This window comes from Manacus vitellinus, unplaced genomic scaffold, assembly GCF_001715985.3.
Source record: "Manacus vitellinus isolate BGI_N305 unplaced genomic scaffold, ASM171598v3 scaffold_15_pilon, whole genome shotgun sequence".
NCBI classification, from domain to species: domain Eukaryota; kingdom Metazoa; phylum Chordata; class Aves; order Passeriformes; family Pipridae; genus Manacus; species Manacus vitellinus.
The window spans coordinates 7,306,037-7,376,100 of record NW_021939122.1 but is presented as its reverse complement, the minus strand read 5'-3'; the positions used below and the strand labels follow the sequence as shown (position 1 = coordinate 7,376,100).

Genomic DNA, 70,064 nt, shown 5'->3' with positions numbered 1-70,064 from the left:
GTTCAAAAGGTATTTTTTTTGTAGAACCAGAAGGGGAAAGGTTCTGCATTTTGATAGTAATCACCTAATCTTGCTAGTTCCCTGAATGTTGCTTTCTTCAGTAATTCTTTTTCCATAGAGTACCTGAACTACCAGAACTCTTTCTGACAGGGCTTAAGGGTCTTGTGTTTTAAAGACCAGGTGTCTCCTTGGCTGTTTCCCATCCAGACATCATAGCCAGCGTCTGCAAGAATGAAGCCTAGGCTGTTGACAGGCAGGTTAGAAATCCAGTTAATAGAATCTGCTAGAACACCATGGTGTAGCAAAAGTGCAGGCTTTTCCCCTAAAACAGAAGAGGTTTTCTTAGGCTGTAGTAGTAGCTAATGTGTAGTTAAAACTGGGGTGCAGAATCTGGTTTTGCAGGAGTTTTTTAACCCATGTACAGAATTTAGACCACGTTCTAGGCTGAATGCCTAGGTGCCTTTGCTGAGATGGAAAGGTATGGAACATGCCATTGCGTGTGCAAAGGGGAAAGATGGGGAACCCATGTAAGAGTTGTCTCTCAGACCTTCCTTATGTCCTACAACTGTCATACCTGCATTTTGGCAGTTCCTTCCAGCAGGAATTCTGAAAACACCGAGAATGTATCCATCCTCTGTTGTAACTTCATGTTCCTTGCTGGGGTATCCATGATACCTGATAATTTTACTCTGTGGAAAGCCAAAGGACAGTTTATTATACATTTACAGTGTAGATATTGGTGTAGAAGGTGTTTAGAGGCTGCTTCTGTCCAGGAACATGAACATAACCAAGAATATGCCAGTAAGATAAATGTGATAACATATTGCTAGCTTTTCTCTACTGCTGTGTGTTATACTGGTAGAAGGGTACACCAAAAGGGATTCCTGCAGGGAAAAAACCCCCCAAACTACATCTCTCTCTTTCATGGATGATCCAAGATATGCCATGCCTTAACCACGGAGGCCAGAGGATGCAAACAGCAGTGAGAGTAGTTGGGGTGTGTTTCTGTGATGTGGTTTGTGTACACTACATTGTGCTGTATGATTCAAATTGTAGTAATTGCTGTAGCATTGGTACTCAAGCACTACACAGACTTACAAGAGTAGCAGAATGCAGTAAGGTGTTCTTCAGACTTGCTTAGATGGTAGCTGTCTGGTGTTTGACCTCCTATTGTGGGACAAAAAAGAACTGTACTGAGTGACTAACCTTTTGGGAGATATTTTGTCATGTTTTGCAAGGCTGATATAGGTTGTATCTTTCTAGAGAGTAACCATGCATCAGTATCTCTATCTTCATGAGGGAGGGACTTCTCAATTATTTTTATTTTTTATTAAATCTATCATATCCCTTGAGTCACTAGAACATTTGGATTAAACCACAATTTGGATATATCCTTAGTATTGATATCCAAACTCACTGTAGTCCACTTTGTAGGAGAATACTCCAATTTTTCTGTCAGTAGAATAGAAATCCTTCCACCTGTGTGCTCTGGAAGCTCAGTTTTATAGTAGATATTCCACTGCTTTCTGCAGTTTCGTTCAGTTCAAGCAAAAGTAAAACACATTCCTCTATTTCTGCATGTGGAGCATTGTTTAGGAACAAAACTGGAAAGTTCAGCATAGGTCACAGTTTGATTTTGTACTAAAGGTAAGGCAGTAGGGTAGCTAAATTGTTAACATTTTTAGGGTATGTTTTTTCTGTGTATTGAATAGTCACCTGACTAAGCTGGCATGTTTTAAGCCTTTTATCTGAATGTTTTCTAAATTAGATATAATGCACCAATTAACTCTAAGGCTTGGCAAACACTGTCTCCTTAATTTCAATGGCCAAGTCTTGACTGTTGGAGCCTGGAACAGTAATCTAGTCTTTTTATGCAATGAAACAGTGCCAAACAGTGGCATTTACCATGGCAAACTGGAATTAACTGAAATATTTAAAAAAAAAAAAATAGAGGAAGGTATCTGAAAGATACATTGAAAATGCCATTTCTGGAGACTTTTGATATTTAATGAAAATAACCTTAAAACTTTTAGAAATACATCAGAGTACTCTTGAGAGGATCATAACGTTTTTTTTTCTCATGCACTGTAAATGGGACAGAAAGGCACCGGGTCATTTAATGTGCTTACCAGATGTTAGAATTGCCAGGTTAACTTACAAGGAAAACTTAAATGGATTCGGAGCTATAATAGCAAAATGTTCAATTTATGTACACGTTTTCAATGCTGAGATTTTCATGCATCCACAGTGATATCCCAAGGGAAGAAAATCCAAGTAGAACAAAATTAAACTATCAGTTATTCCTTTTTCCCATTTCCATGGGTCAAAGACTTCTTCCTCTTCTCCTTTAGCAAGCATGCACTTTGATGCATAACATCAGGCTTGCAGCTCTGAAAGGATGCAGGCTGGCTGCTCTGACAAGCGACTGCACAGAATCAAGACAGCACATCTTTATGGAGACAGGCAGCAGAGGAAGGGACCACGGGCATATATGTACATGTTTCCTACATGCTGAGTAGGTGACAGTCTGCCCATGTACTGAATCTTGGCACCTTTTGGACAAAAAAGAAATATTCAACAACAACAACAACGAAAATCAACATTTTCAGGATTCTAATGTAATTATAAGCATGGCAAAGAACACTAAAGCATATGTGTAACAGAAGTGAACCTGTGACTATATAGCTTTGCTTGAGTCTCATGCCTCATCATGGTTGAGCTGCTTATCTGTTCTGCAACTGAAGCTCTAACCAAAGTGCTTTTCAAGAGGACCTGAGATGTGATGCTGGATTAAATATAATTTACAGTCTCTTGGGAGAAATGTTGCCTGAAGCTATTACTCTGATTTGTAGAGGATGGTCTTTTTTTTTTTTGTTAGTTTGTTTGTTGTTTCTTTAAAATAGTTTTCTAGATTACTATACATTTGTTTATTTGTATTAGGAAAGGATTAATTAAATTACTAAATTGTTATATGTAACTTCATAGTGATTTGACGAGTCTTTCAACAAGTTGTAGTTGAGAAATTTCAACAACCTGGCCAGCTGATGCAGGAAGATGTGAATTCCTTAGGAGCTGGATGTGAAGAAGTACGGGTGAGGAATACCTTTTCACCTTTGAGGTGTTACTCACTCCTCCATGTTGTTAGTCCTACAGAATTTTCACCACGTGCTGAAAGAGCAATCTATTGTGAGGATCCTAGTGAGTTTGTCACAGGTAGATGTCTGTTTCTGTTACATGTCAATGTAATTCTCTTCAGATAAACAGCCACTAAAACTGGTGTCAGCAAACAAACACTACAGCCATGGTGCTATACTAGTACTTTAACTGGAGAAGGATAGAGATAGTGTAAGTAATTTTATATGGTCCTCCACCTCATTGGAGAATAAATATGAAGTTATGTGGAAATTAAAGTTCTCAAATGTAAGGTAAAGGGCTTGGATTTAAGATGCATACTTACATGCATATGTTTTAAAACTCATTTTAAAATTTGCTTGAAATACAGGAAACATGAATTTAAAATATAAAGGGAAAAGATATTTTGAGGTGAGTGCAGACACTCGAAATACACATGCCCTACTCAGAAAGCCTGAGTGTAGTACAGCATCTTATCATCAGAGCCATCAACAATAATTCTCTTCTGAATTAACATATAAAATTATCAGGTTAAACATGAATCATATTCATTGTTTGGGCTGGGCTAGGAAGAGAAGACTGAGCAAAAAGTGATGAAAGCAGATGGCCTGTTTAATTAGAGACTGAGGATAATTATACTGGGAGGTCTCATTAAAGGCGTGGGATTTAGTTGCTTCCCTTTTCCTGACAGGAGTCTTGAGACGTTCTTGCAGAGCATTGGGAATATGTTTTAGTCAGAAGTAGCTTGTGTGGCACACTAGCTACCATTTGTAGTTACTTATTTTAAGTTTTAGATTTCATGCTTTTTATTCTATTCTCCATTTCTTCACTCGTGAAACTTTCTTCCTCTCTCTCTCCCTCCTCCTCTCCTCGACCTGTTTTGCTGCTTTCCTTTTTAGGCAACTGAAGGATGTTATTGCAAAAATGACAAAGGAAAAAGCTTCTGTGTTGTAACTTGTTCTGTCAGTCTTCTGCAAGCTGCTGTTCTCACGTTTACCTCCCTGGGTTGGGTTTCTGAAGACAATTGTTTTATTCTACCAAGTAGAACGCACTGAATGGAAATGTAGCATAAGAAAGTGTGATACTTTTAAGTTAAATATTAACCAGATTCAAACAAACTCGAGAGCATTTCAAGTGTGGTTAACTTGTTGGGCGGTTGAAGAAGAACGAACTCAAGCAGTGAAGAACAGGCATGGGGATACTCTACTCAGAGGTACGTGACTATTTTTTGCACAGTAACTGAAGCTGTTGAAGGTGTGGATATTCACTGGGTTTGGTTTGTTCCCTTCGCTGTCCCCCATACACAGGCTTATACAGATCTGGAACATTTTTCCCTTTGGAAATGTTTTTCTTTGCCTGTTGCGAGTTGTCAGAAGTATTTTTTGTAGGAGCAAAGGAAATGCAATAACCAGTGTAATTATTGTGACTTCACGAAGTATGTGTTCAACATTTTTTGGTGTTCTGTGTTGAGATCAGAATGATTTGGAATGTGGTGCAAGCAACAGACAACTTTTCAAAATCAGACAACCCCTTGGCTTACATTGAATATAGATAATAAAGCTAATGCCTAAGAAAATATTCCCCTCCCTGCAAACTTGTTTTAGGAAGGAATTTCTTTTTTCTTTGGACTTATCTTTATGGTTTTGTTCACGGGCCATGCTTCATTTAGTATTTTCCTAGACTTTAACATAAATGATACCTAAACATATTGTTTTATAAACTTTCCATTTGTACACATGGGAACAAATAAGGATTTTGGTCCTTTTTGACTATGAATAGAGTGTGTTGCACTGCTATTTCTTTTTCTGGAGATAGCATCACATAGCTGTTCCTTTAAAAGGGTACATTTCTTTGCTGAAAGACACTCTTTTATATTTAAAAAGCTATTCAATGAAATCAAGTATCTTCTCCTCTTTCAGTATTACAAGGACCTTGAATCTGTGCATTCATAAGGTGATTGGTGAATAGACTGTAGCTTATTCTGAAACGATTTTTTGCCTCTCTCCAGGTCTACTCTTCTGAGATAGTATTGCACAGGAAACCAGTATCATCTAACTTAATTAAATGGGTGTTTAAAGAATGTTCAAATGCTGTCCATATTTTCCATGCTTATTAGTCAATATTCTCATATACATTAGCTTTCTTCCTTTAAAAATTTTGAGATACAGTTTTCTAGGTAAAGTATGGTTCATTTCTACAGGACAGAAATCTAGAGAAATAAAAATAAGACAGTGTAAGTTGCCTTTTCTGAGAAGTATGCATTGGATATTAGGGCATTCCTCAGCATCCTAAACATGATTTAGACTTCCCTTTTAGTTCATACTGTGCCTTTGAATTAATTTAATACACAGGAAGAGGCTGTGAATTGGTTCAGAATATTTTGACATTGCAACGTATCTCCTTTTTGTCTAAACAACTGCAAAGTGTTGATGTAATTTAGGCAATCCCTGGCTGTTCTCAAAGGAGGAAGCAATTATAAACCAAAATTGCTCTCCTAGTTGCATGACAGGCTTTACCTTCACCTCCTCTCTACTGGCTGAATGCTTTGTCCTTCATACTGTGCCTTTAACCTTTATTTCATGTGTGGTAGAACTTGCTAAATAGCTTGAGGTTTATCACTAGCTCAGCAAAACTAAGCAGAGAGAGATACAAGAAACCCTGAAAACAAGAAGACAAATTCAGATGTGGCCGTTCATCTGGATATGAGTAAATTACCAATCACATGTCCCACAATTAATTAAAAATAAAAAAATAAAAAAAAAATCAAAGAATCTGTTCTGCAATTGAATTTCCCGACAGTGAAAGTTTTTTTGCTACTCTTGCACTCCTTATCTGGTTATCATGTATTGAGTGATCTCAGCCATGAAAACTCTTGTCTCTCCTATGAGTACTTCTCACCTTTCCTGAAGCCTTAAGTAGATACTGAACAATTAAATCCTGGTCTGAAGGGCTTGCAGAAGTATTGTAGAAAAAGAGATTTTAAGCACTCAATCATTGGCATATATAATCTTCAAACTCCACCCTCCAGTGTCTGTTCTTTGCTTTTTTCAGTCGGGCAGGCTGTGCTCTGGTTCATGGTTAGCCCTGATGCTATGGCAGGGAAAAGGCACAACTGGTTGGGGTGGAAGGAGTTTGCTGTTGTGATTCTCTGTTTTCCCTCCCTTCCATCGTGTGTTTTGTGCAGCATTGTGCTGTCAGGCTCATCTTTTGTATCTTGTCTGAATGTTGAGTGGTGCTGCAGATGTGTGATTAGGAGCAGAGAAGGGCTTTGCTGCCAGACACTTCAAAGAGGTGCTCTCTTCCTCTTTGCCTAAACTGGAAATCTTGGTCCTGCTCCCCCTCCCTTCACACCTGAGCTCATGTTTTTATTGGGTGCAATGTTTGTTGTGCCTGTGCCAGGTCTGCCCTGCTACGTTATGGAGGTGGGCCAGGTCTTTTGTGAGTTCTCTGGGGCAGTCAGGACACGGGAATTTATAAATAATGTGGTGTAGGCAAGAGTAGCCACTCTTGGACTGCAAACCTCTCCAGAAGTTTTGAACTCAGTTCCCACTGATACTTTCTTCAGAGTTTTTTGTTGTGGGAGCACTGGCCCTTGTTTCTCACACATACCTAAAGGAGACGTCATAGACATTATATCTGTGCTCCAGTTGCCAGTGCATCTCTAAGAAGGGAAGCTGCAGGGGCTCCTGGCTTTCCTCCACTGCCATCAGATTTCTGCTCTCATACTCCTGCTCTACTCCACACCTGAGCCCAAGTCTGAGGTGTGAACTCTGGATTCTTTGGACATGGCTTCCACCTTGCATGTGAAGCCCAGTTATTCTGAGTACGTATCCCATAGGTTTATTCCCCCCTTGTGTATGATGGGTGGATAACAATAACATGAAAATCTGAAGCTGGTTGTTAAGCTGTATCACTGCTGAGGCAGTCTTCTAACACTGTAGATAATTGAGTGAGGTTTTGCAGTCTTTTATCCTCCAAGCTTTTCTGTAGACTTAAAGAAAATATGTTTTCTTGGGTTTTGGATAGAATCTACTGCTTGTACCTAACATTGTTCTAACTCCATAATTGGCCTCCCTGCTGATCTTCCAGATAGATGCCATCTAACTGTCTGTAAGAAACTCTATTAGTCTTGTAAGCAAAGTTTGGAGAATTGTTTAAAACAGTCTTAAGCACAGTTAGTCCTCCTTTAGAAAGGACTGCCAGAGAGGCAACCCAAAAAAGTGAGAGATGGAAGAGTGATTTGTGGCAGAGACTTCACAAACACAGAAATCCTGGCACGTGCTCAAGCCTGGAGCCAGTAAGGTTTTGTGTCCATTCTACTGCTACTGAAAGCCTGTTTTGTTATTTTACTCTGCAGATTAATAGAAATCTCTTTATAATTTTCATGCTAAATTTCTTGGCCAGATATACCACCTTTTTTACCTTGTTCCTTGAAACCAATTAACACTTACCCTTTAATTTATTTTGGAACACCTACAACCTTGTCTGTACCTGGCCCAGCTAAGCAAATCAATCTTTCTTCAGGCTCTTCATATTCCTCAATTGTAGAGATGTTTCATGATCCTGCCATAGTCTAATCTCATTTTTGGACACAAGTGAAAAGAACTGTATTCACTATCCCAGTTAAGTGCCTTCTATAACAACTCTCTTCTCTTTCTGTGAGAGAGACTCTCTAATACAGCATTTGCCACTGGTTGCTGTTACTGTTGCCTTTATTAGACAGGTGACTGATTGCCACTTATTTGAAATTTATTACAAGTTTATTACAATAATGCTGATTTGTGTTCTTTCCTAACACATTTTCTGAATCTCTATTGTTATTGATATCAATATAATGAATTTATAGTTGTCTGTATTGCTTTGTTCCCTTACTTAAATATTCTGCTACTATGTTTGTCCTTCCAGTCATGGAGTTGTGTTTGCCAGTTTGGGAGGTATACTATGAGTTTGATCCATGGGACTTTTCCATTTTTTTTGACTAAAAGAGGCATTTTCTAGAATATAAACCAGCAGAGTGGGCCTCAAAAAAATCCCATAAAACCAGGAAAAAAGTTTGACTATTTTTTTTCTTTAAACACGAACAGAACATATTAGTGCAGGAGAGAATAATTTCTACAAAGAACCACCACTGCAGTGGAATAGCAATAAGTAAAAAAATACTTCAAGTACATCAATTACCTATGTATTAGCTGTAGGAATGGATGAGAATTGCTTCCTTACATTCTCTGTGCCCTGGATGTTTTCTGAGAACAGCTGGTTTCGGTAGGTAAAATAGCATGAGTCATATGTGCTGGTCTCTGTGCATGACTTCAGTCCTAAATAATGTGGTCTCCTAGGGAGTGGTATGTGCTCCATCATTATTCATGGCTCTAGAACTGAGTTCAACAGTAGTGTAAGGTTTAGAAAAAGATCCCATGGGTCAGTGAGAGTATCAGTCAGAAATGCCTTGGGTTTAATGGCCTAGCAAGTACAGAAAGAAAAGCAAAAAAGCATGTCATTTGCTGACATGAGCTGCTGAACTAGCAAGTATCATTCTAGGAAAGAATAAGACTGTATGGTAAATGACTGCAATTTGATCAGGTGTTCAACCAAGCAGCAAATCTTTTGCATCTTTAAATAAGCAAAGCAATACCTAAAAGCAAAAATAGAAGGGAAATCAGAGGTGCAGACAGACTCCACTTACCTTCTTTTTCCTGGACCTGAAGATACAGTACTAGACACTGACATGACAGAAAACTGATCGTTTAGATGGCACCTACATGCTGGTCACACCAAAAGAGGTTTAAAGGAGGGGTTTCTCCTCAAAACCATTAAAACAGTTCTGATTCTGGTGGAGTGCAAAATAGCAAATGGTATGTGTAGGCTTTTATAAGAATACAGACAGATGTGCAAATTTACAATATTGCAGGTATTTTCTGTTGATATTTATCTGAAATAATAAAAACAAAACAAGAAGTGGTGCAAGGTCTGGTAAACATGTAAATATTTTCTTAGGAAACAAATCACTTTCTTATGCAGCTGTCCAGAAGCAGTAATGATGCTGGAGGTAAACTTGTGTTGTAGATCAAAGTTTGCTGAAGTGAAAGTATAAATAAGAAGAATAATTTTAATATGGGGGGAGAGTATGAGAGGAGGGAAGTAACTGCAGGCAGAGTGAGGAAACAGCTTGGAGTTCAGGGCCATGTAGTGTATTTAGGATTTGAAAAAAGGAAAATGGAAAGGAAAAACTGCAGACAGTATTTAAAGAAAATTACTATTTTGTAAAATGTTGAATAAAATCCTCAGTATCAAAGACAGAAAAAAAGAAAATTGTTCTCTTTTTGACTGGAGAACTCAAATACTACCAACCTGCTACTTTCTGCCTGTATTAGGCTGTTAGAAACTTGTATTACTCTTGCCATTCTCAGCCTCTCCTTAGTCTGAATTCGTGCTGCTGGAGAGGGAAGGAATTGCAATTTAGGTCAAGGATGTGTAGAAATACTAAGCAAAATTTGAGCAGCAAGCAATTCTCCAAAGCCAATCAGGGTCTGAGTTGTGGGCATAAAGACATATAATTTTTAGGTAAAAGTTTAGCTTGAAGCTTGAAAAGAAACATTGGGGGGGTTGTTTTCTCAACTTTCACCTGAAGTGTTGTTCTGTTCTGAGAACTGATGAGTCAGGAGTGGTACCTTCTGTTCAGAAGTGCTCAGACAAAGGCAAAGCCTGTTGTAAACTCAGAGAGAACTTGGACTTGTCTTTGCTTGCTGCTTAATACAGTGACCAGCTCCTATGAGATTGGACGCCGTTTTTTTTTTAAAGGCTGCAAATAAACCGGATTTATTTCTTGAATTATAGAAATAACATCCAAAATTAACAGAAAACTCATTCCACTGTGCAAAGGCTGTGACTTCTGGGGCTGAGGGCTGAGAGCTGCTGTGTGGCAGCTGCAGGAGTGTCTCCTACCACCATCTTCTGGAAGTCACCAAGAACTACAACCTTTGTCAATTATTTTGGGATGTGCAAGTAGTAAGTCAGAATAGGAAGTATGGATGTCTTAATGAAACATACACTGATGAATATTATCTTCTCCCTTCAGCCCATTTGTCAGGCAGCTTATAACAACGATTTCAATAAAGTTCAGTTCCTTTTGGAGCGCAACTGCAACTATCTGAATATCCAGGACAGCTTCAGTGGAGACACCCCCTTAATTTGTGCATGTAAAAAGGGAAACAACAGGATAGTTAGCTATCTTCTAAGAAGACATGCTGATGTCAACCTCAAAAATAAGGTAAGTGGACACTGACTCCTTTGCAATGACTGTTCTTTCAGATTCTTGGAGTGCCAGTGGGCACACTGGCAAGCACAGCCAAAACTGATGTTTGTTTCCTACTGAGGCATAACTATAACCCCTAAATTGTAATTCAATAAACCTATATGTTTCTGTTTGTCTCCTAATGTCTTTTCCTAACTTGTTAATGCACACAAGATAATAAACATTGCAAACCTGAATTTTTCTCAGTGTTCATGTTCCCCATTAGGTAACACTGCATGCCATCCCCAGTCCCCAGTGGATTCTGACTGCTTACCCATGCAGCACTCCACATTCACTTTGCCCTCCACCTTGTGTCTGTCTCTTCTGTAGTTTTTTTCCTCTGCTTTTTTCTTCACCCTGGTTAAAAGGAAGGTCTGAACAAGAACCTGTTGACCTTTCACAAATATGTCCCCGAAGAGAGACTGACTCTATAAAAACCTTCCTTACTTCCTTGCCAGACCCGCAGCTTGTCATAGTACAGAGCAGTAGCATCCTAGGGGGCAAGAAGAGAAACCTTCTCTGTCTTCCTGCCCTGTTCCCTAATTTAGGAAACCAACCTTCCTTGCTGTTGTTGTTTAACCCCAGCCAACAACTAAGTACCATGCCTAATGTGATGAGAAAGTGTGGTTTTGTGATAAATTTTCTAGTAGGTTACAAATAAAAAGTGGCTGAAAGATGTGTGTTCTGGCTTCATTAGTAATTTATTCTTATGATGTCAAGGGTGCTAAAAAGGAAAAACAGCACAGCATTGTCAATTGTATTATATCAAGGCAACGTTTATCAAGTTCCTACACATTTGTGGGCTATCTCACATATCTGCTTTCCAGTGCATTTTTTCATTTCATAGAAGGGCAGCAAATGTTCATGAGGCCAGTGGAATATTCTATCCCACCTATTCTTCTTAATGCAGAAAGCTGTCCATCTTACCTCGAAGTCCCTTTTAAAGGGTTCAGTGTTTTGCATTAAGATAGTTTAAATGTCATTGGTAGCCATTTGCTAGCCATGCCTGGCATTCTTAAATGCCTCCCTGCTTCACCTTCATAGATGGAATAAGGCCCTTAGGCACAGAGCTTAACTGTGGTGCTCAAGACTGAGAATGAGGAACAGCAGGTGGCACAGAAGGGCTTATCTGCTTACTTTGGGCCCCTGTGTAACATAACCTAGTTTTTCAAATTCCAGTTTGACAATCTGGGAGAAGCTTAACACTTTAGCATGAAACTTTGTAGCCCTGCCCGTTAGTTGCTTTGGTACATTCAGTATTCAAAGTTTCTTTAAACTCTCTTCTCACTAGGAATTTGTGGTGGTTATTGCTACTTGCCTGTGTTTCTCAGATGTCCCAAAGGAGATGTCCTAAAGTCTCATATGTCCTTGCTTCAGTAACCAGCACCTCCATAAGAAGAGGAGCTGTGGGGATTCTTCCTGCTGATTTAACTTGATGGGTGGTGATAGTACCCACGAGATGTCCACTCTGTGTTTTCAGTCTCTGCAGCCATGTCTAGGTGTGCAGACATACACATGGAATCCTTTGGATCCCACATCCTCCTTGCACGTGTAGTCCAATTTCCATGCCCCTATATGTGTTAAATATGCTTCTACTTGAAGGAAGCAAAATGCAAAATGTGTCCCTTTCTGCTTGGAAATCAGAGGAATATTTCCAGTAGATAGTCTAAAAGAAAGCTTGTGAAATCTAAAATGGTCTACTCTTGTCGATATTAAACAAATAAAGTCAGATCACTGAATCTGGTGCTAATCAGAGTTATTCTGTGTTTAGAAGGACCGCACTTGCCTGCATTATGCTGTGAGAAAACGGTTTACCTTCCTTGACTATGTGCTCATCATAATCCTCATGCCAGTTATGCTTATTGGATATCTTCTCATGGTGAGTCTGAATGAAAGCAGGAAAAACACTGTATCTTTCCCTTTCCCTTTATGACATTTTTCATGGCAGTATTTCAGGCTAGGAACCTGTATAGTACACAGGACTGCTTTCTTAAAGCAGGGACTAGATGAATACAACAGAAGAAACAGGAATTTTGCTGTGAATATAGCTGGTGTAGGAACAGAATTGCAGCACTGCATCAGCCTGGTATTTGCAGAAGACACTCTTCTTTTTGGAAAAAACCCACAGTATTTAGCCCAAATTTACTTAGCACTATATATAGATGAACTGTCTTACTGTGTTACTCTTTCTCTTGCACCAAACAGGTCTCAAAGACTAAACAGAATGAAAACCTGATCAAGATGTTGCTCAGAGCTGGAGCTGATGTGAATGCTATAGACTCTGTAAGTGGATTTATAAAAATGCAAATGTGGTTTGCATGCATGCAACAACTCTAAAACCAGACTTCAGAATCTTCTAGCAACATAGGCCTGCTATAGAATGGGATCAGGGACTGAACTGAGTGTGACGTACCAGGAAAATTCAGTGTTTCCCCTTGATGTTTAGGCAACAGTTTTTTAATATGCTAATGTACACAGAAATAATCCCCACTGATCAACTAATTATTTTTTTTGAACAATGCCTGCATAAGAGAATCTAGGTAAGCTGGGCTGAAATACTTATGTGTGTGTCATACCCAATCCTATAAAGATTCTACTGACATAAGGGTCTCAGTTTATCAGCATTTATGAGTTCTTGAACTGGAGCATATTTTTAGGCAAAAATCATGCCACAGGGCTAAATCCTGTGTCTACTCTTGGTCGTCAGAGTGTGCTGATCTGCCATAGGCAGAGTCCTGTATCCACTAACCTACTTGGGTGTGGTAAAGACCTCCTCTACTCTAAGATAGAAAAGAATACCCAATTTTATCAGCAACCAAATTCTAAAATGCTGAAGTGCAAGCAAATAGTATTGTTGGGATCAATATCCTGGAATCCTCTGAAATTAGTAAAGAACTACTGGCTTCCTGCTGAAGGTATCAGACCTGTTTTAGCAGCTACTTTCCATGGAAGGAATGATTTTTATTTGTTGGTCCTGTTGCTCTTATGATAATGTATTTGTTTTACTGTGTAGTGTGTTGTGGTAGAAACTGATATGTGTGTTTTGCATCCATCTGTTGAGGGAAACTGATAAGGCTACAAGTACTTGCTTAAGGTCTACTACAGAATTCATAGAACTAAAATTCATCTGCTTCTGTATCCCTTCAGTCTAGTAGCACAGCCCTTCACTATGCTTGTGAAATGAAAAATCAGGAAGTCATTCCTCTACTGCTTGAAGCTCATGCAGACACTTCTGTAAAGAATCAGGTAAGAAGGTGAAATTGGTAACTGTATTTCCTTATCATGAGGGTGAATCAGTATGCTGGAAGTCTTAGCTGGTGTGCAGCAGTTTAAAGAAAAGGGTGCTCAGCTTCCTGGCAGTGGAGTTGTTTCCTGTTTGGTATAAAACGTTTGATCCATTGCTTTTGTTGGCAAGAGCAACTTTGAAGTACAAATCCTTCACTGATGGCTTTCTACCAGTAAACACTGCCCTTATGTCCCCTGGTTTGGCACATCTCATCTGTCTTTACAGTACCTCTTCTTAACTCAGAGGTGCTCTACAGTTCTGTTCCCTAAGGAGCAGGCTACAGGGGAGTGGTAAGAGCCTTCTTTGGTGCTTTTCATGCTGTTGTACACCATTATTCTGCGAGAGGCTAAGTCAAGCTGCTCCTGTCACCAGAATAGCTCAAATGTTGCCCAAATCAATACTGACCTGGGAGTATCTGCATTACTGAGTTGAGGTGAGCAGTGTATTACCCATGTTGCTCTTGAATCCAGATCTTAGCTGTGCTAAGATTTAAAGCTGTGCTAATATCCAAAATTGACTTTTGGATATTAGTCCCAGGAAACAGTGGAATGGCTGTCTGTCTTCAAAGTAGTATTAGATCCAGCATGTTCTGAAACCTTTGTTTTAGAGCATGGATGTGACAGGGGAACTTACACAGGAGACCACTGCATCTGGGTGACAAGTTCAGGAAAGCTCCTTGTACTTGATCGATATCTATGATATTGCAATGTGTTTCATCTGTTTCTTTCAGGATGGGGAGACTCCCTTAGATATAGCAAGAAGACTGCAGTTCCACAACATTGAAAGCATGCTAAGAAAAGCTTCCTAGTCATCAAGGACTCTCAAACATGCAGAAAATTACCTCATCTGACAATGCATCTTGCATAACAGCAAATGTCCAACAGAGGGTGAAGGCTGTTACTTGATAAAAACTTGGTCCACATCCACCCATTCCTTGCTGTAGACTTTGACAACTTTGTGTGAGACTTGTCAGTACCCCCAAGGCCATGTGTGGGGTGAAAGGAGTTAATTTGATTTTACTGAGCCATGAATGATTGCAATAGTGGTCAAAATATTGCCCTTCCCATCTGCTTCATCAGTCTTATTACTTGACTTCTGCAGTCTGTGGATTTTGAAAGCTAGCTATAAAATATCTGGAAGCCCAAATATTGCATATGGTTGGCAGCCAATGCAAAAATAAAATATCCTTTAGAGTGCACATTACTTGTTCTATAGGGGAACTAAACAATATGCTACAGCAGTTGTACAAAGTCTGGTACCCTTCCTCTTAGTATTTCTCTTCCCACAATGGGAGTGACTGGGAAAATAGGTCTCTCAACTGAGCACTTTTTCCTTCCATCCTTCCTACAGACACCTTAATTCTCACTATGTTGCTACAAGGGTAGGATTATCTTCTCTCTTTTTTTTTTTTCATATAAGACACAGCAAAAAGGGATTCAATGGCTTGCTGGAGACCATAAAGAAAGCAAATTCCCAGATCACTTTAATGCATTAAGAAATAATAATGAAAATATGTTTGGCATCGTAGAGAAACAGGTCTCTTGACTACCTTTCCAATATAAACAGTGTACTAAAGAAAAAAAAAATCAATAAATGAAATGCTGTTGACGAGAACCAGATGAATCCTTCCCATGGGACTGGACAGGATAGTATGCTTTTCAGAGTGGTGCATGCAGCAGGGGATAATACCAATAATAATAATAATATATCCATGAATCTTATCTTGCATAGGTAAAAGCAGAGGAAAACCCGCATTTGTAAGCAATGTATTAAAATGTCCTGCTGCTTTGTGATTTAATAATGCAGCAATAAAAGGGAATCTCCTTTGGAAGGCTGCTGTATTTTGCCTTCTTGATCTAATGGATCTTTGTTTTTGTTAACAATTTTGGCCTTTTCCCATAAGCTGTCAGAAGTGCAGTCGATAGACGCCATGATTAGCACTGCTAATGGGTGCTACACTAGGTGCAGGAACAAGCTAGTGTATTTTTCCTGTGTTGAAGAAGACAGATATTTTTCAGTGTAACTATTCTGTTGGATGCCAGCTCCGACTGCAAAGGGTCTTGGTTGGGCAATTTGAGTTTGAGTCTGCTCAGTTTCTTGTGTTTGAAGATCTCTGTGAGGAGGGAAAAAAATAAATAAAAAAAAAAAAAGCCAAGTCCTCTGTCAAGGGGATAAATAATTTAATGTAAATAAAGGTGCTCATTTCAACAGAGAAATGATCAAATTACACTTTTAGGTCTCCACAGGAAGACACAAATTGGGCATGGGAATGCCTTGATGGAGTACATAAGATAAACGTGAAAACAACAGAATGTAGGCTTAGGCAAATCAGTCTCGTAGAAATAAAAGCTGTTCAAATTAAGTGATCCCTGCAGTACATGCTTGAATACATTCATGTTTTCTGTTTTCATTAATTTCAAAAGTATTTTTTTATTAGTTCAATGATTTTCATATACATTTTCTCAGTTGCATCAAGACCCCAGATGAAATCAAGATGTCCCCATGTAGGAAACTGCTCATGGTAAATGAGATTACTAATCTGAGGAAGTAGCCTTGCCGTGTCTTTTGGATCTGCAAATGTGTCCTCTCCTCCACTCCAAACAGCAGTTGGTATGGTTATCTCCTCTATCTTGTACACAGGAGGAGCAGTCTGTAAGAAGGGAAGAAGCCTGAGTAAATGCTGTTGTATCAAAAGTTATGTTTAGGGAAGGATTCTGTGCAAACATCTCTCTTTCTCTTTCCTGATATTCAGGGTGTGAAAATCTATAAGTTTTGTTGGGGCATGGAGTGCAACTGTTCATTTTAGTTTTCATGCTTGGAACTTAAGTGACAAGGAAATAATTTGGCCATTTATAATTTCACTCTAGAAAATTTCTGAGACAGTATGCGAGATAGAAATGGACTGATTACATCTCTGGAGTCTTTCTGTCTGTGGAAAGCAGACAGCACAGGACACTGCAAGTCAAATGTGCTGGTTAAAAGTGAAATGATTGTCAGTCCACTGGAGAGATCACTGTAGCTGTGAAATTCATTTCCTCCCTTAACTGAAAGGCAGATCCTGAAGATTTTGGGGGAATTGAAGAGCACTGTACTCATCCGGTCCCAGGACTTGGGTGTTGCTCTTTGCCTTTTGAGAATGACATTTAAGTTGGCATGTTATTGGACACATCCCTGCATCAGTAGGGGAGGCAAAAGGAACTTCTGTTAGTTGTCTGCAAGGATCGTCCATGCCATGTCTGTGAATAGACTTTTATACTTTTGTGTGTGATTCAGTTGAAACATTGCCTGAGACCCCTCTTTCCCTTGGTAGCATTCACATGTGCTAAAATTTGAATTTTTCTATTCTTAGTTTTGCCAGGACCCAAGAATGAGTTCTCAAGGAAAACATATTGCCTTACCTGGTTGTATTTCTTCATGTTTTCCTTAGAGCCGTAGTTGTAAGCTTGAAATTGGTCTGTATGTGCAAGCTGTTAAAAGAACAGATAAAATGACAGTGACAGGAGACCAAGAAGCAGAGTGCAGGAGGCATTTTACTGCCTATGATTTAAGTCAAGGCTTGGGTAGTGGACTGTGAGTTACTCCCCCACCTTTCTCTGGTTGCAGGCTTCCTGGATATTGAGGGTAGATCATAGGATAAGTGGCTTCATTGCCTTTTCTCTTGCTAATTTTTTATCATGATCCTTTTCTTCCACCCTTGGTATGTTTTATTACTTACAATTTTGCTTTACTACCTTGGGTAACTAAGGTTGGGGTTTCTGTTCGTAATACAGAGTTGGGTTCAGTTGTCCCATGGAAAGAGAACCTGAATGTCTATAATGTGTCAGGGCTATTACTAGTCTAGTGTAATATGCCTTGCAGGACTGATGAGTGAAGAGTTAAATACATATACCTGGAGTTTTTTGTTTGTTTTGGTGTTTTATTTTTTGCATGAACATGAAAAGTAATTTCATTTGTGAGTAGTTGTATGTAATAAAGGCTGAAAGAAAGCCAGGGCCTGTCAATTTAGAAAACCTTTGCTTCAAGGATTTAAGTAGCTGGGTGTGTGCTAGAAATCTGCTTGCTGTATTGTCTTTGCTATTTGATCTTGCTGTATCTGTGTTTGCTTTTATCCACCTGACTTTGTTAGAGGCTGGCAAAATAGACTGTAAAGTCACTAGCTGTCAGTGGGTTTTCTCCATTTCCTGGCTAGTTGTATCTTGTGGGACTGACTGCTGGGAATCATTGTCAAGGGTGTCTTCAAGAGCAAATCTACATTCTAGACTACATTAAGTGTGCAGGTGCTCATGGCAGCAGGTGAGAAAGTGTGATGGTCAGCTTCCCAGATCCATGATCTCTGGATTTCCTTGTAGGCTGTTGGTTGCATAAAAAGCAGTAGTAAGAGACCGTTTATACACCTGTGCGCAGTTATACCTGTTGCCAATGAATAATATTCTGTACTGATGTTCCAGCTGGGGAATGTCCTACGTATGTGTCTATTCGACTCTGAGGAGAAAGCAGAAATTTTATAAAGACAGAGACTCAGTGTTGTGACAAAATAAAAATGCAAAGAAACTGAGCAACATACTGCTGCTGTTAAACCTCCATATTAATGGGATATTCTTCGAATATCAGACAGAAAATGGAAAAGCAGACTTCAGAATAGCTGGTTAAGAGTATGTATCTGCATGCCCTCTCCAGGAAAGCAGTACATTCCACGAAGACAGTACTGCTGTGGGATCCTTTGCCCCACAAAATTAGGGAAAAACCTTCCAACTCTTTCAAAGGAGACTTCCCATTTCACACCAGACCCCCATGCATCTATAAGTCTTATGAAGATTTGGTTTTTTCTTCACTTCACTCCTAGTCCTAAAGAAGCCAACTTACAAAACTGATACATTTTGTTTCTGTTTGTATTTTTTGTAGTTCTATTAGGGAGATGTTCCAGTTCCATCTCCCCAGATTCTTCCTCAGCCATGTTATCTTGCCCTGAGGACCACGTGAGTGACTTAACAAATCAGGAAATATCCTTAATGGTTTAGCTCTGCAATTCAAAAGGGCTGTGATGCCTTTAATTTCTCTTGCATTGAACCTTTGATTCTAACTGCTTTCTCATATGTGCTTTTAAAAGTGGTTATAGATGGAAAAAATGCCTCCCCCCGTCATTACAGATATTGCAGTAATAAACATTATACAGCCAGCTTCTGCACTTTGGCCACTGTAAAGGGGATTGACACCACAGTGTCCATATGCTGGCAAGCACACGGAAAACTCTTCTATCTCTCCTTCCCCTCTGACTGATGCATTACTGTTCGTGAATCCCACTGTAGGTGTGCTGCACTCCTCAGCACAACGTAAGGACTTTGTGTAGCTCTGAACCTTGTAGATTGAGCTGTTGGGTCCAGTTCTAAGGTCAACAAAATGGGAAAATGCCCCTTACGGTTGTTCTTTGGGACCAAGTTTTGGTGCAAGTAGTCTTAAAAGTGGGAATTAAAAAGGGGCTTTTTCCTGACTTTTAGCTATTCCAGTGTTCAGAGGACCCCAGTGTCCACATGTCAAGGGAAGAAACTGGCAACTGTATTGCCAAGAATAAATCCGACTCCATTATTCACTGTCTCTTTTTAAAGTACATCTGTGTGTGACCAATTCTGGTTGGCTTAGCCCCCAGAGAGAGTACATCTATTGACATATACAATAGAGGTGTAGTCTGAATTCAGTCCTTTCTTTCTGGAATAGGAATGTGCCCAGTTGTTGGTCCCATCTGTCACTACCTCTAGTCATGCTGCTGCTGTTGACAGCACACAATGTCCTGGCATTCCCTCAGTCTGCTGAGAACTATGTTGTGGTTTATGTATGTTTACATGCACGACAGTAACTGGGTAAGGAGAGAATGTACAGGTGAAACTTCCAAAATCACTTTAGTTTTACTTTGAATAGGTGTTCTTGCATATACTTACCGTGTTCAGATTTTTTATGCTGCCTCCAGCTATGTAACAGAGAACATGGGCACAAAACTTATCCAGGTTTGTACATAACTGTGTCACAGGTCCTTTCAGAAATCCGATCTGGTGAAAGGCTCCTTTGGAGCCAAACATTAACTGAAGGAAAGGAAAAGTGCAACTCTTTTTTTTCTTGTTACAGAAGCATTTTATGCAGGAAATTGTAGCTAATAGCCTAGCATCCTAGAGCAAGGAGTGCTGAAACAGCTTACCCTCACAGTACCCCTTAAAACACCCTCTTCCCCATAGTGCATCATTTATTCTTCCCTTTTCATATTATTATAATCAATCCTGGAGGAAGCCATCCTTCTATTTCTAGTGTAATGACCCTAATACCTAATCATTTTTGAAGTCCCAGAGACTGCCATGGCTGCTATTGCACTGGTTTAGTTCCTCCTGCATGAGGCCAGCAAAATATTAGTTAAACTGCAAGAGTTCTACAACAAGATAGAGTTTCACTAGTCTCCTGCTTCACAGGGATCTGCTGCTGAAAGCTCTGTATCCTGACTGTTTTCCCCATGGAGTTTGGGAACAGATTTTTCAAAAGCACTCAATTCATCCCAAGCTCAGTGTCAGCAGGTCACTTGTTTGGGAACACTTCATCTCAGGCTGAGTGAACCTTGTGAAGGTTATTAAGACATTGGGCCCCTTAGAAGGAAAAATGACATACCCTGAGCAGTGGTTCAGGAAGATTTGTTATCCTAACCAGAATGCTTGTAGCATGTGGGCATGCAGTTACTGGACCCAGAGCAAAGAACACTTTCACCCGTTGAGCCAGCTCAGGGTATGTAGAAAATGCTATGAAGCCTGCAAACAGAGAAGAGACAGACTGAGTTAGTGAAGATATCTTCCACAGATAAATTAAATACATAAACAGTAGGTACTGATACCAGATTTGCTGTCTGTTGTTCATGTTTGTCTGTGCTGCGTGTTTTGCTTACGGCAAGTGTTGAAGATAAGTCTTGAAACTAAATTTATTTGGGAGGCAAAGTTCATTCTGAGGTTTAGAGCATGTCTGGGCATTGCCTTCATCAGAACAGTTTTTGTAGCAACATGTTAATGAGGTTTTCATGATAACATTAACTCCCTCTAAAGTTCAAGAAACACTCATTAAAAATGAGTTTTTCAGATTATAGTTTATTATATTATGTATATAATATATATATTATCTGTTTATGCTTTCATGAAGAAATTGTACAATAATCAGCTGAATACTGGGAGGTTTGAATGTTTTCAACTGATTGTTTGCATCACCAGTAGCTGAAGAAAGCCTAGATGGTTAGTTTGTTTTGCCAGGAGGGTCTTTAAATCTCTTATGAGAGGCAAAGAAGGTAAGATCTGGAGCTGTGATAATATTATGATTTTCCCACTCTTCCTTCTCTTTTTTTTCTGGGTTGTTTACACTAATGAACTGGCAGTTGTTCATTTCTGATCAATATCTGTTCATGGATCTTACATATAAACCATAAATATCAAGAGCTTTCAACTGATGCTAGAAGAAAGTTAGGTGCATTCAGAGGCCATGAAATAAATTAATGCTAAAGGTTGGGCCTAAGAGAAAAGAAGTTAATAATATTTTTTCTTTCCTAATTTTCAGTCTCTGGCACTACGCTTTTAAACAGTAATGTGGCCAGTTATAGCCACTCATGAACTACACTTTAAATTGTAGGATTGACATTAAGTCACATGACTTAGAAATGTTGAGGTTATTTTTCCTTGTCTTCTGTTAATTTAAATTATGTATTATATGTGCTGTTTTATATTTTTAGTTTTTCCAACCTGTTCACAAGGAACAGGCTCCCAAAGGAAGTGGTCACAGCACCAATCCTGCCAGAGCTCAAGAAGAGAAGAATTTGGACAATGCTCTCAGGCACATGGTGTGATTCTTGGGGCTGGCCTGTGCCAAGCCATGAGCTGGGCTTTGATGACCTTTGTGGGTCCCTTCCAACTCAGGATATTCTATGATTCTATGATTCTAGTTGTACGTCTTAATACAAACAAAGAACTTAATGAAAATTCCTATTGCTGAGAAAAATAGCCAATGGCAGTACCTGAAGTACCCAGTAAATGTTCACTTCTATGTCTCTAAATATTTAAGAAGTTAAACTATATTTGCATCTGCTATTATGTTTATTTTCTTATTAACGGTGACCAAAACTGTTTTTAGAAAAGTTTTGCATATTTTCCAAATCTCAACCCAGAAAATCCTCTATGTTTTTCTAGCTCTCTGTGAACAAGAAAAACAACAGAATCAATGGGGAGACCCACCCACTGATCAGATTGGAACATGAATCATTGTGAATAAGTGTCCTAACATTACCTGCAGTTGTGCCTTCAGAGTGACCAATATAATACACATCCTTCTGTCCAGTTTTATTCATGATGAAGTACAGCTCTGCTGGAATATCATATTTACCCATTTCATCAAAGCTAAAGGGAGAAACACAAAAAGCTTGCAGATAATTCAGCCATCACAGTGTGAGTTAGTGAATGTCAGTTTTGTTCCTTGCACTCAGCAGGACCCATTGAAGGATGAGGTTGCAGGCTGTGTCTGCTTGATTTGGGGAAGTGGACAGAAGGACACAGCTATACAGCCAGGCTGCCTGATGCCTTGGGCTTTCTGTGGAGCAGATGCCAGTTTTGCCTGACAGCTGCAGCCCTTGGGGAACTGAATTTAATCAACACTTTCACCAGCATGGGTTACAAAACACATTTCTTTCTCGGTTGAATTCAACTGTGAGAGATTAGAGATCTCTAGACAAGGTTGCTCAGCCTGTTCTAGCTGAGGTTCTTGCTCTCCCTCTCACAGTACTCCCTTTTCCTCAGCATGACATTTAATTTCCCAGTGTCTGAAATTCCCAGCCAGTTCTCCTGACTCTGAGTAGCTATGAGCATTGTTCTTCATCTGGTTCTTTACTCTCCTTGGTTGGTGTAGATCCTGTTATGATGCTGGTTCAGGTAAAAGGCATAAGGCTGAAGCTATCTAGTCCCCTTGGAGTTTCTATGTTGAGTAATTCTCTCTCTGCAGAGTACCTGAACTTCCAGAATTCTTTCTGGCTGGGATTAAGGGTCCTGTGTTTTAAAGACCAAGTGTTCCCTCGGGTGTTTCCCAGCCAGACATCACAGCCAGCATCTGCAAGGATGAAGCCCAAGCTGTCGTTGTGCAGGTTGGAAATCCAGTGAGTAGCATCTCCTAGAAAAGCATGCTGTAGGAAGACTACAGGCCTTTGCCCTGAAAAAGATTAAAATATTCTTAACTGGAGCAGTAATTAACATTGGAGTGCAGAGTTCAGCTTGTGAAAGGTTTCCTTCTTCAAGAAGCTCCCAGGAGAACTATACTTAGATATTGTTCTGAGAAACCTGGAGGTTTGTTCCATGCAAGCAGAAACCTTTTTATGACATTTCATAGCCATTTTATGACAGGTCTGGCAAATAAAGAATTTACTGAGGAGGCCTGTCCCTACCTCTTCTAGCACTGGAAAGCCAACTTACAGGGCCTATGCTGAAACCATCTACCCAAAGCTGAAAACTGCTGAGGGAGTAATAGTGTATGGAAGACAAAGAAAAATTCATCCAAAGAAGCATATCCACCCTTAGGTAACGAAGTGAGCAGGGCTGAGAGGCCCTTCATCTAACCTTGGTTAGCCTTACTGTGAGAGTCAGGCTGGTCCAAATGGTCTCCAAAGGAAGAGATCCAATTAGGAGAAGGCATCCAAAATAAATAAGTCTGTAATTCTAACAAGGAGTACTAAACAAAGTAGTGGTACCCAGGATGCTTCAAATTTCAGCTAGACATTTTTATTCCATTCAGAAAATGTGATGAAACTACTGATGCAATGCATTTGCTTTTCACTGATGACATAATTTCTTACCTCCTTCCTTAAGAATATCTCTGTCCTTCAGAAGCCCAGGAATGAATATTCATATGCCTAACCTCAGAGGCTTTGTTATCAGGCTTCTATTTTATATGTTTATTACTTAGTGTGTTAATACAAAACCTTTCCAAATCCAGTTTACCAATCCATCCCCACAGCTCATTTGAGCAAAAAAATCCCAAACTGGGATATGACAAAATTATTAGCAAAGTCTGAAATAAGGGCAGAGACAGTGAATGTGCAGACTTCAGATGGATTCAGTGTTCAAACCACATTTCTGATGAGATGCTGTTGTGGAGATAGAAAGGTGTGGTACACATGCCATTGCATGTGCCAAGGGGAGGGGACCCAAGTAGGAGTTGGGTTTCAGACCTTCTTTATGTCCTATAACTCTGTCACACCTGTATTTCGGCTGTTCCTCCCAGCAGGAATTCTGAAAACAGCAAGAATGTATCCATCCTCTGTTGTAACTTCATATTCCTCACTGGGGTACCCATGATATCTGATAATTTCACTCTGCAGAAAGCCAAAGGAGAGTTTGTTAACGTGCAAGTTGTCCTGTTCTGGAAGGTAACCAAAATGAACAGTGTGAATGTGAGATGTACTGTGATGGTAGGGCAAGGCCCCTGGCCACAAGAACCTTGGCTGACAATAAATATTACAGGTCTTGTAAAAAGACGCAGCAGAGTCCTCTCCAGACCTGCTTAGATTGTAGTCGTTTGGGTTTTGGCTCCCTATTATGGGACAAAGCAGAACTGTACTCAGTGACTAACCTTTTGGGAGACAAGTTGTCATGCTTTGCAAGGCTGATACAGATTGTACCTTTCTACAGATTAAATATGCCGCCCTATCTGCATAAGACAATGCTAAAAGCTGTGGGGAGGTCCATAATGAATCCTTTCTTGCCAAAGTGTGGTTGGGTAAGCCATGCAGGCAAGGCAAATAAGGGTGGAGACCTTGTCAAAGGAACTGATAAGACCACCTACACCTAATTTTGCATGTACTCTGAGGAAATCTTTGGTGATTCAGGGCAAGCTATCTTGGATTAGTTTGTGTTGTGAGAATCTGCTGTTTGAAGGAGGGGTTCAACTTCTCCTACCTCTGAGCAAACAGGTTGTTATGGAAGGGCAGGCCTTTGCTTCACTTGAGATTAGAAACCAGCCTTTGCCTCCACTGCAAAGGAATTCTTCTCTGTGGCAGCCCAGACTGTTCAGATAGGAGAATCAAGGTTTCTTCCAGGCTGTTGCTGGAGGGCTCTTTGTCCTCTTGCCAGGTTCGCACTCCTCCCTTTGTGCGGTAGCCCAAAATACCAACATGTGTTGAAAAAGCTGGCTGCAAACATTTGTCATGAGGCATGACACAGCTTCACATTTATCATATATCTGTTGGGGTTCATCCTAAACACATGCAGCAAAAGTCTGCACTTCAGTTTGATACGGACTGGAGCACGTAATCTGTGCTCTGGCCACAGTCCACATCTGAGTCCAGTTGCTGGGATCAAAATTCAGTAGCCTGGGCATCCAGTGCTCCTCAGGAGGTTCTAGGGAGTTGCCTAGCCTTGGAGCCAAAAGTAGCAGCCAGCATTCTCTAGCTGTGCACTGTGACACAGTGCTATGTGTCTGCCCTCGTGCAATATGTCCCTGGCACGTTCAGAGCCAGTCCTCATTTTGATGGTGACTCTAAGGCAGTGGTTTTGGAAACAGCAGATTGGGAAAATGGGAAATGTAAAAGGGGCCCTTCTTAGTTTCCTGACAAGGACTGTTGGTTATGGAACAGTGGTAATGGTACTGGGAGAGAAGCTTTAGAAAGAAAGGGGGAGAAGGTGATCCAACTTACAACATTCATAAAGCATTCAGGGTTGCGAGTCTTCTTGTATGAGCTTGTGTCTGCACTCAGAGTGGAGTGTGCTGTGAATCCTACTGAAAAGGCAATTCCCTGGGAGCAGAGCAGCAGGAGGAGGCACCACATCTTGGGGCTGTGTGAAAGAGCACATGCAGGGGTGTGTCTGTTAGGAAGGGAGTGGTGTGGAATTCCACTAGAAGACCTAGGTGAGAAATCTCCTGAAGGTTGCCCAAGGTCTGTTTCCCAAAGGGCAGAATAAGTATCTGTGTGAGAAGGGGCTGTGTACAGTTCACCCTGTTTAACAGGTAGGGTTGCAGAACAGGAGAATAAAACACTTTGGGATACGATGCAAGAGAATGCCTGAGCACTCTGTAGATTCCTAGAGAACTGTGGTCAGTAGGCAAGGCCAGCTCTTGGTATTAGTCTAGGAGAAGCTTGACAAAGAAGCATGAATACCTCAGATGACTATCACCCAGCTTGCCTGCCTTTATCTCTCTCCACTCTTCTGCCAGCAGAAGAGGTGAACGGAGAAGAAAGTAAGTTTGATTCCTGTCTCCTCAGGAATGAGGTGAGAGAGGATCAGGATGGGCTCTCTTTACACCTGCCCTCTCCTCTTCTGTGATCAAACGCCATTCCTAGGGCTGTCAGTGGCATGCTGGGGTGACGGATCAGATAATGAGGCTCATGAAGGGGCCAGAAGTGATTCAAGGACTCTGTGAGGAGATGTACTTGGCTTAGGGGAACATACTTGCACCGGTTCAGTGCCAGCTTGTGCTTTCATCACAGGATGATGTGCCCAAGACCGGGTTCAAGTCCTGCTTGAAATTAGTTCCTCTGAGAATATGAAGCAAACAAGGTGGCCATGTGCGGCTCCCCAAAATTCCCATGAGTCAGTTCCCAGTCAGCCTTACCTCTCAGCCACAAGCCAAGCAGCCTGAGCAGTGAGCAGTGGATCCCGAGACTGCTTTTGCGTTGCCAAGGGCCTGTCTCCTTTCTGTCTTAGAAATGGCTGTCCACAGTGCAAATCTTGTATTGGTCATGGGGAGGTGAGATCTTGCCCTTTCCTGGGTTGACTGATGGTGCCAGATTAGCTTTTCTGAATAGAAATTGCAGAGTGCAGTTGACCTAGTACAAGTTTATGTCCACTCCACCTACAGTAGGAGTAGGAGATATTGCTTCCAGGCTTTAGTCTTTATTTTCCAGAATCCAGGTCCATGAGAGCGGGAACGCTGCTCTCTGTGACCTTCCCAGACCTTGTTTTGACATGAAAATTTTGACTTGAATACAACCTAGGAAAGGGAAGAACAGATTCTGTGACCCAGAAAGTTACTGAGTGTGGGATTATGGGCTAAAATTGTTTGGAGAGCAAGAGAAGCGCTCACAACTTCAGTGCTCCTTGCCTACAAGACAGCTGGAGGGGATGGGATTTGGGGATGGGATTATTCTTTCTAAAAAACTGTACAAAAAAGATTAAAGCATGAAGCTCAGTACTGTGCTCACACATTCTGGAAAAGCTCTTATACATCTGATTTTTGCTGTATGCTGTGCTTGAATGTGGGAGGAGAGAATGAGGGCTGTGAAGGGAAGAGTAGCAGCCATTCTGCATGTGTATAAAGACCATAAAGATCAGGCAGGAAACCCAAATGTTCAACAATAGAATCCATGGGACAAAAGGTACACGTAATGCAGTGTAAGGCTTCAGCTCATCAAGGTGTCTTGTAAGATTGCCTCACCAGTAATGACTGGGGACATTACTGGTCTTGTGAGCTTGGTCTCCTTAGAAGAAGAGGATATGCTTCTGTGACCATGGTGTGTTTGTGTTAGTTCACCTTTCTGTCCATCCCATAATTAACTTTTGATGTAATTGTCAAATATCTGCCAAGTTCAGCACTGAGATACAAGCCTGTAAGGTAATGGGGTTCACAAGAGCTCCTGAGGACTGTTTGTCAGGGAAGGACTGTTCAACGGGGTTTAGCCTTGCATGAGGGGAGGCAGGCTGAAGGCAGATGTTGTATGTCCGGCAATCAGCTGAGTAGTCAGCAAGAGTGAGCAAGTCAACTTTTCAGTGTCCATGTAGCTTCAAAGTAGCTACAGCATGCATGGTTTGTGAGTGAATTTTGTAGGACATGTGTCTGTTGTACAGTTTTCATTAGGAAGTTAAGCAGACCCAGGAGACAAGTCTTTCTTAAAGCAGGCATTAGACATGGAGAATGTAATTTTTAATGAAGAACAGAGGTTCTCATGCAGCCACATGTTTATTGAGTCTGCTTCTAGCATAAGTCATCTGCTATGATGAGATATGGTGCTCTATGAAGTTTATTTGTACTTGGAAATGTTCAATATCAAGATCAAGAGAAAATAAGAAAGTATTCCCTGTCAAGTAATGGGGAATATGAACAGGATTTGTGGGAATGAGAGAGGGGTAACCAAGAGATTTTTTTAGTCTCTAAATGTCCTTATAGGAAAATATGTTTTGACTTTTTGTGATATTCAATTTAACCTTTAAAATTGACTGAACAAATTTGAAGAAGTTAAATCTCATGAGTCATCAAACAGTTGAAATGAGGCAGCATTTGGAAACACCCAAAACTTTAAACTTGGCATCAAAACACATTCATTTGATTCCCTTTGTATATCAAATACTTCTTAATTTCTGTTGTCAAAACAGGAAACCTCACAACTACATACTCAGGCAGTGCAACACTCTGTTTTGCTTTCTGCTGTTTTGTTCTGTTCTAGTGGGAGTAAAATATACCTCTCTCATTTGGGAATCTCATTTGGGAAGAAAAAGTTCCGCTCAGCTTGTTTCCAAATCACTACCAAGATTAGTTGTGGCAATGCAGAGGCTAAATTATTCCTCTTGTTAGGGCAAACTTTCCTCAGTGCACTCTGTCATCACCTGGCTTAGCTGGCATGGCTCATGGACTTCCAGGTATTCACCTTTTAAATGAGACACAGAGGGCTGAGTACTATCAATGTTGGCAGGCTGCTACTCCCTTAAGCTTTGGGCATAAAGACAGGAGATGTGAGCAGCTGTTTCCACCTAGTGAGGTGAAATAACTAAGTAACTACTGGGCATGGTAAACTGTCATAAAAGAACATGCTTAGATGAAAAAATGGTCAGAAAGAGAAATGCTCTTCAAAGTTCTTTAGGTACTTCTAAGATTTAGTGAAACCAAACTGTTATAAAAGAACATGCTTAGATGAAAAAATGGTCAGAGAAAGAAATGCCCTTGAAAGTTCTTTAGGTACTTTTAAGATTTAGTGAAACTAAGATAAAACCCATTCCGAAATTCATCCTTCTACCCTTGTGCTTTAAGAAGTCTAAAATTTATTTCACAGAAGCTGTAAGGCAACCACACACCAACCAGAAAAGCGACTGTGACTAAACACATATGAGAATTTGCTGCCTTACTCACTAACAAAACATACATGTGCATTACACGGCAGGAATGGGAGGTCCAGATTACACACACTGTTGCAATTCTGGGACATTCATTCCCTTGTTCTCAGACTGAAGAAAACAAGTAGAGAAAAATTAAATAGTTGCTCTTTTTCTTCCTTTTGTGCATGTCAAACTTATTTGCCTTCTAACTTGAGCAAAGAAGCACCTCTGTGCATAGCAATAAGCTTACAGATGAGAGAGGCAAACACTGTCTATTTTTACAACGAACTGCATAAAACCAAGACAGCACATCTTTGTGGAGACAGGCAACATAGAAAGAGACCATGAACACATATGTACAAGCAACTTACCTCTGCTTTGACTGCCTTGCTTGTGTCTTCTGCCACTGTGCCTCGTCCGTCTCCACTAGCAGACTGATTCACTGGCAGAAACCTGCGCAGATAAAAGGAAGTCAAAACAAAATGAGCACTTCGGGGAAGCAGCTGTGAGTGTCATGAGCTGGCAGCATGTATTGTAGAACGTGTTTAAGTGCTGATTTGGCAATGCTTCAGAAGTGGGGAAATCTTTGTGATGAAAAAGATCTTCCGGTTTAATTCACAAACCCAAAACGCACTATGGAGCAGGAGAGTTTACAGACTGCCTACAAATCAGTGGTTAGGATGTTTAGCTGGGACCTGGGTGTTCCAGTTTGCTGGGGCTGTGGCAGACCTTGACCAGTACTTTGCCCAACTGAGGGGCTGCTTCAAATATGATCTTTTAAGATGAAAATGAGGAAGTGTCCAGCTTCTCCCAACACAGTCTCTCAAGAACAGTCTCTGCTATTGCTTTTCATTTGTTTATGTTAACTTTGCGATTCCAGACTGACCTAAATCTGTTTCCCACTGAGCATCACAAGTCATGAAACACATCTTATTCTGCATTTATCACACTCCAGCACCAAAGAATGCTTGAACACAACATACAACCTTTCTCCCAGTGAGGGAACAAACAAGGGGTCTTGTTTATCCCAAGCCATTTTCATCAGCTCTGAAAACATGGTATCTTTGGAGATCTTTGCCTAATGGCTGAATTAGTTATAGTCAGCCTGAGGGCTCAGTCCTCACTGAAATTGGTTTGATGACCATGGGCAGAAGGACTTGTTCTGTGCCCTTGGGCAGCTGGGCTATAAACTAAGCAGAATCCTCCTGTGTGAGGATCAGCCTGTTCAGCCAATTCATTCACAAGTGTCTTCAGAAGAACTTGTGTTTCATCATGAGCTGATGAGCATTTAGAAGAACACCAGAAGAAAGGGGTGCATTCTTGGGAACACCATTGCAAATGATATGATACCTTTGACTAGTGGGGGAAGGAAAAGAGTGAAATAACAGGTGTCAGTGAAGGCACAGTAGCAGTTCTGCTTTACATACAAAGTAAATAATGTTGTTTGGGATAGTGAAAAATGTAATTTGGTATTTTCTCAGTAAAAAGCATTATAACTTGGCTTCTCTGATGTCTGTAAGTGACAACAACTTTCATTAAACCATAAATTAATCACTCAGAAGGACTTCTGCAACATGATGCCTCATCCCTCCTCATGTCCCAAGGTGAGATCAACAGTCCCCACAATGTGTCCATTGCTGTTTGCCCAACCTACTTTTACTGATTTTCCAGAAAATTCAACACCCTGCCTTCTCTATGGTGTCTCAGGTAGTAAAATAGCTGTACAGTTGCAAGCTCTTTCCTAGGTGACTTTAAGGAATGCTCTGGCTACTTTCACATATATTGCAATTTCATTTACCATTGAAAGTATGGAAAACTTATAATGCAAGCCTCAGTCCTCATACGTTTCCCCTACAAGCAGTGAGAAAGAGTGACTCTCTGAAGGGTATTTGACTCCAGGAATTTGTGTTTGGTGTAAGGAATGTCCTTGTCTGGAGGAGAGCTGTTTTGTTTGGATCAAACTCTAGTTACATTTGTGAAGCAGAAGGAAACAGAACAGGCTTCAGTAGTGGGCTTAGAAGATGAAACAGGCCTGTTGTTTGTTTTGGAAGGGAAAGGTGCAGAAGTGGCAACAGCCATGGTTAATTTGTTTGGCTAATGAACCATTACGCAGAGTGAGGCACTGGTCTTTTGGTCATACAGTGTCACCAGTGAACTGTCTTAGTCTAACAGCTGTACCTGCCCTGGATAGCATCCCACACTTGGCCCACATTAACATTTCATTCAAACGGAGAATGAAGCTGTCATGCTGAAAGGAAACCCCTAAATGCACTGTGTTTCTTTTCACAGTGAAGTTAATGGCATTTTATTGTGGAGGGATGGTGACCTATAACGCTGTAACCTAATAACCATGGAGGTTACCCTTCAACTGAGTGGTTTTGTGCAGTAACTACCTCTTTGAAAGAAGATTGGTAGAGTCATAGTTATCCTGAGAAATTAATAGGATGACAGTTTCTTCAGCACTGTTTTGAAAGCAGCCCTTTTCAGTAGTGGTCAAAGTGCTCTAAATACCCATGGGGTGGAGATAATGGATTCTTTCTAGCAATGTTTGGGTGCTTTTCATTTTAGTGTTTAAACTCCAGAGAGGCTGCTCAGAGCCACGATAAAGGTCAGAACAGCTCAGCTGTGTGGTAGCCAGTAGCTTACATGGGAAATAAAAGGAGATGTGAGATTCCTGCTGGGTTCAGGGTATAACTTTGAACTGAAGTGTCCTGTGGAAGTGTTGCCAAAATAAAATCGGCTCCTTTCTCCCACACTGGAAAGATCATGTACACAGATCCTGAAAGTGTTGTCAGCAGAGATAGAGTTTGTAAATATTTCCCTATCTCGGGGTGGGCCCTGAACCCAAGTTTCCCAGCTTCCAAGCGCATGCTTGAACCATGAGACTGGCTATTGTTTTCTGTTGGGTCTCCCTGTGTCCCTTGCTCTTCCTCATGAAAACAGTGAGCAGTCCTGTTTAAAATTAAGACAAATCATCTTCTTTTCAGGAGTGAGGGTTTTTTTGTATTAATTCAGGTTTTGCTTTATGGTTATCATCTCATTTAATAAGAAAATTAATAAATACTACAACTGTTAGAGTTAGTCTTGGCTTACACTATGCCTTTAAATAATTGTCAAACCAATAAACTGAGAAATAACACGAAGAATGGAAAACATCTTGAGATCACTGAATGTATCCAAAGAAAGTAAGTGCTTTTGTTACTGTTACAGCCTAAAGAAGAGACCAGGCTGCAAGCAAACCCTGTCCTCTGTTAGCAAAGTATGGTTATCGCAGAATCTAATCTGTATCAATCAAGAAAGTATTACAGAAAATTACCAGAAAATATGAAGTGCACTATCAGGATGCAAAAAGCATTGGAGTGACAGGGGGTGTGCAGGAGGAACCCTTTCTCTGCCTCCAGATGCAACAGAAGGTTTTTTTTTCATACCGAATGAAAGTGAATATTGTTGAATGAGTCAGGTAAGGCTACTGGCTGTGGGTTAAGGATACTTCTGGATCAGATCAATAATTTCATTGTACACATGCAAAGGTGCATCCAATCCCCAGATAAAATCCAGGTGTGCCCATTCAGGAATCTTCTTGTGATAGATAAGCTTCTTAGTTTTAGACAGTAAAATGGCCGCATCCTTGGGATCTGCGAGCAAGTCTTGTCCTCCAGTCCACACTGCAGTTGGTACAGTCATCTCTTCTATGTTGTAGACAGGAGGAATAGCCTAGAAAACATGAGACAGTACAGGAATGAATGTCCAGGAGACAAGGATGAAAAGGATCATGGAGTGGCTTCTGTAGGAGGAGAGGGAAAGTAGCTTAGGACTTCTGAGTTTGGAAAACAGAGGCCAGAGCAAGTACAGAAGACTAGATTATACAATAACAAATAGTATGAAGAAAGAACACAGGAAGTATTTATCCCATTACTTCTCATAACACAAAACCTAAAAGGTACCCAGTGACTTTCCAGGAGCAAGCAAATTCATGTCAAACCGAAAGAAGTTGTGTTTCATGCAAACCATAATTAAAACATGTAGCTCATAATGACAGGTTGTTGTGGAGACCTAAGGGGTAGGAGGGTCAAGGATGGGATTAGAGTCCTGAATGGAGATGTCCCTCAGAGTCTTCTTGAGGAAAAAGTCCTTTTGTCTCTGGCTGCCAGAATTTAGGAGTGGCTGTTATTTCTTCAGTTGTACTCTTCCTAATATTGTTTCTGTGAACTCTCATGCATTGTCAACTGTTTCAGATCCACTAGTAGGTAAGATGTCTCTATTCTTTTCCATTAATTTTCTTTTTCAAAATCCATTTTATATAATCTCTGCCCTTACTTCCTCTTATTCCCATTGATCATGAAATTAAAAAGTTTTGCTCTTCCCTGCTCTCTTTCTTCCTTTTAAAATGTATTAAATTTATTATTTCCATTAGTGCTTGTATGCTTTCTCCACTAACCTCCCAAGTGAAAAGTAGTAATATTTTCATCTACTTATATTTTGAAAATATGTCTCCTCCTACACACTTGCTCTCTTCCTTTGTGCTTCTGTGATGTCCAAGGGTGGTAATATTGTTTCACCAAAACATACCTGTTGGTACTTTTCCATGTTCTTCTTTGAACTTCCCCAGTCATAAGCTTGGAACTTCCCCGAGCGGGCCACCTAGAAGGGTGAACAAGAGAAGGGTAGTTATAAAGCCATTATTCAGGAAGTTTGTGCGTTCTTTTCCTGCTGAGCCTCTGACTCCAATCTAAAGCCCCAACAGAAGTTCTTCTAAGAGCTATGAAAGAGCCAGTAGTAAATTAATTAAAAATGTCAAACAGTGAAAAGGAGTCAAATGTTTTTGTCAGAACCAAAAAAATCATCTCCTCTGCAGAAAGACCCAGAGATGTCCTTGCAGGCAATTTGTTCAGGTTGGAAAACTGCTAATAACAACTGCCTTCAGCAAGTTCCCCTCACTGCTACTGTCTTGTCCTCTTCTGACAGTTGTGTTGCCATCACTCAGCTCTATGAGTGGCTCCATCTTATGTTTTCTCTTCCCACTCTATTTTAAGTACAGAAATCACCATTTCTAATTCTTCTTATGTGCTCCTTGGCTTTGTCTACAGCATGGATTATTACTACTGTGAGAGACACCTTCAATGGGATCTTAATATTGAAAGTCTGTTGGCTCCCTGAAGAGTAATAACAGGAAGGACAGTGAAGACTCAGGAATATTACTTCTGCATGTTTGTGCTTGCTAATCTGTGGTTAGATGCTGAATTACATCTGCGCCAGTTTACAGAACTTCCCCCACTGTGTTTTTGGGACCCTTTTTCTTTACAGGTCTAAGTCATGGTTACAAAAGCAACTTCGTCAAATCTAATATCTTATTTGAACAGCCAAAACTATTGTTTAATTTTGAGTAAATGTCTGCACAGATGTCACTCAGACATACCCATGTGTTTGCTGTGCTGAAAAGTGCATTCACACTCTTGCAAGCTCACTGTGCTCAACGCTGCTTCCTGCGGTGCAGCCAGGAAACCAGCCTTGCTACAGGGGCTTCTGTGAGTGAGCCCAGGCTTTATGAATCCTGAAAGTGTGAGCCCCAACACAGAAAGGCAGCTCCCATCAGCATTGCTGTGGCAGGAGTACTGTGGCAGTACCTTGTAGGTATGGGATATAAAGAGTCTACTAAATAAAGAGTTTACTATTTATGGTTATATTGCTGAGAGCTTTGAAAGCAAGAGATGAAACTATGTGGGCTTTTACTAGTAAAATTGATCATTTACATAGCAGCCTAAGTCCTGCTCATTTCTTCACTCCACACTGGAAATATGACTAATGTCTTAAGCGAAGTTCTGTACAGAACTGTGGACATCATTTATAAAAGGTACTAGATACCCCATAAGTTACATGTGTCTCCAAGAAATAAGCCATGGCTTCATAACAGGATATCTCTAAACCTCTCTATTCACCCCAAGGTGAGTATGTATTTTGTCTTCCAGGGGTTTGCTCATACCTGACTCCAGTGGACTATGTTCTGCACAGAAGTTCCAGCGGAGGTTTGGGCAATATACACATTGATTCGGTTCTGAAAGAAAATACTCAGTGAGCACTCTCTTCTTCCATTCAGATGTACATCAAAACATCTGCTACAGCAGTGTCATGGATTGATAAAACCAATAGAAAATGGGCTTGTGTGATTAGAGACTCCTTCAGATTTACTCCAGATATGGCAATGTGTTAGGTTAAGAGTAGCACTGGAAGAACAACCCCCAATCAGAATATTTTCCAGTATGACTGAGAATCTAAAAGAATCTACAGGTGGAAAGTATAGAATAGAAAGTCAGCAATTTAGACCCCAAACTAGGTGAGTTTTTTTCAGAAATCTGTATCAGATCCTATGTGAGAGAGCATCACTCTAGGACAGAATAGCAAAGGGAAATGTAATTGCCTTAGGAATGCATGACTATTTGAAAGAAAACACACTCTAGTCCTGCCAGGTTTCTTAACAAGCTGCTCTGCGATCCCTCCTCGGCAAACACACTCTGAGGCATTTTTTGAAAAATGCTGGAGCAAAATTTTGATGTGGTCTGACCTAGAGCTGAACATAGCATGAGGTGCCCAAGTATGTCTTAATAACCCCCTACAGTGTCTGCCAACTCTCTCTCAGGTATCCCCAAGGTATCTTGTGCCTCTGGGCATGGGGGAGGACAAGGGGAAATATATGTGCTCCTTACTCTGTTGCAAAGAGAAAACATGAAGTGTTTTTTTTCTTCTTCTGCAGTGTGCCAGCATACTAAATATTTCTCATGAGACCAGTGGCAGACACAGTATGAACCAGGAGTAAAATGTGCCCTGGGTGAGGTCTGGCAGAAGGCAGACTACAGAATTTTGGGGGGCTCTGAGCAGCTGTTGACTGCAGGGATGCTGCCAAGTGCTCCTCTAAGGAGTGAGGCAGTGGTCCCCTGTTAGTGATAGGGCAATCAGCACATACTGCTGTCCAGTAGTGGGGACTGTTCCCTGCAATGTCACACTAACAGAAATTCAGGATTTACACTACAGGACAGAAGGTGAGTTTTGGGAGCATAAGCTTAAACTCTCAGTAGAGCTGGCAAGAGTTATACATACCACATCAATGTTTTTCAAGTTACAGCCACCCAGACTGAAGAAGACACTTCTACAAAGGCTGGCAAAAGCTCGGTGGCTGCAGACAGGGGCTATTATCCTTGTTAGACCCTCAGTCTGGGGAAGGAATTCTCTTTTGCCAAGCATACCCTGTGAAATACAAAGTATCACTCACTTAAGAGTATACATTGTTCCTCTTCTCCAGCACTGTCAGTGGTTCTTGCTTGCTTTTCTCCATTTGCCAAATGATGTTCCCACAAACAAGAAAAAATAACTTGGTTTTGCATTGCATCAGCCTTCTTGGGCATTACTCAATTTCTGTTACATCACTTTTAATGAAGAGATACGTTAAACATTAACTCCAATTCACAGTTAATTTTAAGCTTGCATATCAGTTGTGGTTTTGTCTACACAAATCTTGGACACCTTTGAGGGTCTGCATCTCTGTGCCTTTCTGGGTGACCCATCCCAGTGCTGCAGTATTGTCTTCAATAGAAAGCTTTTCTTAATGCCCAGTCTGAACTTTCAAAGGCTTCAGCCGTAAGGTAAACCTACCCACATGCAAACAAGTAGACTTCGCAAAGCCCGGTACTTTCTGTTTAACCATTTTAAGAGCTGAATAAACAAGTATACAGTTAAACAGTCAAAACCAAGATATCACATACCCTGAGCACTTTTTCAGGAAGGTAGAGGAGTTTTGTGGCAGGGCCTTTAGCATACTTGATAGCAGTGACAGGTGCCAATGCAAAATAGAGTTTGATTTTTTGAGCCAGCTCTGGCATTGTTGAAAATGCAATGAAAGCTGAGAAAACAAAAAAGATGAGTTAAAAAACCATTGTTTGTACATTTCCTTCATTATTAATAAATGCTATTCTGAAACTTCAAGCCTACGAGCAACCTTATTAGTTGCTCAGAGACTATGGTTCAGTCTAGATTTATGTGAAATCCCTCATCTCCATGAGTACCAGCTTGTAGGTTTTTTCCCTTTTTGGAGAAATTTCTATATTTTGCCTTTGCAGCTTTCTTGCAGGCCTGTTTAAACAGAAATGTATACTTCTGATGTATATTCATGCATTTCATATAAGGAGAAGTTGTTTTTCTTCCTGTCAGTCCAATTTCATGTTTTCTTTTTTTGTGTGTACATCCGGTCCAAACTGGCCAACTTCTCTGTCTGTACTCTCATCTTCCCATTTTGTTTATTTTGGTCAACTGACCAGATGCTGTTGGGCACACCCCTGCATCTTGGAAAGAACAATTTTCATGGTCCACAGTAATTTCCAGTATAATTTTAAGTTGACAGACTTCCAGTAGCAGTGCATTTGGTCCATTACATTTTACTGTCTTTATAATAAATGTAAAATGTGTTTTTCACACCTATAAAGAGTAAATGAAAACCCCAGGTACATTCAGTAGCTCAGTATCTCAAATCACATTTTACTCCTGTTTTTCTGAAGCATTCATCTGTTGTGTGTAACTTACCATTGGTAGTACCTTGTGAATATCCAATATAGTACAACTTTTCCTGTCCTGTTTTCTCCACAATAAAATTTATTGCTGCTGGAAGATCAAACCTTGCCATCTCATCAAAACTGCAGTCAGGAGATTGAAAGAGAGGCATGCATAAACGAAAAATCAGACTTTGAATTGAATTCCCAATTTTATTAATGGCCTGTCAGCAAAGAAACAGTCTGAACCATTTAGTGAATCATTCATCTGTTTTTGGTTCTGTGTTTTCCTGACACTGGATATGGAAGATACTATTCAAGATTTTCTGGGGTAATTTCTCCCTTGACTTTAACAGAAGGACCAGAGCTTCAAGAAGTGTCAGGTTGAATTGTAACTGAATATACAGAAGAAACAGGTGATGATATAATAACAGAACTCCTTCCTTGGAATCACACATTTTATACAATTTGGCATTAAAAAAAAAGGTCTGTTTCCAAACGGTCATTAAAATAAATGTAAAAATTATTTACATTTTTCCTTCTGCCACTTTTGTGATATTGTAATATACAGACTAATGTTTTTAATAGCTGCCAAAATTGCCTCCAGGGCATAGGAATGGCTTGGAGATCACCTGTGCAGGTTCCTCTGAGTTGCTCTGCTGCTATGCCTCTAGTTTGAAGAACCTGTTCTAGCAGTAATTAAAGCAGTCTCCCTTACTATTATAGTTCACATGCACGTATAGGGGCACCTCAGCAAAAGTGAAGGTTAAGAATGCTTTTTAAAAGGTAGGATTTTTGGCCAGCTGAAATTAATATGTGAGGATGGGCAATGGATATGCCCTTCAATGGTTCTGTCTACCTGAAAGCCCAGAATTCATCTTGATCAATGGAATATTTTTGATGCTTTCTTGACCAGCGATTCCCTCTGCTATTTCCCATCCAAACGTCAAAACCAGCATCAGCTAGCATGAAGCCCAAGCTGTTGTTGGGCAGGTTTGTGACCCAGTTACTAGCATCTCCCAATAATCCATGCTGGAGAAACACAACAGGTTTCGAAGCTGAAAAAGCAAATCAGAAACAAAACAACAATTCATAACTTTTTTTTCGTTTCCTTGTAGTTGAGGGATATTATTCAATACTGGGATTTGTTCCTGCATCAACTAATCATAAGAACAAAACATCCCTGTGTGTAAGAGAGAACTTTTAAGCTTCTGTAAGGATTTACAGAAAGATCTGCCTGACATCTAACTGGGCGCCCTCTGGTCATTGTTTGTGTAGCTCAGCTGCTTCAGCTTGAGATTCTCAACTCTGATACAGAGAATGAAGGTGTGGGATTGTTTGCAGAGGTTTCCTTTACTCAAAATATGAATCAGTCACTGATATTAACCTCATGTAAGCAAAACCAAAGCAAAATTAGAAGCCAGAACTGCTTTCTCGTAACAGGCTGATTAGGCAGATTACAACCTTTATCCTATTTTTATTTTTTTTTAAACTTTTACTCATCAACTCTTATTAGGAGGCATATGCTTCATATTATAATGGATTTTTATTATAAATAGGTATATTTGACATTAATTTTGTAGATCTTGCAGGTTGTTCAGGGCAGCCTGAACGCTCTTAAAATTTCACTCATGTATACAAGCTTTGGTGGACATTATACAAATACAAGGTATCACTTTTTAGAGCATGCCCTATCTAGGCTGGTCTTGTGTCATATTAAAGAACTGTACCTGAGCTTCCTTGATTCTGAGTACCATAAGGGATTCTGTTAATGGTAATGATATAACCATCTTCTGTCATCACTTCATACTGCTCGCTGGGGTACCCTTTGTAAGTAATGAGCTCATTCTAGAAGAGAAGGTACAAATGCATTTGCTTGCAGAACTCCATTTCATGTATTACATGCATAAGACAGAATGAAGAAATGTTAGAAAGCAGACTGGGCATTTAATCTACATATATTAAGCATCTGAATAAAGCATCATCAGACTGGATATTGTAACCCTCAAAAAACCAACAAATTTTCTTTATTGTTTTTGTAATATCTAGGGTTTTACCATTCAGTTAAAATATGTCGTGTAAAACTTGTATTATACTCTTGCCATGCAATCATCACAAGATCTTGCATTCTGATGATAAAAGAATCACTATAAACTCATAGCAGGAGTTTATGAGCTGAGATAAGGTGTGTTGCTGAGATGAGGAGCTGCCTGAGTGCAATGCTCCTGGTCTGCTGCAATGGAAGCTGTAACCAGTTTATTTAAACTACCTTCAGAGAAACCCAGAAAGCTTCACAACTACCCTATTGTGAACTGCATAGATTCAATGAGTACTACTGAGAAGCTGACTACATTATGAAAAAAACAAGATCGGGCAGTTGCATAGTCATGAGGGAAATCACTAGCACAGCCCATCTTAAGATCTGAAGTAAATATTTTTACCCAGTAACATTCAACCTGTTTTTTACAAAAGAGAGTTGTTTTTATAACTTGTACTCAGAGAATTACTCAATGTATTCTGTCATGCAGGACAGAAACCCCAAGATTTTAAAAAGTGACTAAAGACCTAAACAAGTTTGCTTGGTGAGAGGTGTTCTTCTGAAAAGCTGGCCATTTCTGATCTATGCTGGTCACCACTAGTTATTTAGAGATTTCTTTGCTGATGAAATGTTGACATTCCAGATGGTCATTCTTTCAGATATGCAGATAGTACCAGCAACAGCAAACTGGTAAGTGATGTGTAAAAGGAAATTAACTCCGGAGATTTACTAAGGAAGGGTGTTTGCCTCAATTTCTATCAAACAGAAGATGTGCTGTTAGACATGCAAACAGAAGAGAAGAGAAAGCAATACTATATACAGTGACTACAGAGGATAGGTCAAATAAAGCAGCTTGTTCTTTCTAACACTTAGAAACCTCTCTACTATAAGACATGCATTACGTCCACCCTCAGGTCACTCCACCAAGCAACTTACAACATTCATAAATGCTTCAGGATCCACAGCTCTCTCCATTCTTCTCAGTTCTTCTGAATAAGTAATTCCCTGAAACAAACACATCACAGCAACAAACAGCCATATCTTCTCCCTGCAAAAAGCAATACATTCATCTGTCAGTAGTCCCGCTCTGCACTTGTAATCCAGACAGGTCCCTGATGAGGGAAGTTCTGCCTAATAGTAAATGGAGCCAGTCTGGAACACTCTACTTGTTAATTAAACAGAACAAAGCTGATTTCAAACACCTATCTGAGGGAGTTTGGCAGCAACCTGGGTTCTCTGCTAATGTGTGGATCAGGATGTTGCTCTTGATAGGGCAAAAATATCAATGAATCCAAGAAAAGGAATAAAGCTTTTGGAGAAACGGATTTCACTCATTTGTCTGAGAAGTAGGTCACTTGCATTACCATACCACACATTTGTTCTGTGGATGAATTTGGAAACATTTCTGGCTAACCCTGGAAACAGGTGTTATTGGGCAACTTGTAAGTAAAATCAGTCACTGTCAGTGAAGTTTTCAAAGTGCAGACAAACAAGTTATTCGATAGTTAGCTGAAAAAAGCAAAGACAGTAATAAAAAAAATAAAAAAGTAAATAAAGTGAAAAAAGTAAATATCATTTAATCGAAAACTTAAGAACCTTAATAGAGCAGTTACTTATAGTTGCCTGGTGAAAAGTATACAAAACTGCTCAATGGCAAAATTTTTTCAACTCTGTAGGATGAGGATGGAGAAAGGAAAAGAAAACTTTGCTAAATCTAATGCTAGGTAGAGACTGAGTGCAGGGACATCCAGTTTTGTTCAGCAAGTAAGGAACAAAAAAACCTGAAGGGTAACTATGTTATGTGTGCTTAGATGCACACGTAACAGCTCCACTGTCTGTGAAGACCTACATACTCACAGCTCAAAGAAAATGCAGTGTTTGAATCAGCATCCTCTCTACATGACACAAACCCCTGGAGGCCACATCTGAACTTCTGTTGTCCCAGTAACAGATCTTTAAGCCAGACTCAATTAGTCAAAAAACCTACTGCATTTACTGTTCTACTAATCAAGAAGACTTCTAAACTTTTTCTCCAGAATAATATGATAGCTTATTTTTTTCTTATGACAGAACAACAATTTATATTCTAACTTCGTAGTACTACATTCTGGTACAATCTGTGTGTTGAAAATACTTGGCTCCTTTTGCAGAAAAAGGAACAGACATTTAAAAAAACCTGTTTTACCGAGCTAGACTCCTTTCTTCTGGTTTAAAGATGCTGCTTTCTTATTCCCTCACTTTCCATTTTCCCATACCTCTGCAGCTATCCCACAGTTACCTAAATTCATGGTAGGTGAGCCAGGCTACTTCTCTTTATCCAAAAGGAACTTTTAAAGAAATTGCCATATGGTCACATATGAGCCATATGAGTTACAAACAAAACAACACAATGAAATATATTTGTTTCCAAATATTAAACGAAATCATCAAGCTCAGGTTTGATACCATCTTTTGCAGCTCCCACAAAGTCTTCATTAGTTTTGGATCAGAAATAACTGAAAGCATTACCGACCTTGTGTCAGAAGTCATGAGTTTGGCTGAGCAACTGTGGCTATTGAAGAATAGAAACTCAATTCCTGGCTGCTAGGAAGTTGTGCTGGGTAAAGATGGCAGTGAAATGATGGTCATGCACTGCTTTTTCCCCAATCATGCAGCACCTTGACAATAAGTAGCTATTTCTTCCCCACTCCTCATTCCTTCTACTATCATTTCAGCTTTTCTCTAAAGTAGCACCAGAGAGAGGTGACTCCTTTTATCCTTAAACCTCGTGCTTTCCAGCTCCTTAGCCACAACAACTATAACAAGGCTCTTTTATTATCACAGATTGCTGGATTTTTAAGGAGAATACCAGCCTCTGTGGAGTGGCAGAGCAGGATCAGGAATTTTGAAAACAAATATATTCATAGATATACCTTATCATGCCTAATGAAATTGTCAATAAACCTGCAACAATTTTCTCTTTTACTAACAACCTACCAATTCCAGCTTCTCATGTTATCCGGAAAGGATGGAAGGAACTCTGACTCTTGATACCTCTACAGATGCTATTGCACATATTTTTCTTTTATTCTTTTAATGCTCTTGTTGCTGTTCTATAATTCTACATTGTTGCAGGAGTGGTTTCAGGACATTTTCCTCTATTTATATTTTCATCTCTTAGATGGCCATAGAATTCAATAGATTTTTTCTAAATGAATAGTTATGAAACTAGTATGCTTTTCTATAATCTGTATGGACTCAGGAAACATTACCATAACGGGCAGACTTGTGTCAGTGGTCTCAAGCATACTGGGAGTGGGCCAATATTGTCCAACAATGGAAATTAAGTAGGTAGTTCTGAGTAGACAGTTATGTCTTCGGGATAGTGGCCTTTGTGAGGCTCTTTTTGTGGAGCCATGTTTCACCACAGGAGTGGTGTCTTCACTACAACTACAGTACAAACTTTGCATGATTGAGTTGAGGCTTTTTTTTTCACTTATGTACTCTGGTATAAACTTGGTGGGTTTTACATTCTGCCTTTCCAGCATGGTACTTTTAAATCTTTAAACTAATTATTCTTTCTTGTTCATTTTGCTATACTTGTTTGTCCAAATATTCATCCCGTCTTACAGATACTGTTCATCCACATAGAACAGATCAGCTTAAACACTGAGATGAATGTTGAGCAAGGTTTTGAACAGGCTTTGACATTTCTATTTGTTTTATAGCTTGCATGCTTTCTTCTTCCAGTACTGGCTGTTGTTAGGACTAAAAATATTTAATATATCCTTAAAAGTTATTTTCTTTAATATTTACAGAAAGAAATATGAAAGAAAATCTCAAGAGAAGACTTGTTCCTACAAGACTTGTTATCAGGCCTTCAAAGAGAAATAGAAAGATCTGAGTTCAGTTTCTGGCAAGGAATTAGGAGAGGAAATGATTTTCAAAGAGCTGGTTTAGGACATGGAGTGTTTTCAAATATTGACTCTACACATGGGATGGGGTGCTTTTTTTGAATCTTCTCATTATTTCCTTCCATATACTCTAAGTTCTTTCATCTTCCCTCTGAGAAAAGCAGGTTTTCCCCTTTTTAAAGTCTCAGTGTCTTTTGAAGCTTGACATGAATTTCATGAGTGAAGTGTTTAAATGCATACTTGCCTTCGAGTACCTCATGCTATTCTAAGTCATTAAGATGTGCTATTAACTCGTGGTGAACAAAGCCAGCTTCATTCTTTAGTGCAAAGCAATGCTTCAATGACAAAAATAACTCAGTAAAAAAAATATTGCATGAAAGGACAAGGTATAAATGGCATAATACCATAAATAGCAAACTATTGGATAAAGTCATTGCAGGTTATTGGCAGTACGTGTTTGAAGCGAGTGTTTGAGGTGGGGAAAGAAGATGAACAAGAGTGGGTATTGGGCTGATTTTCTAAAAAGATTAGACATGCACACTGTTGTAAACTGAGAGGTTTCAGGGGAAGTTACTCACATTATAATCAGGTGTAGAATTAAGTGGAAATGCTTAAAGGTTGAGATGTTGCTGTGAGAGGTGTGGTTGCATCTTCACAAATGTAGTCATATGTAAATGAACTTTTAACTGGTCTCTCTAGGTGCCCTTATATAAATAAGTGCTTCTGTATAAATTGTTGACTACACACTCAGTTTATGAAAGTCAACTCCTTCAGTGCTCCTTATGGATGAAAGCCCCAGCAATGTCCAGCATATAATTGCTAGCATTTTGATGTTTTCTGTAAACTTTTTGCTCTCCCCATTCTCTCCTATTTTGGGAATTAGACCTGGCTCTGGAAGTGACTTAGGAATGAAAGATATTTGTATACAGCTGAATATAGCAGTTCATCATGGATCAAATATGTCCTTTTGGCTTCTTCATCCAGCTAGTGTACGTACTTATCAGAAACATTTGGCTATTTTAAGTATGTTAAGGAGGGCCTTTAAGGGGAGGTATGCTTTATTGAGAGACAGACTTGTTTTTGTGAAAGCTGCCATCCAGGAGTCTCCAAGGGAACGTAAAGCAGCAAAAAACAGAAAGAACCCCTCAAGCACTCATATGGCTTTAAAAACATTTCATGCCATAATGGTGCAAGCAGTTGCTTCTTGAGAGTGAGTAAAGCACTGAGAACTAAGAACAGGGTCTAACAGTGTGCTCTCCACAGTGTCCCTGGGATAATACAATTAATAATGCAACAACTGCCCTCAGCCACCTGCCCCATACTGTTGCCTTGGCTGGACCACTGTTGGCCCCCAGGACAGGTGTATTTTGGGGGGTGAAGGCAGACCTTCCCTATTCAGCAATGGACCCTACAGGTCCAAACAGTGAAGGAATTCCTCCCAGTGGAGTCCACACAAAGAGAGACTGGAGTGCAAAAGCATAAAGCACTAGTGAGAACACTTGCTGAACACTAATGAGAACAGGATGGAAGATTCTCCTCAGCACTGTCAGGCCTGCAAAAATATTCCTGGTGCTCATCATCAAGGTCAACGGCATGGGCTGGCCTGTGGATTTCCAGCAATGAGGTTGAGTGGCACAATATTCATAAGTGATGAGTGAGGTAGCTCTGAGCTGGCACTTAGATAATTATGAATCTTGGGTGTATAGGTATAGTAAGAAGTGTCAAAAGGAAAGGTTCATGAAGGACAGAGAGGGCTGCATGCCTGCCTCTTCTGCTCACACTCCCAGCTCCTCGTCTGGGAATGTCCCAAGTAGTGTTAGCCTCCTGCCCAAGCACCAGTCACCCATAGAAGGGGCAACTTGCAAATGAAAAGCTCAGCACCGGCCTTTCTTTTAACTTATACAAGGAAAATACAATTTGTGAAAACAGCAATTATTTCTACAATACTTTTTGGCTGATGCTGAAGTTTGTGAAATGTATGGAAGTCAGGGTTTCTTCACCTCTGAGGGTGGATGAAGTCTGTGTTGCAATTTATAAGCTTTGCATAACTGTTCAAATTGTTTTGCCCCACAGTCTGCAGGTGTAATTTTTATCTCTTTGTTGATTTTGTAGTAATGTAGTAATGTAGTAATGTATAGAGTAATACCTCATCACCCCCATAGGTATCTATTGTAATTAGAGAAAAAAGGAACTCACAAATCTGCCTACATGTGTGGAAAGATGAAAATTAAGTATGCTTTATTTCTCTTGCAGTTGTTGCTAAATTAAAGTCTTGGAGGGGCGGGGAGTGGTGAATTCAAATCCTCTGGGAGAAGAACTGGAACCAGTATGAGCACTATGCAGGACTTAACGCTCAGTGTGCACCCGTCAGTGCTAGTGAGTGTCCTGGTGAGCATGAGCCATTAAGCTTTGGCAGGCTTGGACTAATGAATGAGAGTGGGGCTGGGTCATGCAATGTGCTATGGTCAGTTTTGTGTTGGCATCAGTAGGACCTACCCAGCTATTTTTAAGGATGGGTCAGAGGGATTCTGGGCAGAGTGGCTTGGGTTTTTCTTAGAGCTAAGAATTAAAGTAACAGGTTTGCTCTGAGACAGAAGGAGGTCGCTGGGGGGGGTTAGAACAGGATCACAAAAACTGTTCTCCACTCAAACTGGGATCTTTGCATACCTGTAACTGGGCTAAGCGAGGGTCAAGCTGGCAGCAGCCTGGAGTGGGCAATGAAATTAGGTCAGGGCTGAGCATCGAGGTGGCTGGAAGCTGGGACCACTGGCTCTCTTCCCATGAGCATCTTTTTCTTCCCATGAGCACCTTTTTCTTCCCTTCTTTCTGCTGGAAAATTCTCTTCAAATATGAATTCCACTACTAATCATCTCCATCATGGTTTGTTGAATTTTTTCATGCATAAAAAACAATATCCCACTAACTTTTGCTATGTCAACAGGTTAGATAATCATAGATGTGCTTTTTCCAAATTGTAAAGCCCTTATTTTTTCACTTGCACCTTTACACACAGTAGGAATTTTGTTTGAAACAGCAAAGGTATTGCTAACTCATAGATCCAATACTTTTTCTTTATAAAGTGAAGATACAATTACCAAAACAAACTGTTGTTCTATTCTGGGTGTCAACATTAATTTTCCCTCATTGTCTTCTACAAAAAAAACCAAAAAATGAAATATAAAGTAATTATAAAATTAGGATGATTACTTTGCACTTAAGACTTACAATATTTTTTGACCTTTTGTAAGGAAAATGGAACATGATAAAAATATTTTAACCTTAGATATAGAAATGCACTTTAAATAGCACAGCTGCTTATCTAGTATAGTCTGTGTTTTCAATAGAAGCTTTCCCTTATAAAGACAAAATTTGTCTGCTGAGCCCAAAGTGATTCTTTTCAAAACCAAATGAAGAATCTACATGTTCTATTTTACTTATGTCAACAAAATATTTCATTCTTTTGCTACGTGTAGGAAGTTTACTTCTAAAATGTTAGTGCCAACACACAGTTCCACAACATTGCACAAAGGACAAATGAAACTTATGGACCACTTTCAACTCTGCTCCACTGGATGTTGCACTAGACATTCCAAGTTTTCATGAAGCAAGAGAATATTCTTTAATTAAGACAAGTAATATCAGAAAAGGGCATAATTCTGACTGTCACAAAGGAAATCCATGTGTTTTTTATGATCAGGATGACCTTTAGAAGCATTTTGTGAAGTGTCTTGAAGCAGGAAGATCCCTTTGCAGAGGGGTGTCATGGTTGTTTTGCTCCCCTGGAGCAGGTAATAGTGACCATCTGAAAAGTAGTGAGTTCCCAAGGTCTGTGTAAGAGGACACTGTCCCTCAGCAGGGATGCCTCATGGATCCATGCTCTCTGCTAGTGGGACTGTCAATCTGCAGCAGAGAGGCTCCCATATTAGAGGATGAACAGGTCTGAAAAGCTGGTAATTTGTTTTTCCTTCTGAAAGCCAACAGGAAAATTGGTCACATCTTCACTGTCCAACAAGTTGTGGTGCAGTGATCCTCGGGCTGATTCTGGTCTGAGCATCCCTACAGTGCAGCATATGGGGTACCAGCTAAGACCTGGCTCTGGCAGCATCATTTTTAGGAGCTGTACCCCTGACACTGCACCCTACCCCTCAGCTGCAAAGCTGGGCTGACACCTCCCTGCTGTTGCACTCCCTGGCACCCTACACCACTGCTCAGCCAAATCACTCTGCACTTGTTATACTCCTGTTATCTCATTCAGGTCATCCTGACATCTTGAAATAACCGGTGTCCAGGTCTAATGACTAGGACATTGGGCCACTCATCGGTGTTATTCAATCTTCTCAAGGAATTTTGGTCTCCAGGGCTTTTGTTTCTTTCCTGTTTTCCAGATGGCACCTTCAATTAGGAGGATTTTGTGCACGAACTGTCCCTGCTACTTGTCTGAACAGCTTCTAAGGGATATTTCAGTTCAAGCTGCAGTCTTGCTAATCTGAATGAATATTCAAATAAGTAAATGAAAATTGTGGCTGAAATCCTTCCTTTTGCGCCCTAAGGGATGTCAGATTTTATTCATATAAATCATAAAGACAGAAATGTCCTTATTAAATTGCACTGACAGAGACTTGTGAGAATAGACTACTGGAAATAAAGAAGTGATTTTCTTGACTTAAAAAAAAAGAAAATATCTGAAAAAAAATGAAACAAAATTTTAACAGGCAGGTAGATTCTTGGAGTTAGCAATGCTGTCAGAATTTTCATTCAATCCTACCAGAATTCTTCTGTGCTTAATAAATTGTTCCCTGAGCACCAGGTGAAGCAACACTGGTTTCCTGTCTGTACCTTACAGTTGATTGCAAGCTCCAGTTAAATATTTCCAATGATTGGGGTATCTCTCTTGCTCTTCTTCTTCCTCTTCTAATTTCCTAATCGTGCTACAGTCTTCACTGGTCAGGACACCTGTAATCTTTCTCTTGGTCAACTTTTTGTCATGCAACACATGAATATTCAGATATTTTGTGGAGGACTATGCTGTTACGAGTGAAAACCAGGAAACATGCAGACGAACACACAGACCACATAATCCCTCAGGAAGGTAGCTAAACCATCCTTCCTTAAGCCTTTGAATAAAATCACTGTATGCTTCTACACTGCTGCTGGATTGCTCATCTTCATGTTTTGAAAAGGGATTTTGTCGTTGCAAAAAAAAATTATTTTTTTTAGACTAGTATAATTTTCAAATTATAAAGATATGTACCAGTATTTTTAATAAATGAGTCATTCCAGTATTATGGACCCTCTGATATTACTAACACAGCCTGATGGGCAATGAGCCATGCAAAACTGGTATGTGATGTGTATACTGGGTACCTGCTTTTTTAATTTCATAAGAAAGCATTTGTTTCCATGGAAGGCACTGGCTTAGGAAGCACACTGAAGTCTGCATGGTTGTGCATGGTTTAATTTCAACAAGGGAGGAACTGAAATAAGACCTGTTCAGAGAAGACAGGATCCACCAAAAAATGGATGGGAGTTCCCAGTCTCTGAGGGGTTTGGAATGTACACAGAAAGATACATTAGCATTCTGTGTAGTGTGAATTCTCACCTGGCATGTTCAACACCCCGGTGGCTGTTCCGGGTGGCACAGAAGTGAACCGTGTCACCATACAGTGTCCTTTTCACACTGTATGTCTTAGCAAGGGACATTGAGGAGGGCTGTGGGGATTACCTGTGGAAGGAGACAGCCTTCCCTTTCCCACTGCAGGATTGCCTGGCTCAGCAGATCTCCCACACGATGCCTTCCCCGTGCGTGATGGCTTTGATGCCTTCTCCGCGCTGTTTGTTGCCAGTGGCGCCAGGGAGGGGGAGCAGTATCGGGCCGGTCAGCTCTGAGATGGCTTCTGTGGCCATTAGCCTGTAATTTTCACTTGGGACTGCAGAGAATTACAGCCTTGGAGTTTATTTACTAGAAATTTAAATCAAAGCCAGAGCTAGGTAATTGCTTACGGCAAACTGACTCCTCTGCGTGGTACACCAGCTGTCAACTACCAGCAGGTGAAATCATAAATACAAGGTGTATATGCACACAGAGTGTGCACATACAAATCCACTACTCACAATGGCTATTTTTTTCCCTTAGATGGCAATTCATTTCAGAGAGAATTTTGGGGAAATTTTTTTTTTTGCAGAATCACAGAATTTCAGGCACTAATCTGTCTGCTTTTTCTTTTTATTTCAATCTTTAGACATTGCTACCTAACACTCGACAAAGAAAGGAGTGTAGCAAAAGGGGCTACTCAACACACCAGTAATCAGTCCCTGGATCCAACAATAAGAAGTAACCAAACATGGGGTTTAGTGCCATTTCAGGTGCACTTGGGCATCCTGCCTGCCTCTGGGATTTGTCTTTGGCTTTCTATGTAGTAATTTTGGCTGAACCAGTTTCTTGCTAGATCATGTCTGGAGTCTGTGAAGTGTTTACCTTATGTTTTATCCTTATCTGTTAAAGATTGCTTTATTTACAAAGCTATTAGTAAATAATGAAGACTGGATTTGCAGGTAATCTTCACTTGGTTTATGCAAAGCACAGCCAGATTTTCAGGTGTAGAAGAAATTGTCCATCTGTGACAACTAATGGACACGAGTTGGTTAAACTCATGAACATCTATTGTCTGCAAAATTTATGCTATTTGTAGCTGAACATTATAGGGAAGAAAGGGTGAAAGCAGGAGGCTGTTTATGAGAAGAATTCTAAATATTTTCTCTTTAACAGGTGATGCAGACTAGGCAGTTCTGTACATTTAAAGACACGAACAAACTCTCCAGGATCAGCAGGTGTTCCCAGTTTTCAACCTTCTTCTGTATGACTGAGGTATGACTCTTTCAACAGAAACTCAGTATATCCTCACATGACTCCAGGAGTAGTAATTTTAATGGAAATTACAACCAACTTTTCAATAAAATCTTAGTAAATTCATTAATTTATAACACAATTATGATTTAAATTATGGCTCTTCATAGCTATGACAAGCTTGAAAATTACTACCATGATCATATAGGGTTTGATATTATCCTTGGAGTTAAGAATATTTTGTAGGTAATATAGTTTTTTATCCAGTTTTTGATGTTATGCAGGTTAGGCGGTTTTGGTTCAGTTGTGTTGCTTTTTTTTTTCTTGTTTCTGATATATTTGGTTTGGCATTAACTCTGGTGGTGAGGCTGCTTTACACCACTATTACTTTTCTAGCCATGGTATATTACCTTACATGCAACAGACCATTTGGCTTGAAGAGATCTGTGATACACACTGTGCTGCAGAGGTTAGCATGTGAATCCCAGAAGGTTTGCACCCAGCATGCACACATGCATTGCTGTCTGGGAAATCACAGTCAGAAATACTGTCACCGTACCTAATTGGAGACAATCATCTTGATATTTCCCATCAAAGCAATGTGGATTTACTGCAGTGACACAGAATGAAATAGCAGGGTCTTATTATGCAATGCACATTTGTCTTGTTTATTAGTAGTAGATAGGGGTGGTCATTTAGGGTGAACCTGGTTTGTTAAATACAATCATAGCATGAAGAGGCGTGGTACCTCCTGTATGAGCTGAGGAAATGCTGGTTAGCTGCAGCCGTGGCACTGTAAGGACAGGCCATTCCCTTCCACAGCCTGATGTGCCATGTCTCAGAGTCCCATCCAGTCATCTCCATCTGCACTAAGAAGTGATGCACATTGTCCTGCTGCTCTTGCCACGAAACCACACAGCGATGCTGCAAGCAGCAGAGTATTGCACAAGGTGTTCAAACCATCTCAGAATTAAAAAGCTGATGGAAAAGTTATACAGGGCAATTAATCATCATGTATCCACGTTTGTTTATGTTTGCTATATATTTGCTTTTTTTTAGTCTGCCTTCTGGTCTTTGAAGGGGAAAGAGCCACTCCTAACATATGTGACAATTTCAGTTCCAAATTCAACTATAAGTTGCCATATTTCTGCTCAGGATGAAAGAAAAAAAAAATCTCCATTTACCTCTCCTGCTTTTTGTACACATCCATTTGTGAATGATTCACCCAAGGCAGAGTAAATTTATAGACTTGTGAACTCAGCGGTCTGTTAAAGTTTCTCATGACCATTTTGAATAAATCAGATTTTAAATGTGATTAAATAGATCAAATGAAATATAAACCACAGTATAGTAAAAGAGAAATTCTACTTGGCTTCAGTTCTTCTTAGCAGCTACCCTGCACAGGTACAGAGCCATATACACACCTACTCAGCTTCACAAAAAAGTTTCCAAAGATGTCAGACTCCTTCTTAAAAGAATACAGCAAAAGGAAAATGCTATAAAAATTATCTTTCATCTTAGTAACTAATGCATTAAAAATCCATGGAATGTGTTCAGAAATATGATTCAACTTGTAATTTCCAGTTACTGTTAAGTGAAAACTCTACTTGATTAAAAATAATCATTAATGATTTTGTACTTGAGCCTAGATTTGATTGCATGCCATTCAACTTGTAATTTTCACGGTGCTTGCCTGAGATGTACAATCTTTTTTAGCAAGAAAACACTCCCATTTGAATGGCTGATCTGAATGCCAGCAACATGGAGTTACAGTCCTATAAAAAAGATTTAACACATTGCTCAACTTGATTTTTCTTACACTTTTTTTTTAAACTGTTTTACTGATTTAGCTGTTTGTGGGGCAATAACTCAAATAATTACTTTTTCAATAAAAGTATTGAGTAACAAAGGTTAGCTTTTGCACGGCAGTTCCATGCAGTCCTGAGTGGCTGTATGAGCGTCTCACAGGTGTGAGCCACACAAGAGTGGGAGCCACAGAAGATGCTCAGGTGGGCAGGCAACTGGAGCTGAGCTCTGGGGATCTCTCTGCTGTCATTTACAGCTATAAGCAGGTAATAAGAAAGGAGAGAGTCTGTCCAGAATGGCACACAGGACACTGTTTCAGGGCAGAACCAGCACAGTGGCTGCAAGAGAATTTCATGGCAGTATAAATTCCATATGGTATTTTTGCCTTGTATTGCATGATCTGTCATAGTGCCCTGTCTAGATACACAGTATTAATGGAGTAATTCATACATATGGCACTCTTTCAGGAAAGAGCAATGCTACAATTAATGGGTTTGGGGCATTCTTAGTTGTAGCTTCAGGACACAAAGCAAAAAATATTTTGCCATTTTGTGCCAGCTTTTCCATGGTTGAAAGTGCTATGTAAGTGGAAAATAAAGGCATGTAATTTTGACTTAGAAGAAATCAGCTTAAATAAGGAAATGTTTCTGCCTGTGACTACTAGTTGGAAGGGAAGAAAACTTGAAACAATGAGTAACTATGATAAAATAATTATAGCATAAATGCAATATTTTAGTACTGGATAAGAGCCAGGAAAAGTAATGACAAAAGCACAGCCTTCTCCATTTCCAAAGCAGTCAGCAGGAACTTGTTTGCAATTTCCTTCTTAGGGCACTTCCACGAGAGATGATGACAGTAAGATTGTTATATTTTTTACACTGTCACAACATGCACTCTCAGTGTGGAACATATAATATGTCTATGCTGGGGAAGACACTTGGATTTTCATTTATGCAGCTGATGATTTCTTCTGTGCTTGCATGTGCTTACATGAGAAACAGATGCTGAGATGGAATAATAATTAACTTGAGAGGAATAAGATGAGGTTCACTTTCATGTCTGGGCCTGGGTTTTTGAGGGGAATGTGTGGCTAAAAGTTGTAATTCCATTCTCAAGTCCAGTCCCCCAAGAACCTCCCAGATCAAGCTTCCTTGCCATGCGGCTGCAAATGTATCCCAGAAAAGAGCTTCAGGTTAAATGGCCCATCTGACTTCACCTGCTAAATCTGGGAGCATGGAGAGAATCCAATGGAGAGAATACACCTGCACATTCACTGGCAGCCTCAGTCTTTCTGAGTACATGGTATGGGGACATAAGTTGGCAGTGTGTGACATAAAATGGGATGTGGTCGCTTCATTTGATTGGGTAGAGAAACAGGCTTGTTCCCGTCCTGGGGACTGTCTCCTCAATAGGCACAACAGGGAAAGAAGTAATAAAGAAAGCAGAGTAAGCCTCCCCACCTTGAAAGGGAGAAATGCAGTGCTACTACATCAAATTCAAAAGTCTTGTCACTATACCAAATTCCCCCAGAGGATTCTACTCGAGTGTGTGAGAGAGTAGCCAATATAGAAGAGCTTCTTCAGCTCAGTTTTGTGCACAATAAAACTCTTGTGTTCTTCTGCTTTCTCATGCTATTGAAGGAAGTAATGCAGTCTAGCAAAAACAATGTTGAAAAAATAAGTTTCTCTCTGAAATATGGATTCCCTCTTTAGTCTGTGATCCAAAGACCTGGGTTGGTTTCTGGTGTTTTGCCAAGAGCCTCAAAACAAGATTCAATTTAGTCACATGCTGAGTGAATAATTGCCTAGAATTAGAATCCAAAAGTTGCCTTAATCATCATTCAGATATAACCTATGCAGTCATTTCACTAGTGGTATGTCAGATGAGATATGGTGGCTGGAAGTCACATTCCTGATTTTGCATTATGTCAAGAAGATAAGGGAGCTGACAGCTCCAAGCAATCCCAGGCAGGTTTGGGATCTGGTTTCTGCTTCCTGTAACTTCCTGCACAGCACAAAATGCAGGAGGCCAGACAAAACAGAACCTGCATTTCTGGTCCAGCACTTGGTAGAATCTCCTGAATGGGATAGAAGGTGCAGTGATGATGAGTGGTGGGGTTGCAGGTATGTGAACATGAAGCATTTGGAATCAAAAGGAGACAGGTCTTCTCCTGCATGTGGATATGACTCAATACTGAACTAGGAGCCACCCACACCACCAATGCTGACACAGGTATTTGCTGCCATGGGTGTTGCAGTCACAGATACAAGCAGGGCACTGCTGATTTTGAGTACTGACACTGCAGAAACTGAACACTTTTCTCTCCAAATGTACCTTATTTTCCTACACTGCTGTTGTGTGGGTAAAACATTCATTTCCATGTTTCAAACATGGAGCAGTGCTCAGAGAACCTGGGGACCAGAGATCCAGTGGGGAGCTAGGGAGTTTGGAGGGTGACCATCTAAGTATCTGGTGTGAGGTGGGAGCACTGTGGCAGGGCAAGTCGTGTGGGGCTGTCTCTGGGGCTCTGCAACAGCTACTCATACTAGTGTGCAGTGGAGGCAGAGAAGAATTGTGACTAAAGCTTGCACTGAAATCTGGTTTTGCCTTCATATAAAACTTAAAATGGAGTAATTGTTTGCAACACAGCAGTTCACAAAGTTGTGATGGGAGCAGTCAAGTAGCATCGAAGAGTGTTTCCACTACACACGTATATGCAAAGCAGGAAAATTTTTCCTCATGCAGGGATATCTTTCAGGGAAACTTGGAAGGAAACGATTTCTGCCAGGATTACCTCACAGAGTTTTACCTTACACATGTATTTCATTTGGATGATTCATCTTGTTTCTTTTCAGTATGTGAATCTACAGGAGTTTATAGCTTTATGCACTCTAACTCGGTAAATTAATCTCAGTGGACTGGCTGAGTAATGAATTTTTGCAATGCAGGCAAAAATTATATAGCAGAGTTCATGTAGTGCTGTGTGGACTTACAGTTCAAGCAGCTCAAATTCAGATACTACTGCACTACACAGTTAATAGCATCAAGTGCTTCCTCTTTTTCTTTTCCTGCAATTACCCTGCATATATGAGAGTTTTTCTCATACAGACCCCCCCAGAGCCCTCCACGGCATCTCTGGTGCTTTCTATACCCTCTGGGATAACCCTCTCAGATAGATTTAGGGAGAGGGACCAACAGAGAAGCGTACACTTGAGTGAATAATCTCTGAGGCCTCTGCAAAGTCATCTGACACCCCCTGAGGCTGAACATTTCCCTGCACTGCGATTTTAAAGAAAGCCTGAGGCTGTGTTTCTTTAAGCAGTTGAGCTGCTCTAACAGCCTTCTGCCTCTGAAAGAGGTGCTTTTATTCCCCATCCCCTTCATTTGTGGCTGGCCCTCCCTGAATTTACTTGGGTCATTACCCAAGAAGATAGCCACCTGCTTTCTTTTTCCTAATTATTTTTCCTCTGGTCTAACAAGGTCTGTACGCTGATGGAGCTGGAATATGGCACCAGGGGTGGGATGGGTGTTGAGGAGCAGAGCAGAGGAGGTACAAATGGACTTCTTGGCAGGGGCAAGCCAGGAAGCAGATCAGCTCCTGTGGTGGGATCGCACTCCTCTGGTGCTTTTAGGGGCACGAATTGTCTGCCTCTGAAGGAATCTCCTCTTCCCTAGCACTGATGCAGGCTCTTGGCTGACTCCAGGGTGAGTCAGCCATGGACCTTAACTGAACAGTCAATTTAATACCACAGCAAAGATGAGCAGCTTTTTTTCCTAGCCTTTATCTCCTGAGCCAACTAGCTGTGAGGCTGGAGAGGAGCCAGGCCAACACAAGGGAGCAGGCAAGAAAGGTTGAATGCTGTCTCCATGAAGGGTGAAAAAACACCTCACCTTGTAGCTTTCCCCAGTCTTGCTTCTGAAGGGAAACCTAGAACAGACTTTTAAAAGATGAGCCTAAAAACTGAAACCTAATTCTTCGGACTCTAAAAACTACAAACTCATTTTAAGCATTTCACAGAGCAAGGAAATTTGCGCCCCACACGCTTCAGGGTGCCACAGGTGCTCTCACCACATTGCTTCTCCCCTTGCCAGCTGGCCCTGCTGCCCCATGTGGATCAAGTAAGGGCTTGATCAAGTAAGGGCTGAAGGATGGAATTTGCTTCAGAGCAGCAGTTCCTACCCAGGCTGCCCTTTGCTGAGGGCTAGAGAGGAGTCAGCAGATTGCATGATACACTGGGAGCGGTGCCTTTTCAACGAAGTTTATCTCTCTGTGTGTAATTAATTATGCAATGTTCAAAGAAGAACCTTGAATGATGCAGAAAGCTGACTCTGTGTATGAGAGTGGTTCTAATTGCAGAACAGATGTGTAGTTGAGCTGGGGAGCCAGCTGCAGGCACAACCTTTTTGGGCAGTTGGCAAGGGTGGGTGACTTAGCATGGCTGGATCAGGACCTTCATGGGTGCAGGTATGCCTGTTTGTCACCAACTTCAGAGGAAAATAATTTTATTTTTTATTTCCTAATGTGAAGAACACACTAGGTTGGGGTGGAGCTGTGGTTGGATCCTGGGCTTGCTGCTATCAGCTGGAACCAGGTGCAATTTTCTGAAGACATTTTTCCAGGTGCAAATCTACCCTAAAGGCAGATGTGTACGTGATTCTTCTCCAACACACAATTAGGGGGGGAAGGTTAAATTCTGCAGTCAGAAACGAGGTCTCTAATCCATGCATCATGTTTAGAGCAGATTGATACCAGCTATCATTTTAAATGTTGATGATGCAACAAAAAGGTTTTGTCTATGTCTGATTGTAGGAATGACAAGCGTGTGCAACCCTTCATAAGCTTCTCTTATCGACAGCATTTCATTATCAAGCAGTCAAATATTGTGAGTCAACATCTTTCACCTTCTTCCTCATCCATCTCCCAAATTAAAAGTCAGTTTAAAAGAGTGTATTAAAAAGTACCACTGGTTTCTTATCTCAAGTGTTTTCTGATTACACTTTGACCTACATCGCTTTCCTGGATGAGCATGATGATTGTCACTTGGAGAGGTGAGATTTTAAAGAGAATAAATAACCTATTTTCAAGAAAAACAGCCAGCTTTACTGGCTTCTACCTTATAAATAGTCTAGCAGGTCTCAAGGAACTTCTCTCTCTACTATTGTCTTACCCCAATGCTGTGTGTCTGGGCTCCGCACAGTTACAACTCTTCATCCCAACAGGGGTGACAGTGTGGCTTAATGTCCCATGTTCAAGGGGAAACCCAGCCACCTGAGCTCTTTCCCACGTGTTCTCAGGTGGGATAGAGCCAAAGACATAAGTTGAACTGGAGGGAAATGCCTGATTATAAGGGAACGGTCCTCAAGAGGCAGAAATTATGCTAGGATTAAGCCAGAGATGAAGTGTTCAGGGAAGAGCTGGCATGGAGGGAACTGGTGAGACAGCGATGTAATTTTATTATTGCCTTTGCCCTCTAGGGGCCATAATTACACACTGGGAGTGGCACACAGTCTGTCGTGCCAGCGTGGAGCTGAATCTCAGGACCTGAGCTACCATATAATCCCAAAGCTCTCCTAATTCAAGAGGTCTGTCCAAGCAGGGGACACAAGGAAGCCCCAGGGTGTTCCCTGCTGCCCCATAGGTGCTCCCAAGGCCAGAGGTAATTTCCCTGCTGGGCTCAGGGTGTGTCTCAGGGGAGGTACTGAGCAGGTGCTAGCCCCAGGGGTGTATTTGGTCTCAGCCCACCTCCAAAATGACATTTTGGATATCCCAGGCTGCTGCAGCTGGTGCAGGTGCTGTGAGGGAACCTGCAGGATGCAGTGCCCCATGCCAAACGTGTCCCAGCCCTGAGCTCTCCAATGTGCACAAAGGATCAAAGGGAGACAACTGCTCCAGCAGAGGCTGCTCTGGGGCATGTCAGTCTCCGCTTTTCCTGCCTGCTGCTGCCAGAGGGGAGGCACATGCCGTGGCTGTGATGTTAGGCAGGAGCAGCTGCAGTGATGTGTAGTGCTGTAACAGAGGGTGACCCATGTGAGAGGCCATGGGAGCAGAAACCTCTCTGTCCTGGAACTACTCTGGCTGAACCACCGCCTGTCCCCTGACCCTGCCACAACATGTGGGACCATGTAGGGTGGGCAGCCCCTTGAAAAGGGGGGTGGCACAGCTACCACCCTGGACGTAGGGAGGGCAAGAAGAGCCACTTCCTGGGGCCCTTTGGCTACTGGAGCATCAGGGAGCAATGCCAGTGCCAGGGGTAGCAGGTCTGTCATGTCCTCATTCCTGCTGAGGGCTCAAAAGAGCCCTGTGGAGCTGAGTGGAGCAACGATGATGGGGGCATCTGGTGGCGTGAGGATGGGTGTTGTGTCTGATGTGGTCTCTTCAGCCTCACTCTCCACATCCTCCAAGCTCTCGCTGACAGAGGGGATGATCTGCACCACCTTCTCCTGGAAGTGCACTTGCTTGCGAGGGACTGACATGGCTGCTGGTTGGGCAGGAGTTACTGGGGCTGAGCTCCTGTCCTTGCTGCCCTTCAGGATGCTCTTCATGTGGCCCAGAAGTGAGTGGTGCTGCTCCCTCTGGGCCCCGTGGAAGGTGTAGATCTGCTCAGTGTCACCAACGATGGATGGGGCTGCCATGGTGGCTGAAGGGTCCACGTACTGGCTCATCTGGGGATGCATCTCTTTGTGTCCTGGGCTCTTCCTCCTCTTGCTCAGCAGGAAGTAGGCCAGGGCAGTGAGCACCAGCATGGACCCTGGGGAGAAGGCTATGTTGGCTGAGGGCTGTGGCAGGTGGGAAGAGCTCACCAAGCAGTGCTTGGTCTGGCTAGCTCACTGCCATCTGCCACTGGTCCAGCACCCCACACATCCCCACCCTCACTGGCTCTTGACAGACCATGCTCCTCTTCTGTCTGCACTGCTCCCCACCCAAGCTTCTCACCAGGAATGGTGACATGCCAGACGAGGATGGGATGCAGGAAGCAAGCCACTGAGAGCAGCGTGTACCCCAGGAATTTCTGGAAGCTCCCTGGGCGTCTAGCTCGCTTCCAGCAGGCCTGTGCCAGGGATTCAGGCTTGTGGCTGGGGAGAGAAAGAGAGGTCCTTGTGGGATGAGGCACCAAGCACATGGCAAGAATTTGGACCTAACTGTCACCCACCCAGATGTGCAGATCCTCACGCTGGTTTTCCAGGAGACTGGTGTATTGGTCAGGGAAGGTAAGCCAAGCCAGGAGTCTGGGGCTGCATCTGCCAGAGGCCAGCATCTCAGACAATCTCCCAATGTGTTTGCCCACTTGGTCACTAATCAAGTGCGTATTATCTGGAGTAAGTTGTTGCCTCTGAGTAGCTGGAGTAAGGTGTTGCCTCTAAGATATAAGGGCTTTTGAGTTTATGCTAGAAGACAGTGGCAGTGCTCAGCCTCTGAAAAGTACATAAGGATTTTGTACATTTTAATTTTAACTTCTGCACTGTCTCTGGAAGGGAGCTGAAGCTCATCCTGGGGATCTGGCTCTTTCCTCGACCCCCGTACTTTTCCCTACATACTGTGTTAAGTGGATGCTGGAGAGCAGAGTTTGTTGTGCTGATGCTCAGCAAATTAAAGCACAAGCCTGATTTAAAACACAGGTGTAAATGGTGGTGGACACGGCCCCACTTACCTCACCCCTACCTGAGTACACTTGCCATGGCATTAGGGAAAGGACCTTTGGTCTGGCACTTGCAGCTCCCTCAGGTCTGGTGTTGCCTGTAAGAGGCAAGTTGCCTTAGGAGGTCCCACCAAGGCTGGAGAAGAGTGGACAGGGTCTACTCACGTGAAACACATCTCCAGGAACAAACTGATAAAGAAGAAGCCTTCACAGACAGTAACTGCAACCCCTGAAAAACTGAAAGGTGGAGCTGTCAGGGGGACAGGGCTGGGCTTAAGTGTGCTGTCTAGGTGGCAGAAGGGGCACAGAGAGCCAGAATTTACTATCCAGTTCACAACAGTCTGTGTGCTGAGGTCCAAACACCCTCTGCTCAGCTAGTTTGTAGAGGAGAGCTCACAGCCCTCCTGTCCCCAGGGAGTCAACTTGCAGCCAGTGTCACCTCTGGCCTGCCTGAATCTGCAGTAGCATGTCTTTCTCTACCAGAAATAGCTTATTTTTCTGAAACCTCAATATGGAGACTTGAAATCCCCAAAGCCTTGGACACTGTTCCCTGCTGTTGTTGCAGTCTGATCTGGTGCCATATATGGTGGAGGGGTTGACCGTGTCACTCTCTGCCAGCTCTGAATTCAAGGGCAAAAATACTCACAGCAGATAGAAAGCCAGGCTTTTGAACTGTCCTCGCTGCAGAGTTTCTATGCCCACACCGATCAGCACTAGAAAGAGAAGATAGGAAAGATGCTGACTGCAGGGTTAGTTCCCGATTCCCTGGTGCCCTACCAGCTCCCAGGATCAATGCCCTCATTGCCCAGAGGCTAAGCAAGGCTGCTTCTCCCATGCAGTGCAGCACGTTAGGACTGGCAGCATCAGTGATTCATGCTGACACACCAGCCCATGGGAGTCAGAGCTCAATGCTGGCCTTGACACACAGCCCTGAAACCCATCCCAGCAGCACCACTATTATGGCAGCCTTGCCACTGCGTGGGCTGGGGAAAGGTGCTCTGGGGATACCAGCTGGCCTTGGACTGATGGGGCAAGTGAGCAGTGACCTGTGACCCTTTCACCCTCTACCACACCACCACATCACTGTTGCCACAGGGCCCATTGCCCACTGCCCCATCCATCTCTGCCCAGGTCCCCCCAGTGCCTGCCAGCCTCACTTCCCTGCCCTTTCTGCTTGCCCAGGCGTGCTTCACCCAACACAGGGCTGTAGGGCAGCAGCAGGACACAGGAACTGTGCCAGCTGCCTTCACAAAGGGCTGTAGCCATAGCATCAAGATCCTTTGCTAGCCAAACAGAAAAATATATAATGGGAGCAGGCAGATTAAAAACAGGGAATGAACATTCTCTCAGTGCCCCATCCAGTACAGAACACCAGGGAGTCAGTTTAAGGGGGATTAAGAGTATTAATAAGGCTAAAGTCTTTGATGGATTGGCCAATAGCTTCAGGGGATGGAACATTTCCTTAAACATCCTTCAGTTTCCTTCAAGACTATTTCTAAAATGGAGCAGAAACATAGTGACTTACACCAGCTGCAGTCACAGTGCACCAGTGCCAGCAGCACAGAGATGAATGGAGCCCAGATTTTATGGCCAGAGCATCACTCTGGACAACCACTACACTTGTGTCTGCACCTGATGTCTCCACACCTCACTGAGCAGCTCCCACCCATTCACTGGTGCTCAGGAAGTTCACCACTGATCCTGCTCAATGCCCACTGCCCAAGTTTTGAGATGCAGGTTGGATCCATTTCTCTGAGTTGTGGTTTGTCCCATCTGGAGAAGGATACCAGGCTCCCAAACAAGGATGCATATCACTGTCCATCAAGACTGCAGGGTGGGTCAACACCAAGGGTCAGCTCTCCCACAGGGGCTGAACAAAGAACCTCTGTATTTTCCTTGTGTCACCTGCAGCTGCCAGCCCCTGTCAGCCAAGGGAACACATGGGGCCCATGTGCCACCCTCCTTCACTGCCTTTCCAGCCCTGAGCAGAGCACAGAGAAATTAGTCTCATCAGAGGGCTGTGAAGCTGCATGAGCTGTGTAATCCTACACACAAAGTATTGTCCGCTACTATCTTGTGACTGAGAACTGTTCTTTATAATCTTCCCTACAAATGTGGAGTTCATTCATTTATTCATTTATTCCCTGTGGATGAATGCAGAATTCAACAGCTTGGCTGTTACGCTCAAGCCTCTGCTCTGGATGGGGAGGTTTCCTCATTTTGCACGGCTTCTGCTTTATCCACAAAGCTGTTTGGATGAAGAATCTGCAGGAAGAAAAGGGCTGTTTCCGAGGTGTTTATTTGGACTAGTTGCTGCCTTGATTTGGATTTTGTCCAAACCATGTGGCTAAAGGCACATGATTAGGAATTAAATGGTTGAAAGCATGAGAATTAAGAAGTAAGTAGGAACTCTTTCCTAGATGTAAATATCACAAGGCCTAAAATCGCTGAACTAGAGAGATGCCTCAATATTGTAGCAAATTGCAGGGCTATTTGATTTTGCTAACTTGCCATAAGACAAGTTAGCCATTTTCTCATGCAGAAGAAACTCTGTAGCTACACCATTGCAGATAGCTGTTACACTCCAAGATCCTGGGGGAAAGGGAGGTTTATATTATGTGCATAACCTGTATTTACTAGCAGCATATCGAGCTGGCCAGGCCTTCTCAGAATCAATTAGTGAGGCTGATGCACTCTCTCTTTCATAGTTTTTTTCAAACAAAACCCATGGGAGTCTCTTCAGTGTGGTTTCCATTTCATGCAAAACCCTCACACACTTCAGCAGGCACTGAATACTGCATCAAGCTGATTTCTTACTCCATTGAGACACAAAGAGGAATAAAACAAAGGCATATCCTTCAATGGTATTTTTGGAAAGTCAGGTGATACTGGGAATGTACCAGAGGTATGGAAAAGCACAGAGATTGGTTGTACAGCTGTCCTATGCTCTGTGATGCTCAGCAGAGAGACAACTGCACTGTTCATTTAAAGAAAAACTAAAGAAAGAGATGCAGATGATGAAAAGAAAATAAGGAGAGAGAGATTATATTCCACTAACACATTTCCACATTGTAAATTACTTTCAATTTTGTTGTTCTAGCTTTAGTTTTCTCATGGCAACAAACTCACATTTTATCCCAGGAAGGTCTTTATGAGTTTCCTGGGAGCTTTAAGTGAGAATATGACCAGCATGGGGCTCATAGGAGCCCAAGGGGGATGGGGATGGAGAAATGAAGAGATTTGCATTTGCTGATTAAAGCTGTGTCCCAACTCCCACTGTTGCGGTCTCATCACGATGTGCACTTATCTACTGGGAGTTTGTGTAAACTCAGAGACTCAAATCACTGCTTGTTATCAGTATTAGCACATTCCAGGGCCTTCATCGTCCCAGCTGGGCTTCGTGTGTCCTTGGGGACCTGTGCACTCTTCAGCTGACCTGTGTGCTTTTTACTTTGCCCATGACAAGAGCAAAGTGTGTCTTTTATGGCTGTCCGCAGTTGATAAAGGAAATGCGAAGGTAGGAGGGCCTGCTGTGACTTCCTCTACAGTGTCTGATTATGAAATCCCTGGGGGTCTGAAACAGGAACCACAGGCACCACCTCAAGTCACTTCTCACCAGGAACCTCTGCGTCACACCTCCAGCCTTTAGACAAATCAGGCACCTTGATCTCTGCTTTACTGATGGGGAAACTGAGGCAGAAAGTGTTGTCTGTCCTGTCCCATAACAGTGAGTCAGCAACAGTGAGTCAGTGCCAGAGTCATCCCTTGGGCCCTCTGCTTTAGTTTCTTCCCTAGTCCCATCTAGAATCATCCATGTTAGAGGGTTGTTCAGTCCTTCTGTGTGAGATGCTGTGTCTGACTCCTGGCTCAAAACACCTGCATGTCACCTGAAACCAAGTGCTTGGATGTGTCACCAAACGCAGAACACCCTGGTCCAAAGCAGCCCCTGACAGTGGGTGAGAGGATGCAACTAGCCAGGTGGGTGAATTTATGATGTTTGTACTGCAGCTATAACCTGAACTGCTCTGAGCCTGCTCCCCAACAGGTTACTAAAGAGGCAGAGCAGTGCTTTTGCAGTAACTGTACTGTGATGGCTAGGATGGAACCTCTCCATCCTGACTGGCACAGGACACTTCACTGTGCAAAGTACAAGGAGCTCCTCTTTCATCTTCACATGTCACAGAGCAGCCTGGCAGTCTTTCACAGCCATGAGTATTTTGCTTTTCCATCTCATTCACATCTTGACTGTGCCCATGTCTGTTTTAGAAGAATATGGTTTAGTTTTCTTTTCTATATGTGCTTTATCTTGCCCTCTGACATACTGAGGGGTGGCTCTTCCTTTCTGATGTCTCACTGTGCCTCCCGCAGTGTTTGGAAAGAGCCTGGCCAGGCACTCAGCATGCTCCCTCCCTTGGTCCCAAAGCAAAAGTGAGCAAGTTTCCTTGTCCCCTTCGTATGATGGGGCAGTGGCTGCACCTGGCCAAAGGCAGGGAGACAGCTTGGGGGTCCCAACACCCACTCAGTGCCTTTTAGTGACAAAGAAAAAGAGAATTTCCTCTTACCTGCTGCAGTGGAGATGCCCAGCAATCGGCAGGTGTACTCCAGGGCACTCCAAAACACCTTGTGCTGCATGGTGAAGAGATGAAGACGGCGGTACAGCCAGGCAGAATCTCCTCTTCAGAGCCCCCACCTCATGTGCAGCTCAGCAGCTCCCAGAAACAGGCAGAGCTCCGGCTCCCTGGACCGAGTGACCTTCCTGAAGGAAAGGACTGTGCGTGCAGGACTGGCCACCTCCACGGGGCCTCCCAGGGGAGGGTGGTCGGAGAGTGAGCTGCCACCACAGGGAACCGGTCAGCACTGCTTGCTGCTGCTCCCGTGGGGGCTGTGGAGACCTGGCCTTTTCCTGCTTGCTTGCCGCTTGCTCCTTGCTGGCCCGGGGTGATTAATGATTGGTAAGGCAGGGGTGCGGCTTTGGGAGCATTTGTACCCCGGGTGCATGGGTGCATGGCCTTCCGTGCTCCCGAGGAGGAGGCTCTGGAAGCCCAAGCTGATTAAATGAATGTGAAGTCATTAGTGCTGTGCAGCTCCCGGCAGGTTAACCATTTGTGAGGATGACAATATTTGTTCTTGGCAAGAGAGCAGCACGTTTCTGGCAAGCAACAAGAGGCACCCCAGCCCCACTGCCCCCTGCAGCTCAGTCCCCTGCCATGGCTGCTGCTCACTGTCAGGTTCTTCCAGGCTCCAGACTAGTATGGCTTGGGAAGTGTCTGTGCTGATGTGCAACCACAGGAACAAGGAGATCAAATTTATTCACAGAGGTCCTACAGACTCCAACCAACCATAGCAAGGGAGATTCGTATTTCTTTGCTTGGGGAACCCCAGTGAAATGTGGTTTTGTGTTGTAGCTATCAGAGCCATTTGAGCAGCATCAGGGGCTCGCAAGTGTCCTAACATGCAGAATGGGCTGAACAGGTACTCTGACCTCTTCGCCTTGGATTTGGTAGACAGCTTGGGGGTCCTTGGCTTGTCTCTGCAGGACACATTACCTCAGGATAGGGGCAGCCCTAGGTGTGTCAGAAGGACAAGACAAGAAAGAACTGGCCTGCCCTGGACCCCAGCCCCACACTCCTATGTGCTTGAACAGGGTGCATCTCGCTGGAGTTCACCATCGATCCCCACATGCTGCTGCTCAGGGAAGAGCTGGTGTGGGCAACAGCATCTGGTCATGGTAGTCCCAGTGGGAGGGGTATGTGAGCACAGCACAGTCCCAGCATGGATGTCTGGTGCCACTGGGCTGCAGGTTCACAGGTCAGTGAGCTCACCTTGTGCTGCAGCCACTGTCTGGCGAGTCACTGAAGCCCCGGCCCCTCACTGCGCTCGCTGTGAAGTTGGCAGTGGTGCAGGCAAGGGGCTGGGTGAATCACACTCAGCTCATGCACAGACAGCCCTGTGGGGAGGCAGCTACCAGCTGAACCTGTCCCCTGTGATCCCTTCTCACCTGCCTGACACCATAATGCTGAACCTGGACAGTATGTGTTGTACTGACTTGTCCCGGGGGTAGAGATGACTTGGTCCAAGGGCACAGTGACAGCTTCTCTTCCACAGGATCTGAGTCTGTATTTCAGACTGGGATTCTCCCAGGGCAGCCAAATGCTTCAACTTATGAAATGAGTCTATAATTCCTGTAAATAACTGCTGATAGTGTTTTTTTGAACACTCACAAGATCATGGGTAGAAGGGATTTTCCAGTAGGCAATGCTGACAAGGTTTGGGGGCAGTGCACATTTTTCATGTGAAAAATGGAAAAGCCCACTGGAGAAGGGCTTCCAGAGTATCCCGAGGGCAATGCTGAATGGTGCAAACCCAAAACGTGTCTTTGCTTTGCAGCACTGGCACTGCCTTTGGGTGTTTACATTTCCTCTTGTCCTCCTGCACCATCTCCGGTGTTTAAAGGAACTACCCATTTTCCACAACTGGTGACTCACTGGTGTGTCAAAACTTCCTTTTTAAGAGCAACACAAAGTGGAAAACAGAGGCAGTCAGCCGGGAAGATCACATGAAGAGTGAGGAAAAGCCCAGCCAGGGCACCCCTGCTGCCCTGCCTGCTGCGACTGGGCACTGCCTGGGTCATGCCCTCTCACAGCACAGAGCCACAGGTTCCAGGGACACCCTCTGCCTCCAGAAATCACCAAACCAGTTTAAGAGCCCTGAGGTTGTGCAAACAGTCTGGATGCTTTTTTTCCTTGCTTCCATGTTCTTTTTTTTTAACATTGATGCATTGAATTTAAGGTGTCTCTTTGCAAACATGAAAACTAGAAAACTACTTGAAGAGCAAACAGATGAAGGGAAGACATAAGCGTTTTCAGAATCACTTAGAGCCATGAGCTTAGGCTTAATGAAAAGCAGAAAACACCACAGTGCAACCCTGAGCTGTCAGCACCCACCCTTCAGCAGCACCCAGCACTGCTCAAGGCAGTAAGCTGCTGCCTCCTCCGGTGATGGGGGTCCCCTTAGCCAACATGGGCATTGCAACATGCTGGGCTGTTACTCTGGAGCTCTTATTAAACTTCACTGAGCTCTCACTCAGAAAGAAAATGACTTTGTCCAAGTGCCCTTGACAGCAATGTTTCCTTTCTGGAAAGCAACATACCTCAGGGGTTTAAATAAATGTAAATTTATGGGTGCCTGTGGTGGTGGTGATGGAGGGACAGAATCTGTTTGGAAAACGCAGATTAATACATTAACAATTTAAACTTTCCATCTCCTTCCTGTGTTCCTTTAGCTATTGCCCAACCTCCATCCTCTGAGTGGGCCTATATTAGCCTTCCTGAAGGTCCTTGTCCCCCACGTGGGGAAACCCCCAGCCTGGGTTAACATAAGGTCTTCACCTACTGTTTCTCCATGCACTAGGTCTTTCTCTCACTCCAGGGCCCAAGAGGGTAGCATGGAGTGAGCTGGACAAGTATCTTCAGACTTGACTTGTACCAACACTCATTTAATCACTCCTTCCTTCCATTTAGGATTTCTTTGTCTAGTGCTCCTACAAAGCAACCTCACATGAACTTGATTTTCCTTGGTAGAAGAATCCTTTCTCATCACCTCTGTTCAAGTGGGGAGATGATACCCTCAATGTAGCTATAAGCCATTTGAGTGTTTTGGTAAGGTTTTTAGGAATGAGCTATGCAGTCAGAAGAGGACTGAGAACTTCTGATCTTAGAGGGGTTTAATAGACTGTAACCAACATTACAAAACCTATGCACCAGCACAGGCTGTTCCAGGACACATAATAGCAATGGTCTCCACTGCACATTAAGCCACTTCTCTTGCTCAGAGGCTTGCCATTTGCAGTTTGGCTGCCAGCCAGGATTCACATTTACAGGCTGCTTCCCATGATTTATGGGTTGATTTGAGAGGATTTTATTTCAGTGTTAGGGCTTCATGGTGGTGGTAGTCTTTGCCTTCATCTCTTCCTCCTCACACTTTGCTCAAGTCATTTTTGCTGTGGCACAACCATTGTGGCCATTCTTCTGTGACCAAGGCCACAGTGCAGCACCTGTGCTGAGTGGCTGCCCTTGTAAGGCTGTGGGGGACCAGCATAGACACCTCATGTTTGTCTCTGAAAAATGGTGATGGTGCAAGAGCACCGCAGAGAGTGGAGATGCCCATGATGGGGCATAGGGTGCCACAACCCATACTCTGGAAGAAACTTATGGAAACACGCTTGACTTAGCTTGCCCAGTGTATAAAAACAGTTCCCAAACTGCCTTGTACAATGATTTGGAAATCTGGTTTTGCTCTTTTGCTCCCTCCTCCCTCCACATCCTCAGCTATAACCACCATGTCTGGCAGCCTTGCTTGGCAGCTTTGGTCCCTTCTCTGAGTAGTGGCAGCAGAGGTCCTTCCATCAATGTGTCCATCTGAAACAGACTGACACCAACACCCTCCCTTGCCCACCGAAGGACAGGGGGCCAGCAGGCAGCTGCCCAGAGTCTTTGCAGTGGTGCCACGTGCTGCCTTCCTGTGCCCTCCTTCCACCAGGTCATCTGCCGTGGAGAGGAAATGGATTGTCACTGCAGCCAGCTAATGGTAGATGGGCCCAGCTGATTGGAAGCACCGACCTGCAACTGTGGGTTCACTGGGTGCAAACACCTTGCAGTCCAGAGATTTGCTCTGCCTTGTATCCCCAGAGGTCCACAGCTTTCCAAACCAGTCTAAATGAACTGAGAGCATCTGAGGCAAGCTTGGCAGACCTCCTTCCTCTCCTGGAGTAGAGAAAAACATGGCAGCAGGGTGCCTGTGCCCCCTCTTCCTATGTTATAACCACAAAATCATGCCCCAGGAGTTCCCAAACCTGGGGCAGCACTACAAGCCGTGCTGGGGATGCCCAGCAGGGGACAGCAGGGCCCCATCACTACACAGAGAGTCCGGCTGCTCCCTGCGAAAGGCAGGCTGTAGCCAGCCCTCTGCAAGGTGGGGATGAAAGAGCACCGTTAAGTTTTACTGCTTGAACAAGAAAAGCACGATAGACACCACATGGATCTGAAGGGGCTGGGGAGAGTCCAGAGCTGCAGCAAACACAAATCAATAACCGACCTCTTTCACTTTATGCTCTGAGATCAAAGGAATCAACATGTTACCGAACATGTATCTGCTCCTCTGGGAATTTCCCACCCCACCAGGGATGCTAAGGCTCAGCTGTACACTGCTCCAATTGTCCCACATCAGACTAGCCAGCCCCAGAGGGTTTTGGTGCACAGCTCCAGTGCTGGAGGCTAAACCAGCAGAGAGGGTGAGCTGGAGGGGCTGATGAAGAGCCTTTGTGCTCACAGCCTCTCCTAGGGACACTCTCACTGACAGCAGGAAGGAGAGACACTGAATTTATCCTGGGGCCAGGCCTGGCATTTGCACAGTCTGTGCCTTGTGCCTGGCAATGGCTGGGAGGTGAGCTCTCATCCAGGTATATGGTGTTAATAAAACTCACAACATTGTGGGGTGAGATGATGTGGGGATGGTGCCAGAGGAAGGGGCTGAGGTTGGTGCTTCTGTGGCAAAGGCAGTCAATGCAAATGGATGTAGGAAGGTATCTGATACACTTGTGGGGATCTCACAGACCTCTACAGCACCTCTATCTCCTCCAGTGGATGAGGGCCAAGGGTCCAAGTAGACTGTGCCTCTGACTTGTTGGTGATTCCTACTTTCCCTGTGAAACCTGCAAACCTCCTCACCTCATTCCCAGGCTAACGCCTCTCACTCAGGAAGGCAACATGTCAGCATAAACTTCCCTTGTCTTATTTGGTCACCTATTTGACACCAACCTTAGAGGGTTCCCAAAAACTGGACTAACACTGGCTCCCTGTGGAAGCATGTGTGAGGGGCTCCTGGCTGGCCATCATCCAGGTCTCAGCTCTGCTCAGTACAGCTGGGATCAATCCCCATCCCAGTGCACTCTGCTCTCCAAGACAGAATGGGCTGGGCACTGTGTGCTGACCTTGTGGCATTTTACACAGTATTTGGCACAGAGATGTGTCATCAGGATGTATGCACACATATGTATGTGTGTGTATGTATGCAATGAAAAACCATAAGCTGTAATAACAAGAATGATCAAAATGATGTTTATTTATTATGCATTTGATCTTCAGTTCAATAGCAGGGCTCCCAGAGGCTCGTGTCCAGCTCCCAGAAACCTGTGATTATGCAAGACTCTAACTACAAGTCTAAGCCCCAAGACAACAAATGCCTTTGATCTCACCACTTCTCATCTGCCTGTGCAGTTTCTTTGCTGACAGCAGAGAGTGAGAGGTTAGAAGGACTGAGACAGGAGTGGGGCTGGGAGCTACAAAGCACCGTGGAGACAGCAGAGGCCTGACAGGGATAGGGATGCTCCCCCAAATTAGCGAGGGGGAGGGGATGCCAGGCAGTGGGAGGCATGAGCCTTCTGTCCAGGGAGCTGCCAGGGAGCTCATCAGGGATGTGCCTGATGCACCCAGTGGTGGGTTGCTCCGGGTTGCAGGTAGAAACCCTCT

General features: G+C 42.3%; 4 protein-coding genes across 5 annotated transcripts; 1 reads left to right on the top strand and 3 right to left on the bottom strand.

Annotated features, from left to right (window-relative positions):
* Window positions 1-2,085: 2,085 nt before the first annotated feature.
* Window positions 2,086-14,907, top strand: ANKRD22 (ankyrin repeat domain 22). Its single transcript, XM_008929824.3, has 7 exons — window positions 2,086-3,092; window positions 4,032-4,345; window positions 10,208-10,399; window positions 12,195-12,302; window positions 12,629-12,706; window positions 13,571-13,669; window positions 14,440-14,907. Exons 2-7 carry the CDS (start codon window positions 4,325-4,327, stop codon window positions 14,515-14,517), a joined length of 576 nt encoding a protein of 191 aa, XP_008928072.1. The 5' UTR covers window positions 2,086-3,092; window positions 4,032-4,324; the 3' UTR covers window positions 14,518-14,907.
* Window positions 14,908-15,880: 973 nt separating this feature from the next.
* LOC103763105 (lysosomal acid lipase/cholesteryl ester hydrolase-like) lies at window positions 15,881-26,382 on the bottom strand. Its single transcript, XM_018068915.2, has 10 exons — window positions 26,313-26,382; window positions 25,396-25,534; window positions 23,961-24,075; window positions 22,718-22,916; window positions 22,005-22,114; window positions 20,355-20,491; window positions 19,643-19,783; window positions 18,120-18,191; window positions 17,108-17,176; window positions 15,881-16,359 (listed from the first exon to the last, which is right to left on the bottom strand). The coding sequence occupies exons 2-10, from the start codon at window positions 25,525-25,527 to the stop codon at window positions 16,126-16,128; spliced, it is 1,209 nt and encodes a 402-aa protein (XP_017924404.1). The 5' UTR covers window positions 25,528-25,534; window positions 26,313-26,382; the 3' UTR covers window positions 15,881-16,125.
* Window positions 26,383-32,264: 5,882 nt separating this feature from the next.
* Window positions 32,265-64,337, bottom strand: LOC103763104 (lipase member M). Its single transcript, XM_008929822.2, has 11 exons — window positions 64,101-64,337; window positions 60,185-60,251; window positions 40,295-40,406; window positions 39,051-39,168; window positions 38,180-38,378; window positions 37,355-37,464; window positions 36,541-36,677; window positions 35,879-36,025; window positions 34,767-34,838; window positions 33,356-33,427; window positions 32,265-32,500 (listed from the first exon to the last, which is right to left on the bottom strand). Exons 1-11 carry the CDS (start codon window positions 64,168-64,170, stop codon window positions 32,267-32,269), a joined length of 1,338 nt encoding a protein of 445 aa, XP_008928070.2. The 5' UTR covers window positions 64,171-64,337; the 3' UTR covers window positions 32,265-32,266.
* Window positions 58,084-64,121, bottom strand: TMEM72 (transmembrane protein 72). 2 transcript variants are annotated; one of them, XM_025894785.1, is made up of 5 exons: window positions 64,101-64,121; window positions 60,185-60,251; window positions 59,704-59,767; window positions 58,836-58,975; window positions 58,084-58,650 (listed from the first exon to the last, which is right to left on the bottom strand). In XM_025894785.1, exons 3-5 carry the CDS (start codon window positions 59,712-59,714, stop codon window positions 58,190-58,192), a joined length of 612 nt encoding a protein of 203 aa, XP_025750570.1. In that variant the 5' UTR covers window positions 59,715-59,767; window positions 60,185-60,251; window positions 64,101-64,121; the 3' UTR covers window positions 58,084-58,189. The 2 variants fall into 2 exon arrangements, with proteins under 2 accessions (XP_025750570.1, XP_017924401.1); XM_018068912.1 differs by lacking the exons at window positions 59,704-59,767; window positions 60,185-60,251; window positions 64,101-64,121 and adding an exon at window positions 59,562-59,697.
* Window positions 64,338-70,064: the final 5,727 nt, after the last annotated feature.

Bases quoted from the DNA above. Each gene is read 5' to 3' on its own strand.
- TMEM72 (XM_018068912.1), bottom strand. The intron at 58,651-58,835 runs GTGAGAAGCTTG...CCTTCTCCCCAG, and splicing joins CTGGCATGTCACCATTCCTG to GGTCCATGCTGGTGCTCACT.
- ANKRD22 (XM_008929824.3), top strand. From the start codon at position 4,325: ATGGGGATACTCTACTCAGAG. The intron at 4,346-10,207 runs GTACGTGACTAT...TTCTCCCTTCAG, and splicing joins TGGGGATACTCTACTCAGAG to CCCATTTGTCAGGCAGCTTA. The intron at 13,670-14,439 runs GTAAGAAGGTGA...TGTTTCTTTCAG, and splicing joins ACACTTCTGTAAAGAATCAG to GATGGGGAGACTCCCTTAGA.
- LOC103763104 (XM_008929822.2), bottom strand. From the start codon at position 64,170: ATGCAGCACAAGGTGTTTTGGAGTGCCCTGGAGTACACCTGCCGATTG. The intron at 39,169-40,294 runs GTAAGTTGCTTG...CTTCTCTTCTAG, and splicing joins CTGAAGCATTTATGAATGTT to AATGAGCTCATTACTTACAA. The intron at 33,428-34,766 runs GTATGAGCAAAC...TCACCCTTCTAG, and splicing joins ACATAGTCCACTGGAGTCAG to GTGGCCCGCTCGGGGAAGTT.
- LOC103763105 (XM_018068915.2), bottom strand. From the start codon at position 25,527: ATGTGGTGCCTCCTCCTGCTGCTCTGCTCCCAGGGAATTGCCTTTTCA. The intron at 24,076-25,395 runs GTAAGTTGGATC...GGCTTTCTGCAG, and splicing joins CTGAATGCTTTATGAATGTT to AGTGAAATTATCAGATATCA. The intron at 20,492-22,004 runs GTAATGTTAGGA...CTCTGTTTGCAG, and splicing joins CTCTGAAGGCACAACTGCAG to GCTTCATAGCATTTTCTACA.